The sequence below is a fragment of the Tupaia chinensis genome, unplaced genomic scaffold (assembly GCF_000334495.1).
Source record: "Tupaia chinensis unplaced genomic scaffold, TupChi_1.0 Scaffold150006_1, whole genome shotgun sequence".
NCBI classification, from domain to species: Eukaryota; Metazoa; Chordata; class Mammalia; order Scandentia; family Tupaiidae; genus Tupaia; species Tupaia belangeri.
Genome location: NW_006209847.1, coordinates 1,547,585 through 1,615,627, shown reverse-complemented (window position 1 = coordinate 1,615,627; position 68,043 = coordinate 1,547,585). Strand labels below are relative to the sequence as shown.

General features: G+C 35.6%; 2 pseudogenes; one reads left to right on the top strand and one right to left on the bottom strand.

Annotated features, from left to right (window-relative positions):
• The first annotated feature begins 8,558 nt into the window (after positions 1–8,558).
• On the top strand, positions 8,559–35,329 carry LOC102477191 (V-type proton ATPase subunit E 1-like; annotated as a pseudogene).
• An 11,436-nt stretch (positions 35,330–46,765) lies between these two features.
• On the bottom strand, positions 46,766–48,335 carry LOC102486075 (elongation factor 1-alpha 1 pseudogene; annotated as a pseudogene).
• Positions 48,336–68,043: the final 19,708 nt, after the last annotated feature.

Genomic DNA, 68,043 nt, shown 5'->3' with positions numbered 1-68,043 from the left:
CTTCCTTCCTTCCTTCCTTCCTTCCTTCCTTCCTTTCTTTCTTTCTTTCTTTCTTTCTTTCTTTCTTTCTTTCTTTCTTTCTTTCTTTCTCTTTCTTTTGACACAGAGATTTTTGCTATAGGGTGCAGACACTGGAGAGACAGAGAAAGACAGAGAGACAGAAAGCGAGAAATCACTCTCTCCAGGGGGGATGGCCATGCCACAATCCCTTCTCTTCCATTCTCTTCTTGAGATTTTGGGCACACATGTACACTTGCTCAGCCTGAGTTTTAAGCCAAGTTCAGGATTCAAACTGCGATCACCTACATAGAAGCCCAACAGCATCTCCGTTATGTCATCTGCTGGTCCCAGCACACTGCCTATATTTCTTATCTTCATATTGTTTTCAGACACTCTGACTATAATCCTTATTTATAATGATTGGAGACATTGAGTTTTCTAGATTTTTTAATTAAAATATTTCTTCAACCTGAAAAATTTTCAATGATTAACTCTTGAAATATTTTTCTGCCACAATTGATCTTCTCTTTCTGATACTTCAATTAGTTATGTTAGACCACATGGTAGTATCTCCAAGTTACTAAGGGTTTGCAATATATATAACTTTCTTTACATACTTTATTTTAGATTCCTCCTATTGCCTTTTCTTCAGTTATTTCTGTAGTCTAATTGTGAACCTCGATAGGTAAAATTTTTATTTCATTAATTGAATATCACAATTCTAGATTGTTATTTGTTTGTTTAATAGCACGTACTTCTCAACTGGCATTTCTAATCTACTCATGAATTGTGCCCATCCTTTCATTAAACTTTTAAATACTTTTAGCATAATTGTGTTTAAGTTTTTGTTTGTGAATTCCAACATGCTTTCTGTATGTTGGTCTGTTTCAATTGATTGATGCTTTCCCTAGATACAAGTAATTTCTTCCTTTTCATGTATCAAGAAAGTGTTTATTGTATGCTAAAATTATAGATAGTGTATTGTGGAATCTGGATATTGCTATTTTCCTAAAAATGGTTGAATTTGTTCTAATAAGTAATTAATTTAAATTATTAACAAAGTAGCTAGATATTTTATGTCTTGCTTTATAAGCATCTTTAAGTCATATCAGACCCTGTTTGAAGTACTGTCTCTCTCTGACTTTCTCACTCATGAAAGACAAGAAAGGAAGAAAGGGAAACATTAAAAAAAAAAAACAATTAACCTAGAATTCTCTATACAGCATAGGCATGTTTAATATATAAAAGGAAATCAAGATGTTTCCAACTGAAAACACAAGTTGAGAAACATTTTTATCAATAGTACTTCACAAGACATGTTAATGAAATTTAAATAGAAAATGATACTAGATAACAAGTTAGATTTATACAAAACTGTAAAGGGCACTTTATTTTAGATTCCTCCTATTGCCTTTTCTTCAGTTATTTCTGTAGTCTAATTGTGAACCTCGATAGGTAAAATTTTTATTTCATTAATTGAATATCACAATTCTAGATTGTTATTTGTTTGTTTAATAGCACGTACTTCTCAACTGGCATTTCTAATCTACTCATGAATTGTGCCCATCCTTTCATTAAACTTTTAAATACTTTTAGCATAATTGTGTTTAAGTTTTTGTTTGTGAATTCCAACATGCTTTCTGTATGTTGGTCTGTTTCAATTGATTGATGCTTTCCCTAGATACAAGTAATTTCTTCCTTTTCATGTATCAAGAAAGTGTTTATTGTATGCTAAAATTATAGATAGTGTATTGTGGAATCTGGATATTGCTATTTTCCTAAAAATGGTTGAATTTGTTCTAATAAGTAATTAATTTAAATTATTAACAAAGTAGCTAGATATTTTATGTCTTGCTTTATAAGCATCTTTAAGTCATATCAGACCCTGTTTGAAGTACTGTCTCTCTCTGACTTTCTCACTCATGAAAGACAAGAAAGGAAGAAAGGGAAACATTAAAAAAAAAAACAATTAACCTAGAATTCTCTATACAGCATAGGCATGTTTAATATATAAAAGGAAATCAAGATGTTTCCAACTGAAAACACAAGTTGAGAAACATTTTTATCAATAGTACTTCACAAGACATGTTAATGAAATTTAAATAGAAAATGATACTAGATAACAAGTTAGATTTATACAAAACTGTAAAGGGCAACAGAAATGGAAACAATATAGTTAAATATAAAATGTGTTTTCTTCATTTAAAAAAGTGTAGTGAATGGTCTAATGCAAAATAATAATGCATCTTGGCTTTTGTAGATATGTAGAAATAAAATATGTGACAAAATCAGTCAAAATATGGGGTTAATTGAAGGGTACTATTGTTAGATTCTTATATATAAAGTAAGATAATTTTTCACGCATTGTTATAAATTGAGAATGCATATTACAATTTTTAGATTAGCCATTAAAAGCACAATAAACAGGTTTAACTAAAATTTCAATGGAAGAAATATAAATGTATTATGTGTGTGTATATATATACATACACACATGTATATATATACACATGTACATATATGTGTGTGTATATATATATACACACACAGACACACATATGTACACACAATACAATGCAAAACAAGCAAAAGAGGATAAAGGAAAACAAATCAATCTAACAGGCCAATCCCAGATGGACTAAATGATCACTTAGAAAATGAACATTGGGCCAGCCCCACGGTGTAGCTACCACGACCTGCTCCTAACAACCTGGATCCTGTACAGTGACCGTGGTTTGAATCCCCAGCCTGGTTAGCCTGAAACACACCTTGACTGCTCTTGTACTTCTTTTCCTCAGCTCTGGGATTCCTACTTCCTTATCTTCCCTAGCTTTTCATAATCTCTTTTGGCCCTAGTTTACTTTGGAAACTTACCTGGAGGATATTTTCTGGCTTTTGCGTAGGTGTTTTGCTTTTTTTTTTGTTTTTATTTTGTTTTGTTTTGTAAATATGCTATGTTTTGTAAACAATATTTTTGTAAATATTTTATTTCTCAAGAGTAAATGTCAGTTTTATATAGAATGTCAGAGTATAAAAAATGAGTATTTACATACTTATGACTGAAGAAAAGTTAGAAACCATCGAACATTCTGAGGGTACTGAGACACTAAATGCAAACGTCCCTTGAATTATCTAAACTTCTATGTACTCAATATTCAGACGTTCAGTTATTTTCTTCAGATGTTCAAATATTTTTAATAAAATGATTCAATCCTATTTTCCCCCTGGGAGACAGAGTTTAAACCAATAGATATGCAATACATTGTAACAAAAATAGTGTGATGCACTCAAGTTCAAAGAGAAAACATTTTTATACCTGGATATTTTTACCTTTAAAACTGTTTTGTTTCATCACAATAATATATCAACCACAGCAGGGCATGGTGAAGCATGAATGTTCTTTCTGTCATAGAATTTGAGAAACTCTCAGAGTATTACTAACTGGGTAATGTATGAACAATTAGAAAATTCCATAAAACAGAGAGGTTAGATTTTTAGCTCTACGATACATTTTGAATATATTGTCAAAAAATTTCCTTAAGTTTATACAAAAGAAGGCTCACCTTAGAATATAAATGCAATCAGAGAGCACAGTGTGAATGCGTCTGATCTCAATGCTTCTGGGACTTTGCTCTTTGACTTAATACACAGCAAAGTCACAGTAATTTGGCAGCAGAAAAGATCTATGCTCACTGCAAAAGAGCAACTTAAACTTTTCTAACAACAGTGATTATGCAAGTAAAATCATTTACATAAGGATTCTGTATTGACCTAACTACACTTGAAAGTATTTTTCCATGATTGTCAGGAACTGGCCATTTGCCAGATTAGAATAAGTAATAAAGCAAATAAAAACACAACAAAATCAAAGCATGTTTCTAACTTTATAGTAACTTCTGCTTGTAATGACCGTCTGTGCCCTGGAACTTCTGGTTTACATAAAATTTGGTTCCTTGTGTTCCTTTTTCAGATTGCTACCTGATGCCATATAGGGCTGGTTCTGGATTCCTGTAGGTTTTTATCTCTAGGTGGGACCGTGCTTTTATTTTCTCTGGAGATCCATTTGTTAGATGCCTTTAGTCATTTTCAGTTCCATACACCTTAGGGCTGGTCAGTACTCCCACCAAGAGACACACAATCTGAAGGAAGGAAGAAATCAAAGACTGGAGTGGGAAGATAATTCCAGGGTTAAAAACAGACATAACCAATTAGGGGTGAAGCTATTAAATAAAAACTTAAATGTATGCCAGAGTTGGAGCGACTCAAATCTCCAAGGAGTTTCTGATTATAAGCACCTTCCCATGAGGATAATAAATAAATAATCTGAATGAGATGATGTTTGGGGAGTAGGTAGGGTAGAAAATACTATTTCCCTTTGAATTTTTCTGTTTTGTTTTGCTTTCAAAAGCCTAAGGAAATTCTTCCACATAGATAAACTATCTTAGCAGGATACTAGGAAAATAGAAATCAACCTCCAACAGGTTAATTAGCAAGAATTTTTTTTCTTGAACCAGGCTATGGAGAAATAAAAAGAAAAGAGAAGTGGAGAGGATTGGAGGAGAGAGGAAGGGAGGGCATAAAAAAGGAGGAGAGGGGACAAGAAGAGAAGAGGAGAAAAGGGAAGAGAGGAAGAAAAGAGAAGAACAGAGAAGAGAGAAGAGGAGAAGAGAGGAGAGGAAGAGAGGAGGGGAGGGGAGGGGCGGAAAGACAAGGGGGGAGGGGAAGAGAGGATAAGAGAACAGAGGGAAAGGAAGGGTTAGGGAGGGCAGAAGACAGATTGATAGTCCTCAGATAGTGATCCTCCTATCCTTCTGCCCAATTATAGCTCCATGGAGGTGGCAAGACCCAAGAGAGATCAGGCCAAATGGCATTCTTAAGTCCCATTTTTAGCACACGAGTAGCAGTATAGTCATTTCCAATCCCCACGTACTTTATGAAAACAGCAGATTCATTAAAACTGAAGGAGCATGGAGGAATAGAATGACGGACAGTTCCGCAACAGCCTGCATGAAAACTTAATGGAGCACCACTTACTCTGGGTGCTGAGTCCCCTCCCAGGCACCACCAGGAAAACTCAACCATGGTTATCAGTGATGTTAAATGCTTTTTCATTTTGGAAGATTAGGAGTAGAGGGAGGTATAAAAGGAAATGAAGCTGTTTTAATGAAAACAGAAAAACTGACTATGTTTTATACCTTATTTTGAGAATGGGCAGTCCATTAACAGTACTACATTTCATGAGTGCTTGTGATTGGCATTGTGCTAAGAATTTTGCATGTGGCATCTAATTTAATCTGTCTATGATCTTTCCTATGAATCACAGGCAATTATTTTAAATTGTATCGTCCACATGGTAGTCTTCTGTTAGTAACTATCACACCCACTCATTTTAACTTTCATGAGAAAGAGAAGGCTTAGAAACTTGGTTCTAGAACTATCAGTCAAAGAAGCTGTTTTTTTCTCTTTGTCTGAACTAATTACTATAATGTAGTGCTGTGTAGAAATGGGCACAAATTAAGAGAGATTTCTTTTTGAATGATCATAATATTCCTCAGAAAGGAGACTGCTTGCTGAGACAGGCCAATCTGGAAGACAGAAGCAGAATGTTATGGTGTTCAATGTATGGCTTACATTTCATCTGTTCATCTCTTCGGCCCAAATTGCTCTGTTCATGGTCCTAAGACATTGTTTATTAAATTTATTATTTATTAATAATGCCTAAGTCATTATTTTCTAAACCATCCTCTTTGAAACACTATTTCTATAGAATATTACTAGACATAACCAAAGTGCTGTCCAGGTCTGTGTAAATTAAGAAAACAGGGAATATAACAAGGTTAAATTCTGTGTGTGTAGGGGTGGAGAAAAGAGCAATTGAGGTTCTTTTGCCAGAATCCACAAAACTTGTATAATTTCAGGACTCTCAGCAGTTTTAATTAATATTTCAGTGGACATCTCCTAGGAGGATTATCATTTGGAGCATTTCATCAATTTATTTGAGCATGGGAATTAAAAAATCTGAAATATTTATTTATTTGTTTACATATACTTATCTGCATATCATTTGCATATTTGTACATGCATATTTTATGCGATGGATTACTTGCTAGGTACCCAACTATTGTAATAGGAGTATAGCAGAACCACTGATCTTTAAAAAAGAGTATACCTAACCCATTTAAAATATATGAATCAATCCTCTAGTCCTCCATGGGGCCATTATTGGAGCTGTTTAATTTATTTGCTTCTGGACACAAAGCAGAAGGTCTTGGGTAACTGGTATGTATATTTCAATCTGATCTTATCTTTGAGTTTTAGGAAATGATTTGAACTTTTAATAATAATACATAGGTAATCACTCTAATGATTCTGATATTTATAAATTTTTCGTGATCGTTTTGTATTTCTCACATTAACCAAGTCAATTAATCACTGCAGCTCAGCCTGCCCTTCTGAAAATGAAAATCTGAGTGAGAATAGCCTAAAGACACCCTTATCCATAAAAATAATTCTATTTCACCCTAAAGTTAAGAACTATTTTAAACTGCTACAACTCACTAGCCTATTTAGTAGCCTCAGGATTTTATCAGCAATAAATTAGCCTCTATGGTAAAATTTTCCAAATATCCAGGAAAGCCTGTTTGTAACCCTTTGCAACTAATTAAAAATATGTAAATATGATAATGAGGACAGCTGGCATGATGCCCAAATCTCCAAATTCAATTAACCTCAACTCCTTTTTAAGAAATAATATATGAAGGTACAAAATGCCATTACTTGGGAAACTTAGTTTTGTCTTTTAGCTTAGCAATGCAGACACACTGCTATTTCTTTCTACCCTCCACTTTCTATCTTCATTTCCAGAGTGGCACACATCTCTCATTAGACCTATTACTGTTGCCGCATGATATTTTCCTGAGGTCATGTTTTCTCTTTGTGCACACATTTACAAATCTAGGAAAGCATATTTCTGGAGAAGAATATCTAAAAGGGAGCATAGGGATGAAGATCAATAGAAACCATGGCTTTAGAAAGAGACTAGTGGGAAACCACAGAAAGCGTCAATATGAAAACCCTTATCAGCTGTACACGATGCTGTTTAAGGAATAAGCTTTGCCTTGAGGTCCTTCAACCCCGTTATTCATTAACTGACAAGAAATGCCTGACCTGAGGGAATTATTATTATTTCAAACTCAGTCTTTTTCTTTTCTTCTCAAAGTCTATGACATCTGTTTCACTGAACACTTCTAATAAAATCTGGTTTTTGGTGACTATACATTTTCTAGAAAGTGATAAATTATGTCCAGCAGGAAGAATGGAATTTATTTTAAATGTTGTCTGAAGGTTACAATCTTATTATAAGTCCGTGGATTTGAAAATGTTAACTATACAAAGTCTGATGGCTCCTGCATTATGCAGCACTCCGACACCTAGTTAGTCAGTGCCAGTCTTTCTGCACACATTTCTATTTGGAAAAAGCTGCCAAATGCCATTTATTTACTGAGCACATCTTTACCGTTTTTAAGAGTATTTTATATTTATTTTAGTTCATAATTTGTTTGTTTGTACAAAAGACCAATTGATGACTAAATAAAAATATGAACTGATGAAATGTAATATTTACTTTTACCTGTATCTTTTTTTTTTCTTTTTTGCCGAAAGTGGTGCCCTATTTCTCTCAAATACTATATATCATCTCAGTGTTAAACATGTAGTTGAACTGAATACAGATGGATGATGTTTGGTAGAATTTTCAAACTGGTCCCTCAACTGGAGATGTTTTAGCATCATCCAGTGTATCAGTGTATTGCATGAAAATGTTTAGAGTACTATCTCTAGTGGTAATACTGTGCTGTTAAAATTCCGCTTTTTTTTTTTTTTAAAACATCCCGAGCTTTGTTCTCATTTCCAACCTTGAGCAACAGTCTTTGAGATAAATTGTTAGTAAAAGAAATTACAAATGCACTCTTAATTATAATAACAAATAATGTTAAGTTTTTATCATGGTATTTGGTGAAATAAAGTCTTAGCGTAAACAACTTGCAAATACCACATGCTTTTTTGTTTGTTTCTTTTTCCTTTTTTATATACATTCAATCACTATATATCATTACAGCTTGCAAAATGAATTTTCCCAGTGTGAATATACTACACTTTAGTCCAGTTGAAGGTATGATCATACATGTTATCATCAACAGATAATTTTCCATTTTTTTTGTCCCTCCAATATGTTCCTTTTCCCTCATAATTAGGACATTGCTTTGTCAGGAAAGCAGTGGGTACTCTGCATAACAACTAGTTCCTCTCTGTACAACACCTCATGCATCTGTAATTTCTCCCCTGCTTTTCTCTTCAGTTATTTATTTATTTATTAATTTGTTTAAATTTCCTGGAGGGCAAGTGGGCTCATGCTCTTCAGAAACAGTTTGAGGGGGGAAAGTGAGAAAGCACCCTTCTCCAGGATACATGCCACACCACAATCCCTCCTCCATTCTCCTCTCAGGATTTTGGGCACACATGCAGCTCTTGGGTCTGAGATTCAAATTGTGCTGTTGGTCATGTCGGCTACAGCTGCCTTTGCCACCACCACACCAAGGTCAGCCCTCTTAGATGTTGTTTTTAATATATATATTTTTTAAATTATTTTTTATACAAACACTGTATATCATTACAACATGCAAAATGAATTTTTCCAGCATCTATGCACTGTATATTGGTCCAACTTTATAAAGCATTCCTGAATACCACCTGGGGAAATTTAAGCAGGCAAAGTATGGTATTATAGGATTCTGACTGAATGATAAAAGAGACATTTAACAATACACAAAAGAGAAGAAAACAGGTACTTAAAAATGTATGATGAAAACATATCAACTCACTTTGTAGGTCTCATTTGTGGACTAGAAGAAGCAATGATACATGGTCATGGTTTTCCCAAAATTTCCATTTTCAAATATGAGTATTGTAAAAAAATTTTCAAAAATGTAGGAAAATAAATAATTACTCATTTGCACTTAATTTGCTATTATTATGACTTTTGTGCTAGGTAGACTAGATTGTCATCTGGAGTTTACATATTTTTGAAATAGTCATTAAAACTTTTATCAGTCTAGGTGAATTATAAAAATATGTTAATACAATTAATTAAGTATAAGCGTATTGAAACCAACTATTCTAATACGTTGTAGGAAAATAAATAATTACTCATTTGCACTTAATTTGCTATTATTATGACTTTTGTGCTAGGTAGACTAGATTGTCATCTGGAGTTTACATATTTTTGAAATAGTCATTAAAACTTTTATCAGTCTAGGTGAATTATAAAAATATGTTAATACAATTAATTAAGTATAAGCGTATTGAAACCAACTATTCTAATACGTTTCTCTGAAGTTGTGAAGTAAAGGAGACCGTGTGATTCCATCTTATTTCTTGGGCAGAAGAAATGAAGGAACTAATAGAAGGAACTACACAGTCAAGGGACTTTAAGTAATACAAGGGATTGTTACTGTGAATAAAAGGGAACACCCATAGTATTGCTCATGACTGCAGTATGGATCTATGCAAATTAATATTAATTATATATTAAGTAGATTGTTCATCAGGAATCTATGAGAGCCTTCACATGTAACCAATATTGACAATCTACAGCTAATTTAAAGCTTTTCATCTGAAAAATGCCCTAAAGCTGTAGATTAAAACAAACAAATAGGTCCAATAGATGGTATAGTGGTTACGTTACTGGACTCCTCCCACATGGCAGAATTGCAGTTCAAGTCCCAGACCTGGTGGCCTGGGACCAGCAGTTAGCATAATGACTATGTTGCTGGACTCCCATGTAGTCAACCGTGGTTCGAGTGCTGGACCCGGTGGCTTAAAACTCACGCCAGGCACGTGTGCATGCGTGCCCAAGATCCTGAGAGCAGAATGGAGGAGAAGGGATTGCGGCGTGGCCTTCCCTCCTGGAGGGTGATTTCTCGCTTTCTGTCTCTCTGTCTCTTTCTGTCTTTACGGCAAGCCCACGAGCCCTATTGCAAAAACCTCTCCAAAAAAAGAAAAGAAAAACAAAATTCCCAGACCTGGTGGCTTGAAAATCACACCAGACATGTGAGCATGTGTGCCCAAGATCCAGAGAGGAGAATGAAGGAGAATGGATTGTACAGGGGCCATCCCTTTTGGGGGGTGATTTCTCACTTTCCCTCTCACTGTGTATGTCTCTCTCTCTACGCATGCCCTAAGGCAAGAATCTCTAAAATAAAACAAAGAAACAAAGACAATTACTATGTTTATATGTTTATATGTTTATAGACAAAGACTTTTATAGGCTCCTTACAAAACATATTCCTAAGTTCTATCCTAAATTATATTAAATATAGTTTTGCAAAAAATATATTTAATTTGCAAGAGTAAAGGAAACAGTAGAAGCAAGAACTATTACTTTTGTAATCATATTATCCAAATTAAAAAAAAAAACTCATTCATTATAGTATCATTTAAGCCTTGTAGCATTAGTAGTCTCTGCAACTGGAAAATGAGATATTTTCATTTTTAAATTTGAGCACCCTAGAGTGTCAGGATGTCACTACTCATAACCTGAATAAGTAAAAATAAATTTTGGCGTGAAATTTGTTTAAACATATATCTGAGAAATCAGTAACCGGAATCCTCTTACCCATCCTATCATGGTTAGAACATTTTTTTTTTGGGGGGGGTTTGCTACAGGGCCCGTGCGCTCACCAGACAGAGAGAGACATAGAGACAGAAAGCAAGAAATCACCCCCCAGAGGGGATGGTCACGCCACAATCCCTTCTCCTCCATTCTCCTCTCGGGATCTTGGGCACTCATGCACACACGCCCGGTGTGAGTTTTAAGCCACCGGGTCCGGGATGCAAACCGCAGTCGACTACGTGGGAGTCCAGCGACATAGCCATTACGCTAACTGCTGGTTCCCAGAACATTTTAATTTAAATGATATACATGCTACGAATACTTATTGAGAATTTGAAAAGAATTAAACACAGTCACAGTCACTAGGATGAAGAGATAAATCACAGGGATGCTCATTGTGTAATTAAGAGGATTTTTAATTGTATTAAATCACATTTCAAATGCAGTGTGAATGCTCACCTGGAAAAGGTAAAGTGTGCTATGAGATTATCCCAGAGGAAAAGTCCTGTGGTTCATCCTGTGGATTATTCAGGAGACAGTGCCAGAAGCCCTGCTCCAGCCTGGTTGGTCTCAGCAAGACCGTGCCAAGCAGGTAAGGCATAAATCTAAGGAAATGATTTGGGAGTTAGAGAAGTGCTTTAGGGCATAACTCCTCCCTGCCTCTTTCTCTACCAGAGTCTTCTAGAATTCTTCATTTAAAATTTGATTCTATTTTCTTTGTCCTTTCACAGTACTTAACAATGGACTATTAATGTTTTCCTAGATCATCTACTGAGATCATGTTCAGGTGCAAAATAATGGTACAACAACTAATAGCCACCTTTTCTTTTTTTCTTTTTCTTTTTGTTTTTTTTTTTAGAAGACAAATTATTAAGTATTTTATTGTTAATAGTGAATTTTTTCCCCTGAGTAGGTCAATTTAAAAATTAATATTAATACTTTTCTTTTTCTTTTTTTTTGGAGTCCAACAAACTATATTTATTTTTCATATATTTTTCACATTCAATCACTGTTCATCATTACAGCATACCAAATAAATTTTCCCATCCTGAATACACTGTATATTGGTTCAACCAAAGATATTACCATACATATTATCATCAACAGGTAATTTTCCATTTTTCTGTCTCTTAAATGTTTTGCTTCTTTCTTTTCCCCCTTTATTCCCTCCCTCTCACCCTCTCCCAACAACCTGTATTTTTATTTTATTTTATTTTATTTACATTTTTTAATACATTCATTCACATTATTTAGCTAACAAAGTGATCATTTCAATATGTGAACATTTCTCCCCGGTCCAGTTGATCAGAATATAACAACACTACCTCCCTGTCTCAACAATGCTGTCTCCGTATTCCTCCTCCAAATGTTCTTCCCCAGGCCCCACTTCTCCACACACACCACATCTGGCATTCACATCCATCTCTTGTGTTTGTACATCCTTTAGCCCATCAGTTTCAGTTATAGAGTGTGGATACTTGGTATATATTAAGTGGGGACATAGAATGTCTCTCCTTCATAGCCTGGCTTGCTTCACTCAGCAGTAAATCTTCCATATTCTTCCACTTTCTGTCAAAAGTCAGGTTTTTTTTAAAATTTTTTTATTTTTTTATGGCTGAATAGTATTCCGTAGAATATGAAAGGGAAACTCTCTTACACTGCTGGTGGGGATGTAATTAAGTCCAACCACTGTGGAGAACAATTTGGAGATTCCTCAAAAGCCTACAAATAGAACTACCATATGATCCAGCAATCCCATTCCTTGGCATAGACCCAAAGGACAGAAGAATTCTTCATTGGAAAAGTGCTTGCACATTGATGTTTATTGCAGCACTTTTCATAATTGCTAAGACATGGAACCAACCCAAATGCCACCTTTTCTTTTTCTAGTTGAAAAAAGAAGGCATTTTCTAGAGTGTCTGGCACCTACCAGCTTCTTTCGTTGCCAAGTGCCAGCAGAATCCAGACTGCTCAAGAACTCCTTTGAAGAAATATCATGGTCACTTTTACTTGTGACTGAAGTGCTTCTCCTCTGCACCCTCACTGCCTCTACCTTGGATAGTAACCAGGGTTCTAGATACAGGTGATGGAATCAACTGTGACTCTGTGTAAAGGGCTAGAGGAACTATTCTCTCAATGGATGGCTATCACACTCTATGACATGGATCATTAATATATTGCACTGAAGCCTACTCTGCTCACATTCTGCAAAACCTACCTCCAAACTGGAATTATTTATACAGGTCCATCTTCAGAGTAGATATAATTTCCCTTTTAAAAATCTCATACCAGATCACTACATTTCTGTTACCAGAGACTTTTTTGAGTGAAATGGACAGAGAACACAAAGGTGATAAATTAGCATACAAACGAAATGCAATTCTCTTTTATATCCTATTTTCCAACCATCTCAGCAAACAAACAAATGAACAAAAACTGTAAGATCTCGAAGACAGGCACCACTTGTGTGTTTACGTAGCCTAAGGAGTCATGATTACAGGTGGGTAGTATATTTATAGATACCTCATAAGCCTAATAAACCTCAAAATTTATGAATTTATTGCCTATGGCCTCTAGAGAAATTGATAGACAATATGGTCCATATACAGCTGTCTTGTTTTACAAAACCAGGCACACTGGAAACAGCTGTAACCATCAGTATCTGTCACAAATCCTGATCTACATCCAACAGTGTCTAGAGCTGGAGGGATTATTTATTGTCTTGTATTGTGTATTTCATATGTCAACACTTGATTTGCTTTATCTGTAATATAGAATGGAATTCCATGCTCCTTTGATTTTCCTGGGTCTTTTTATAATGCAGAATGTCTCAAAAGCCAACAATCAGGATTTGTTTCATATTATGGTTTTGTTTACAAAGGTACCAAAAAGATGTCAGTGGTCCCTGGGTGACCCAACGTCCTCCCTGCTTCTAAAGAACAGGTGTGCTTGAACTTCTCTGCTGAGCTTGACCTCAGGAACAAAGACAAGATCATGCAGTGAGCTATCCTGAGAGTCCTAAGGTGAATGGGAGAGGAGATGAGTCTGCTTTCTTGAATCTGTCTCTGAATGGGATGGGGGAAAAGTACAAGTTCATCTTAAAGTCCCAGGATACAAACCTGAAGGCCAAAAGTGAGTGGGGAAAGGGATGAGACATGGGTCTCTGCTGTCAAGTCTTGTAGCCACAGGTAGCCTCTTAAATAATTTTTTCTAGGTCAGAATTTTTGTCTTCTACATTTGAGATTCAATCTTCTGTGTGATATAATCTGCTTTTAACACTCTCAAGGGAGGTTTTGATATCTTGTATTATAGTCTTAATCTCTAACAATTCTGTTTGATTCTTTTTTATGGTGTGTATTATTTCTTTCAAATCATGAAAAGACTTCCTCATCTCCTGGAGCTCATTGTCTCTTTTGTCTTTCCTCCTCTGGAATTCATTGTCTCTTCTCTTGCATCTCATTTAGTTTTGTCACTATAAATGCTCTGAGTTATTTATCTGAAATTTCCACAATTTCCATGGTGTTGTCTGTGGATGATGAGGAATTGATCATTTCCCTTAGGGGAGGGATATTGTCTTTGTTTCTCATATTTCTTGTGCCTCTGCAATGGCTGCTAGTCATCAAGTGAATTACATGTTTCTTTCTAAATTGTTCAAGGTAATTCTGAGTATTAAAAGGTGAGTAGGAGGAAATGATCAACAATCTCTCTGCTGCTCCACCTCCCTGATGCTCTCCCAGCAACCTATCCTATTGTCTCTGGACTTAGATAAATCAAAGTCCTCCCAGTTTCTCAAGAATAGGTACACCTAGGGCTGAGCTGCTGAACTTCAATTGAAGAAGACAGAAGGCATGGTCACGCAGCACATGATAAATGCTAAAGTCTGAGAGTGCAGAGGCAAGTGGTAGAGGATGAACCACAGACTCAATGTTCCTGCTCACTCAGTGCAGTCAGGCCCTTGGGGAGGTTGCCCTGATGGTACAGGGAGTGGGGAAAGGAGCACTTCTCTGAGTCCCATTGAACACACCTGAGAGTTCAAAGGTGTGTGGGAGAGGTGATGAGCCACTGTCTGCAGTACAACCTCCCAGCTAGCAATGGCTCACCATGCAGCAAGGCCTGTTACTGGAGTGTATGTTCCCCTGGCAGGGGGAGCAGGGAAAGAAGGGCTTCTCCAAGTCCCAATTAACCTCTCTTAAACATTTCTTTAGGAGCAGGTCTAGTGTTGGTGAATTCTGGTAGTTTTTATTTATCTGGGAATGATTTTATCAATCCTTCTAATTCAAAGAATTATCTTGGTGTGTATAGTATTCTTGTCTTAAATTATTTTTCTTTCAGAATTTTGAATGTATCTTTCTCTTCTTTCCTTGCCTGAATGGTTTCTGTAGAGATGTCTGAGGTTTGTCTGATGGGGTACCTTAGATAAGTAACTTGACAATAGTCTCCTGCTATTTTTAGAATATTATCTTTTCTTTTTTTTGGATTTTCAGTATTTTGGCAATGATATACTTGGGAGAAGATCAGAGGATCATCTTTTGTCAATTCTATCAATATTTGGGGTCCTTCTTATTTTCTGGATCAGGATGTCTATATATATTTCTACATTTGGAACATTTTCAGACTGTTTTGTGAAAGAGATTTTCTACACATTTATCTATTTCTTTTCTTTCTGAAATATCCACTATATGGATATTTGTCTCCTTAATAGTGTTTAAATTTTCCAGTATGTTGTTCTTAGTTTTAATGGTTATTTTTCATTATTTTTAGTGACTTGTACTAAATCAAACATTTTGTCTTCAAGCTTGGAAATCCTTTTATCTTTATGGTCTCATTCATAGTTAATACTTCTGAGAGAGGTGGAGAATTTAAGAGGAGGAGTAGGGAAGGACAGGACTGGACATCAGGGATTGCTACATTTGGAAATGAAGAATTATTAGAGGAGCAGAAGGAGGAGAAAAGAAGACAGCTGAGGATGAGAAGGAACAGTTAAAGAGTTAAAGCAATCTCTGGAATATAATTTATATAAATAATAAAGAAAAATTGTGAATTAGAGAAAGATAACTGAATTTAAGAAACTCTTGGAAATGACAAGAAAATTTAAATGAATATGAAAATGGAGAAATTCGTTTCCAAAGAGATTTAAAATTCAGTCGAACTGAAATGGATATAAAATTTAACATGCTAAAACATAAGATTGGTGATCTCATGACAAAACTTCAGCTTTTTTTTTGATTCATCAGCTTTCAGAACAATACAGAAGGAATGTGTAAAACTAAAGAAGAGAGAGAACTGAAGTGGGAACAAGTAGTAAACCTCAAAAGTCATACGGAAATTAATATGGTAGAACATATTCAAACAGAACAGTGTAAATGGAAGATTGAAGGAAGAGAAAGAGGATATAGTAGAAAAATTAGAAGATATCAATATATTTTTACAGGCAGAAACAGCTCAATAAAATGTAGAGAAAATAAGAGAGTAATTACTCTTCACTAAGACATTAGATGGAACTCAGAATAAAGATCAGGAATCCAAGCTCCTTAAAATAAGAGCTTCTCAAGATGATTCTAATAAAACAGAATTGGAAAAAAAAAATCAGCAACTCTAGAAGAATTACAAATTAGAAATTCATTATCCGAAATACTGAAAATGAATGTGACAAGAGTTGAAAAAAAGTGTAACAAAAGAACAAAAAGAAGCTGCAACTGAATCTGTATCCTGCAGTATCTGGAGGAGCTACTGATGAGTCAAACTGAATGCAAGGTCTACTTTTAGGAGCATCACAAGAATAAGTACAGATCTTAAAGAAAACGGATATGACCTGAAGATAAAATTTCAACCAGAGTGTTTATATACCCTTTACATTGCTTTTCATTAAATACATGACATGTAAAAATCTTTATTAAAGACTTATTTTATCAAAAAAATACTTCTGAGAGAGACTGTTATTTCCTGTGTTGTATGTTTCATCTCCAGAAGTTCTGTTTCATTCTTATTTAGTGTTTATCTCTTTATATAGCTCCTCCTTCATGTCTTGGAATAATTTTCTCATCTCCTGTCATTTATTTTCTATTTTTTCTTATATCTTATTGAGTTTTGTTACATGCAATATTCTTAACTCCTTTTTTGTCATTTCAACTATTTCTTGTATGTTATCCATTGCTGATGAGGAGATACTGTGTTCCTTTGAGGGGGAGTTATTTTTCTTTTATTATTTCTTGTATCTCTCCAAATCTCAGTGAATTTTAGTCATCGGTTGGAGTACTGTCTTTCTCTTGATTTCTGGTGTAGATTCTGTAATGCTTGAGGTGTATTAACTCTCACAACCCAGTTAGGCCTGGAAAGGGCAGTCCAGGAGAGGCCAAATACCAGACGTACTTTTCAGATCTAAGTCAGATTTGTACCTTCCTATACTTTCTAAACCTGAATGTAGTCTTGGCAATTTTGTTCTGGAGGTACTGGATTCAAATATTTCTTTGAGACCTCAAAAACAGTTCCTATGTAGTCCTGCATTAAATGCTTACAGCGAAATAGTCCTTGTAGCACAGACGTGACTCTATATAAGGTTATCCAGGAGATACTGGAGCCAGGCCTAGTCTATGTGATCCATACAGGCTGTCTTTTTAATTCTTTCTTTCTTTCTTTCTTTCTTTCTTTCTTTTTCTTTTTCTTTCTTTTTTTTTAAGAGAGATTTTTGCTATAGGGTGTGTGTGCTCACTGAGGAGACAGAGAGACATAGAGACAGAAAGTGAGAAACCACTTCCTAGGTATGATGGCCACACCACAATCCTTTCTCCTCTATTTTTTCCTCCTGGGATCTTGGGCATGCACACACACGTGCCCAGCTTGAGATTCAAGAGACTAGGTCTGAGACTCAAACTGTGATCAGTCATGTGGGAGTCTAGCATTATAATCATTGTGCCATCTGCTGGTCCTGAAACTACTTTCTAAGGGCAAGTCAACCTTCAAGACTGATATGACCCTGGCAAAGATGATCCAAAAGGGGTTAATGGTCAGTTGCTCCTGTCTTATCCAATCAGGGCTTATTACCTCCTGTAATTTCTGGTTGTAAATAAGACATTCAGGGACCAGCAGTTAGCATAATGGCTATGTCTCTGGACTCCCACATAGTTGACAACGGTTCGAGTCCCAGACCTGGTGGCTTAAAACTCACGCCAGGCGCATGTACGTGTGTGCCAAATATCCCGAGAGGAGAATAAAGGAGAAGGGATTGCGGCATGGCCATCCCCCCTGAGGGGTGACTTCTTGCTTTCTGTCTCTCTCTCTCTGTCTGTCTGGTGAGTGCACGCACCCTATAGCAAAAACCTCTCAAAAAAAAAAAAAAAAAAAAAAAAAAGACATTCAGACCTAAACATGATCTTGGCAAGATGATCTTGGAAGAGCCAAATCTAAGCAGGGCTTGTGTGCATGTGTGCAGTTTCTTTGCACAAGGCATCCTGCTAAACTCAAGTGTCCATGACAAATTTGTCCAGTAACAGTCAGGGCCAACCCTGTCTATGAGACACAATTAGCTAGCCCTTGTGCAACCTGAAAGGAATGATAATATGAAATTGATAATTTTAACAAATTTTAAGTACATTTAAGTGGCACTAAGTACAATTCACATCATTGTGCAACCGTCACCACTATCTGTCTCCAGGACTTTTTATTATCTCAAATAAAAGATTGGTTTTTTTAAAGAATTATTTTTAGAACTTTACTTATTTATTTATTTTTTAATTTGACCAGAAAATGATAGAGTGAGTGAAAGAGAGAGAAAGTGAAAAGCAAGTCACCAGGCCCAGAACTCGAACTGTAGTCAGCCACATGCGAGACCAGTGCCCTTAACCACCATGCTACCTGCTGGGCCCAAAAACCATTATTTTAACAAAGATTATTTCTGTAAAACACATTTTTTTTCTCTTGTTCATTGCTACCACACTGCTTTTGAGTCCTATATATTTCCATATTCATACTCATATTATAATCTAATCTTTATATTTTAGACTGACAATTTTAAAAGTTCTAGACTATCAAGATTCCATTATGTTTAGGAAAAAGATTAAAAGATAACATGCCTTATCTAGTTTTATTTTCTCCCACTCTCCTTTTGCTTAATATGATCTAATGGCTCCATTTAAGTTTTTTTTTTTAACTTTTTCAAATGAGTTTTAGTTGATTTTACCATACTTGTAGCCCTCAAATAAGATATTCCATTTCTATAGAACTTCCTTTTATGGCCTTCTCTCTTTATGCCTAAATCATCCCTGTATTCAATCTGTTAGGCTGTTGGAGAAGTCACTACTCATTTATTGCATAGAAAACCACAGAAAAATACCTTAACTTTTCTGATGATCCAATAGAAGACCTTTCTATATGTGCAGATCTAAATTATTTCTACCTGTTACCTGTTTTTGTAGTATTCTATATGTGTTTATTATTTATTTATTTATTTTGGGGGGAGAGGTTTTATTGTTTTTTTTTTTTTTTTTTTTTTTTTTTTTTTTTTTTTGTTTTTGTTTTTTGGAGAGGTTTTTGCTATAGGGCGCATGCGCTCGCCAGACAGACAAAGAGAGAGAGAGAGAGATAGAAAGTGAAAAATAACCCCCCAGGGGGGATTGTATGTCTTTATTTTCATCAAGACTTTATAAAGTGTTTGAATAACCACTTTATCAGTGTTCTTTTCTTCCTTCTAGGTTGAAATCTATTGGAAGATAATGTCTAGTATATTTATGATACTTCTTAAGTATTTATTGAATGTGTGAATGTTTCCAATATTCACTGAGTGTCTACTATGTTCTAGACACTGTTTTAGTCACTAAATATATAGCAATGAGCCAAAGAGGTGTCACTGCTTTCTTGGAGAAGCCATTTAGTAGAATGATAATATTGACATTAAACCAAAATAAATTCATAGGATGTAATGGCGTGCTAAGAAAATAAAAGCAGGGTGAACGAAGAATAACTAGTGTGATATTTTTAAATAGACTGAAAACAGTTTTTTTGATAAGCCTTCATTTGATCAGAGATCTAATGAAATGGGATACAGTGGTGAAAATCTGAAGAAAGAGTAACCCAGACAACAAGGTTTCAAGCGGCATGAGACAATTAGTGCATAGTTTGAGCAAGGAGGAAGGCCAGTGCACCTGGGGTGGTATAAGGGAGAAAGCAATGAGAGAGGAACAGAAGAGAGATCATCTAAGGCTTCAAGATCATAGTTAGGACTCTGAGAAAAATAGTGAATTATTGCATAGCTGTGACCACAGAAGTGGCACGACTTGGCTTACTTTTTTAAAAGAACCTGCTGGCTGTTTTGCAAGAGTAGGCTTTAGAAGGAATACACATGGGATTAAAGAGGCAACTAACGGTTCTGGAGAGTGATGATGATGAGTTAGAACAAAATTAACAAAGGATATATAATCAGAAATGGATAAAGTAGAACTAGCAGTGTTTGCTGAAATTTTGATGTGGAATGAAGAATAATAAAAACAAATATTTATAATCACAAGATTTTGAATTTAAGAAACTAGGAGGATATTGTTGCCATTTGCCAAGATGAAAACAGAGAGAAGCAGGTTTGTTAGTGACAGGAGAGAGCTTGGTTTTAGACATGTAAGGTCTGAGTACTTCGAATATAGCCAGGTGGAATAGAGAGTAGAGAGTCAAATACATGAATAAGCAAGTTTCATGTATTATCTGTTATTCATGAAAAAAAAAAATTACTTGATCTTCTAGACTCAGCTTAGACCAGAAACTGATTCTTCTGGATTATTTAAAGGATTAAAGGTAATGTAGTTGCAAGAATTCAAAATATTCCAACATGAAGTAAACATTCTATAAATTTAGGTAGAGAATTGAACCGTGACACAGTAATAAAACACTATGTTCTGTGAGGCAATCCCACATGCTAAGGTTTCTTGTTCAAATATGGAGACTTCCCTGAACTATGATCTGCAGATGGCCTAAGCTAGAGTTGGATCATGGTTCTCATACCCTGTTTAGGGTCTCTCTTTGTCTCTCTTGCATTTTCTTTCAGAAGAAATAAATAACTTAAAAAAAAAGAAGTTTTAAATTTTTTCTCCTATTAAAATAAAGCCTATTTCATAAAGATTCTGTCATATCCAAATGGGACGGGTGAAAATTTCTACAAACTCAGATATTAAAATGTAAACTTTTAGTACTATTCTCATTGACAGTATAAGTAATAAGGTCTCAATATATTAAATTCATTTTTTATGCTAGCTTTGCTTTTGAAAAATAAAGCAACAAATTAAATACATAAAGATCTATTTCATAGTCCCTGTGTGTAGTGAAAATCTCAACAAAGAAAAACGGTTTTATTTTCTTGACCTTTATATAATCTTCAAGTCAATGGAAAATTGTAGTTCTTAATCATTAGTTGGACAAAAGTAGTATGAGAACCCAAGTGTTATTTATGATGTTAATTTTCTCTAAGATACATTATATGTGGGATAATTTACTCTGCAAAGAAAAAGATGTGGTCCACTAGAAATCATGACCACTTTTCAGGCTGTAGAAATGGACGGTGTCCAGTGCTACAAATACAATTTTTCCTGGTATAATCTGGTTCCAGTTTGATTAGATGTCAGATAAAGAAAGCAAGGCAAGCAGAATGTCTTCTCTGATAAAACCACAGTTTTATTATACACCTATCATCAGTGCTCTTCATTCTGTAATCCTTGCCAATGTCAGCTACTCTAAGTCCTGAATACTCATGAGACATTGGATTCCATTTACAGAGAGTATTACCTTTCTGCCCTCTTTATCAGAATAATGTAGAAAATGAAAAAAGGATTTTATTCTGGTATCTATCATATCAATGGTCATGAAAAGTAAGATAGTAAAATGACATAGTCATTTATTAAAGCTAATATGCTCAGTTCTAAAAGTCAGAGAAAAGAGATTAAGAAAAAGATAGCCATGTTGGAGTTAAAGAAATGGTGACTACAATCTTGTAGAAACCCATCACCCATCGGTGAGTGTTTAACAACTTCAATGATGGAGATCGTAATAACAATTTACAAGAGATTTTCAACCAAAAGCAGAAGTTTTTTTTTGATAATTTCCTTTGTGAGAAGCTACAATACATTGTCTAAGAGAGTAGTTCTGAACAAAAGAAATGGAAGATAAAACTCACAAGTAGTAACATGTTGAAAGTGATGGCTTGAAAATCAGTGTGGAAACATGTAAGGGAAATAAGCAGTCTGAAAAGTAGCATATTAGATTGAACAAGAGTCAGGTAAAGATGACAGCACCATGACTAGCTGCTCAGGCTAAAGGCCACAAACGTGTAAGTTTCTAGTTAAGTAACTGTCCTTTCTGTTCTTATTTTGCTATACTTAGGCTAGAAGTCTGATTTTTGATGTGTGCTTTCTCCTGATGTCTGGTTTAATGACCCTGACCACAAAAACGTCTCTCTAACCTCCTTAATTTTGATTCTAGTTATTATTTCCATTGTACTTGCTGTTCTAATTTTTTTTTTTTTTTTGTAGAGGTTTTTCCTTAGGGCACTCATAAGAGCAAGAAGACCGAGATAGTGAGAGGGAAAGTGAGAAATCACCCCCAAGGGGGGATAGCTATGCCACAATTCCTTCTTCATTCTCCTCCCAGGATCTTGGGCACACACACACATGTGCCCATTGTGAGTTTCAAGTCACCAGGTCTAGGACCAGAACCACGGCCAGCCATGTGGGAGTCCAGTGACATAACTGCTATGCCTCTGCTGGTCCTGACCACTTAGTTTTTTGTTTGTTTGTTTGTTTTTGCTATAGAGTGCATGTGCTTGCCAGAAACACAGAGATACAGAAAGACAAAAATCACCTCCCAGTGAGGAATGCCACACTGCAATCCCTTCTCTTCCATTCTCCTCTTAGGTTTTTGGGCATGCATGCACGTGTACCTGGCATGAGTTTTAAGTCGCTGGTCTGGAACTCAAACCATTGTCGACTATGTGGATGAAACCATTTCATAAATGACCATTTAGTTTTTGCTTTGTATACTTCACCCATTTCACTTCCCCTATTTTCCTGGCTTGTGACTTCTTACTCCCTTTTCTACCTGAAGACTTTGCATGTATGTATGATTCTGAGCATCCTCTATTTTGATTAATCCAACAAAAGAATAAAGAACCAGACACCTGATGCCAGAACTGGTATGATAGTTAAGGTGCTAGACTCCCACATGGCCAACTGCAGTCTGAGTCTCAGACGTGCTGGCTTGAAAATGATGCTTGGCATGAATGTGTGTGCTTCCAAAATTCTAGGAGAATAGAAAAGAAGGGATTGCAATGCGGCCATGTTGCCAATGAAGACTTAGTTTGGATAAGAAGTTAAGTGGCAATCAAATTTGTTTTACTGCACTTTTTACAAGCAGAAGCTGCTAATAATATTCCTTTCAGAGTCCAAAACTTGAGTTGTATCTTTGTTATCTTTGGTTAGACTTTTCCCTTTGTGGAGAGAGAATTCTTTGATTCCAGTCCATTCTCATTAGTGGAGCAAGGAAAACTATAGTTGTTTGCAAAGCTGTCAGTTCCTCTATAGAACCTATTGCTTTATTCATGAAATCAATAAATAGTTCCTGAATGAGCTGAGTACCATGGTATATGCTATTAGGGATCTAAAAAAAGGTAAGGCTCAGACCTAACACTGTAAATTGGATCAGTTTTGGGCAAAAAGGGCATGTGTGAATCTTGGTAGCTGTACTGAGCTCATGCATGTGGGTGGCAAGTCTTCTGAGGTTTATATGGAATCCTATGATGGTATCTACGTGTCTTGTACTGTGACACATATGTGTATTTTGGGGAGATATTTATAGAATAGAATTAAGGAAGGATGAAAGAAGCTGCATATACTTTCAATTTATACATTTTAAAAAACACATAGTATTAAATAAATGCTCTAATCAGAAAGAAAGATTAGAAAGATTTTACTGGTCTGTGTATATTATATTTGGAAAAAAGAAAACAATTATTTTCTTAGAATAATTTCCAAGTGAAATGGCTTATCAAATGAGAGTGTAAAAATAGTGTTTATGGAGATCCTTGCAATGTGATGGATTTGACTGAGAGAGGGAATCTTCAACATGATCATGGGGGTCTGGCACAATCTCATCGTGGTCAAGTGTTATAATTGGGAGCCAGATCCCACATGACCAAATGTAGTTCAGATCATGGCCTGACACCTTGAAAAATATGCCAGGTACATGTGTGTGTGAATCCAAGGTTTTGATGGGATAGCAAAATGGAGAAGAAAGAACTGTGGCATGGCTACATCCCATCGGAGGTTCTCTCTCTTGCTCTCAGAAACACATGCCTTGTGTGGCAATAAAATGATTATAAGTGACAGTCCATGGAGAATATGTATTTTGAGAAAATTACACATGGATTTCAATTTTTTGGCATAAAAATAAACTTGTACTTTAATTCTATTTTCCACGAACTTTTACAAGTCCTTTTATATGTGTGTCATGTTTATCTATTATCTTATTCTTTAATGAGTCCAATAAATTAAGATTGCTTCTGTATTAGTTTCCTAGACTAATTCTCAAGTGAAATAGTTTACCAAACAAGAGTGAGAAAGTAATTTGTGGGAAGATCCTTGTAATATGACAGACTCTACTTGTGTACATTATTTCCTATCATCCTATTTTTATGAGTCCAAATAATTTAAGATTTGTTTATACCACTATCTGAAATATCTGTTATGTGTGTTTTTTAAAAAGCAATATTGTAATTTTTACTCTCTTTTTTTTTTTTTTGAGAGATTTTTGCTATAGGGCAAAAAGAGACAGAAAGAGAGAAATCCCCTCCCCATCCTGGCCAAGGGAATGGCCATTCCACGATCCCTTCTCCTCCATTCTCCTTTCAGGATTTTGGGCATGTACACACACGCACCTGACCTGAGTTTCAAGCTGCCACATCTGGCAGTAGATCAGCGGTCAACTATGTGGGAATCTAGTGAAGCAACTATTACACCATCTGCTGGTCCCAGTAACTCAGCATTCTTACTGCCTTGGCAGCTAAATTCCCTTTCTTGATGCTTTCATTAATTATCCATTCTTCTTTTAATTTGCTTTCAAAATCTTCTGTTCATAGAAATATACCCATTCTGGACCAAAAGTTTCATTTCTGAAAGTAAATCCAGCTCTAGCTTCTAAATGTGGCTGTCTCAGTAGGTTTTTTTGTACATTTTTCCTGTGTGTGTGTGTGTGCTTGTCTGATTGTTTATTTATATTTGTAACCAGGCAGGGGTTATTAATCTTAAACTAAACTCATTTCATGAATGAAGGCCCTCTTATCTCCATCAGGTAGTGGCTGTTTATGACAGCATTAGACAGTAGAGCATGTTTACCTGTATAGATATTAATGTTTGACAAAGGCACATAGAGTCACCATGCCCCAGTGTCACTGTCAGGGAAGTGAAATATTCTATCATCATCTCTGTCATAAGTTAAATTAGGATAATACTATTCTATATCTCAAAAGGTTTTTCTTTCTTTTTTTTTTCCTTTAGAATTATTTATTTATTTATTTATTTAATTTTATTTGTTATTACAGAGAAAAATGGAAAGAGGGAAAGTAAACCACCAGGTATGGGACTCAAACCACAAACTGTCATGTGGGAGTCCAGTACTCAAAAGGTTATTCTTAAGATTACATGTGACCCTGCACAGAAAACACCTCATAAGGTCTAATAATATTCTCAAATTGATTCTAATTAGGGAATGCCCACTCAGAAAGGTGAGAATATTTATTCACAGGCTGGTCTAAAGAATCCATGAGAGATGTCTAAAGTTAATACAAAGGAGTAGGAGAACACGTGTGTGTTGAGGAGTGGTTTGTGGGATATGGAAATGGTGGGTAACAGGGAATTTGCACCTTGATAAAATCAGTTCAATGAAATACATTTACCTTTATATATCATACTTCCATGGAATATCAAAGTGGACTGGAATACACAAGTAAAATGCCCATTGAGAATGGGGTAGTGATAAAGGCCAAGTCTGGACTGACCACTTAACCAATATACTGCACAAGCCAAGAATCGAACTCAGGCTGCCTGATGCTCCGTTCCGAGTCGCTCCATCTTTCTTTCATGCACCTCTGGAATTAGATTCCTTGACTTTTTGTTTGTTTTATTTTACATTAAGTCAACACAGTGATTTAATGACATGAACTTCAAATGCCAGGTGACAGCACATTCAAATTCTTCTGTAATTTAGAACTAATCTGGATTAGTTTAGTCCAAGCTTAAATTTTATTTCTAATTAAAACAACAGTAATGTTTTGAGAATATGTAACTCAGGTTCCTGAAATATGTGTTTTTTAAAACAATGACAAATTTCAAAGCAAATTATTTTGCCCATTTCTGTAGAAATCATGTCCTATTTTCTTGTTCACTTACTGAAGTATAAGAGATGACAAGCTTCCTTTGACAAGGTTTTAATTAGTTTCCATATGTGATACTTTATACCATGTGGTCCTGAAATTTTCTTTTTTGTGTGGAAAAAGAAAGCCATTTAAACTGTTTTAATTATTTACCTGCATCAGTTCTGATATTCCCCAAACAGATGGCTTTGACACTTTTTTGCTTGTTTGTGCTTCTGATATTTTTTTAAGCTTTTCTCTCATTCCAGCAATTCAAATAGACTAGTTTACTTCAGAGCAATTGCATTAAAGAAAAAGTAAAAAGTCGACTGTAGGTCAACAGAAGGATTTTCCTGCCGTTAAACTCAATTGCAGGGAATGATGAAAATGAATTTAAATCATCTTTCCTGAAGGGTGAGTGGGTGCTGTCCTCTGGCTTCAGACAGCATAGTGCTTGCAGGATAGTTTTTCAAAATAAATAAATTTCCAACATTTTCTTTTCTTTCACTTTCTCTTTCTCCTCTTCTTTCTTTCTTTCTTTCTCTTTCTTTCCCTTTCTCTCTCTCTCTCTCTCTCTCTCTCTCTCTCTCTCTCTTTCTTTCTCTTCTTTCTTTCTTTCTTTCTTTCTTTCTTTCTTTCTTTCTTTCTTTCTTTCTTTCTTTCTTTCTTTCTTTCTTTCTTACTTTCTTTCTTTTTTTTTCCTTCCTTCCTTCCTTCCTTCCCTTCCTTCCTTCCTTCCTTCCTTCCTTCCTTCCTTCCTTCCTTCCTTTCTTTCCTTCTTTCTTCTTTCATCCTTCTTTCCTCCCTCCCTCCTTCCCTCCCTTCTTTCTCTTTCTTTCTCTCTATTTCTCTCTTTGTTTCTTCTTTCTTCGTTGTGTTCTTTTATGTTGTTGTCATTATCATGGGAGTTATGTGGCAGAGAAGAAAGTTGGTTTGTTGGTTTGAGCTCAGCTTCCACAGCTGCATTAAACCAACAGCCATTTTTGCCCAGGATAAATTATTATTTTTTTTTTTATTGAGGCATTTGTCTGACAGGCATGATCTATTTTTAGTACAGATGAAACTTTTTCATCCTTGCCAATGAGAGTGATAGCTGTGAACCTAGCTGTGAACCCAGAAATTCAAGAGAATATATTGACATTTTCCCCCATACTTCTTCTTTTTCTTTCTTTTTTTCTTCCTTTTTTTAGAAAATTTTTTGTTGTTGTTGTTATAGGGTGTATATGCTTGCCAGAGAGACAGAGAGAGAGAGAAAGACAGAAAGTGAGAAATCACTCACCATGGGGAGATGGCTTGCCTCAATTCCTTCTCCTCCATTCTCCTCTTGGGATTTTGGGCATGCCAATGCACATGCCTGGCGTGAGTTTCAGGCTACCAGGTTCAAGACCTGAGACAGTCAACCATGTTGGAGTCCAGCAATGTAACTATTACGCCCTCAGGTCCTCACCTCTCATTTCTTTTCTTTTTTTTTTTTTTTTTTGAGAGGTTTTTGCTATAGGGCGCGTGCACTGGCCAGACAGACAGAGAGAGACAGAGAGACAGAAAGCGAGAAATCACCCCCCAGGGGGGATGACCACGCCACAATCCCTTCTCCTCCCTTCTCCTCTCGGGATCTTGGGCACGCATGCACACACGCCCGGCGTGAGTTTTAAGCCACCGGGTCCGGGACGTGAACCGCAGTCGACTACGTGGGAATCCAGCGACATAGCCATTACGCTAACTGCTGGTTCCCCTCACCTCTCATTTCTTGACCTTGAGTAGTCTTGTGACTGACAGCTGCAAACCAGGGAACCTCAGAAAAGCTTGGAGTAACAATCCTCTAGAGCTCTGAGAATCCCCTGTGATCTCAAAGAGTCTTCTTATACCTCTGCCAACCTAGAAACTATTAGGAAAGTCATGATGTACCAATACAAAAATGCATTATGACTTTCCTGACAACTCAAGATTTTTGCTCCATCCCTTCACTTTTTTCTAAATTTTTTATTGAAATCCCCTTTTAAAAGAAACTTCTCTTTAAGAACAGCAGATGACAATGGTTATATTGCTGGATTCCCACATAGTCTACTGTGGTACAAGTCTTGGATTCGGTGGCTTAAAACTCATGCTGGGCATGTATGTATGTGTGTGCCCAAAATCTCGAAAAAAGACTGGAGAAGAAGGGGTTGCAGCATAGTCATCCCCCAGGGGGTGATTTCTTGCTTTCTGTACTTCTGTCTCTCCAGTGAGCACACGTGCCCTATAGCAAAAATCTCTCTAGAAAGAACAAAAAAAATTCTTTTTAAGCTCACCCACCATAATTATTTCCCAAAACATTTTCTTTATAAATGGACATTCATTTGCATATTTTAATTCAAACTCTCCTTTTAATATAACATACTTATGTCTTGTGTTTTCAACTAGAATTCAAAATCCTGGGACCAGCAGATGGCATAATGGTTATGTCACTGGACATGTAGCCAGCCAGACCCAGTGACTTCAAACTCACGCTGGGCATCACTCACTCACACTCACTAGAGCAAATATCTCTCTAAAAGAAAAACAAATAAATTCTTCAAAGACCATAAATATCACTAGTTCTTTCTGCATTGTGTAATATATGTGCTTAATATCTACCACCCAGTCAGTGTCCCAGAAACTTTTCAACTCTCTCTTCCCCATCTCTGCTTTTCATTGATTTTAAATTGGTGTCTTCAAATTCTTTTCCACCTCTTAATTTTCCTGGCTCATTATTACTGTTCAGTTTTTGCAGGTATAACTATTTAGCCTCTTCTGAGAGTTCATAATTATTCGTTAGTCTTTTTATTTACATCTAGTTAATATTCTATCTTATTTACTGTAGTATCTATTCCAAATCTTCAGTGGGTTTCTACATATCATTAGCTTTATAACTGTTCCTGGCTTTAGCAAACATTGTTGCCTCCTGCTTTATAGCCAAGTTTAAGGCCCTTCATCTCTTTTCTCCCTAATTTCCTCTGTTTCTGCTCACCTTTCTCCTCTATGTCTTGCTGCCCCTGAAGATGTATCCTCCCATGCCGCACCTGCCTATCCTTCCCATAATGTGCTTTCTTTTCAGAAACATTGATGCATGAATTACCACTACTTCCATCTTCCATCTCTGGCTTAAGAATATGCTCAGATCTGTCTCTGACACACAGTTTACCAACATTTTGGGTGAATAAATGATTGGTAATTTTTCCAATGTTAAATCTAGCAACTCTATTTTATATTTTTATTATTAAACCTCTGGAAATATTAGCCAAACCTGGTGCCTTTGCTTTCTTATAACAGGTGAATTGCTTAGCCTGAAATCCTATTTAGGTGTTTGCCATGCCATTGAAACTCTTCAGAAATAGATGAGTCTCAGCTTCATTTCCAGTTGCCTTTGCCCAGGCCTCATTCTTTATCGTGCCCCTTAATTCTACACATCATTTGCTTAGTTTTGAGATTTTGGTCTCTAGTTCACCCTCTTTCTTCCACATGTAAGAGTCACCTATTCATTTCAGCCCTCAAAATCTAATTTTGTGGTTTCAACGGTCAACTTCTCTCTAGGTTATACCACAGTATGTATTTTGTCCTAACATCTCCAATCTTTACTCTGCTATTTGTGCTCCTCATTTTCAGTTTAATCTTTCTGAAGTAACAAGGGTAGCTATCATAATAAATAGATTCTTAAATATAAATAGGTAAATATAATGAAATTCTAATTGTAAAGCTATAGAGAAGTCATCACATAAGGGCTCAAGAGGATTCTATGTAGGTAGAGATGGATGTGCTTCTGTTTCATATCACTATTCAAAGGCTCAGACAGACAGAAGCTGAGACAGCCAAAGCATCTGGCTCAAAAAGTTGCCTAGGGCTTTGGGGCCCAACTGATAGGATGGAACAGGAGGACATCATGAAATGCTCTTGGGGGGGGAGGGAGTCACTTAACCACTACAGTAGGAAGTGAAGGCAGTAACTTCTGCTTCTATTTCACACATTAGGATTCATGGTCACATGACAGAAATAGTTCTGGAAAGTATCAATCCCAGCTATTCAGCTACTTTTCAACTCTATACAGAAGCAGGAAGTACAATGAAAATTACCTGAGTGACAAAACTTTCCAGACCTACAGTTTGTTGTGCAAATTTTTTTAATAGTTTCAATATTTTTAACAAATGTGAAAGTTTCTTGCCATCTGCATACACAGGTTAGGAATCAGAAATGGGAAATTAGGCAGAATATTTGACACACTTTTAGGCAGATCTATATAGCCCAAGATTTTGGTCTATTTTTCTTGACTTAACTTGGTAGCTCCTGACTCTGATTTTTGTCTTTCCAGAACAGTGAGGATGCCATAAACTTTTGGGTGCTCTTTCTGATTGAAGTTTTTGTCTCAGGACTAGAATTAGCAAATAATCTTTAAAAAAAAAATGTTGTGAGGAATCTAGAACTCACCACAACATACTAACTTTTAAAAAAAAATAATGCTTTAGCAGTGTCCCAAAGATTATGGAAACTCATGTCCTCATTGTCGTTTGCTTCCATGAATCTTTTGATTTCAGTCTTTATTTCTTCAGTAGTTGTGGAGTCATTCAGGAGTAGGCTATTTTGTTTCAATTTATTTGAGTATTTCTGAGGATTTATCTTGCAATTAAATTCAAGTTTAATTCCATCGTGGTCAGAGAAGATGCTGGATATAGTTTCTATGGCTTTGAATCTAGAGGCTTACTTTGTGCCCTATGATGTGGTCAATCTTTGAGAAGGTTTCATGTGGATGTGAGAAAAAAGTGTATCTCGTGGTTTTTGGCTGTAAAATTCTATAGATGTCTGTTAAGTCTATTAGATTTATGGTATCATTTAGATCCTTTATCTCTCTGCCTATTTTTTGTCTAGATGATCTGTCCAGAGGGTATAGTGCAGTGTTGAGGTCTCCAATAATTAGCACATTGCAGTCTATCTCCCCTTTTAGATCTTACAGTCTGTCCTTCACGTATTTGGGTGCTCCTGTGTTAGGCGCATAGATATTAATAAGCGTTATATCTTTTTGATCGAGTTACTACAATATAGTGCCCTTCTTTTTCTCTTCAAACAGCTTTTGTTTTAAACCCTATTTTGTAAGAAATTAGTATCGTGACTCCAGCTCTTTTTTGGTTCCCATTTGCATGGAAAACCTTTTTCCAACCCTTCACTTTCAATATATGTATGTCTTTATCCATGAGGTGGGTTTCTTTTTTAATCCATTCAGTCAGTCTGTGTCTCTTGATTAGAGAATTTAATCCATTAACATTCAATGTTATGATCGATGTTACTGGACCTGTCCTGACGTTTAAGTTGGCCATTATCTTAGTTACCTTTTATTCCTTTGTTTCTGGCTGTTACTTCTTTAGTTTTCCTGGACCAGTACTTTCTTCAGTGTTTCTTGAAGAGTTGGGCTGTTATTGGAAAATTCTTTCAGGTTTTGTTTGTCTTAGAAGATTTAACCTTTTTTTCCCATATGAAGGATAATATTGCAGGATATAATAATCTTGGTTGAAATTGTTTCTCTCTTAACACTTTCAATGCATCTTCCCATTCTTTTCTTGCTCACGTTGTTTCCATTGAGAAGTTCAATATTAGCCTGATGGGGTGACCTTTGTAAGTCACTTGTCATTTCTCTCTTGCCAGTTTTAGTATCTTATCTTTATTAATCATCTTTGCCAGTCTGGCTAAGATGTGCTTTGGGGAAGATCTTCTGCAGTTGATTCTGTTTGGAGTCCTTTGTATTTCTTGGGTCTGGATGTTTGAGTGCCTCTCCAGACTTGGAAAATTTTCTTCCAAGATTTCATGGAATAGATTTTCCATGCCCTTATTAGTTTCTTCACCTTCTGGGATGCCAATTATTTGGATGTTAGGGTGTCTAGTGAAATCTAGCATTTTTCGTATGTTATCCTCGTGTTTTCTTGTTATTTTCTCTATTTTTTTTGTTGTTTTCTCTAGGTCAGAGGTCTTATTTTTTTACATCAGAGATTCAATCTTCAGCCTGGTCTAATCGACTTTTAATACTTTCAAGAGAGTTTTTGATTTCCTGTATTACAGACTTCACCTCTAATAGTTCCATCTGATTCTTTCTTAGTGTTTCCATTTCTCCATTTCTTCTTTCATATCATAATGCTCATGTAATTAAAGATACTTCAAAGTATTATTATTGATTACATTATGATCAATAACATTAATTGTTTAAATTATCCAGAATTCATAAACCATGGGTACAAGTCAGCTTTCCTTAAATACATAAGCTCTCCAAAGACAATATTGAATAGGTGTCAAGCAGGCATTCCTTGGAATAAATTTACTGTATATGAAGCTTAATTGCGTATAAAGTTAAGCTAATGCTAATGGCACTACCTTGGGGATATATACTTATTTTATCAAAAAATTGGGATGCTTAAGTAAGATAATCATGGAAAACTTAAGATTATGCACAGTACACAATAAATTATTTCCACCAATAAATATAATGCAAAGACTATCTTTATTTTTGCATAAAAATTAAATGATCTATGAAATAATATTTATTTATTATTATCTTTTTAAAATTTAGGTGCTCTACTTCACTCATTGGCATCATTGATAAATAGTCCAAGATGATGTGAAGACAATACTAAGAGTTTTCTAAAGCACATAATAGTAGCAATAATAATAAAAATTCAATTGACAAACAAAATAATGCTGAAGTCTACCTTTTTTCTTCTTGTTTTGTAGCTTTACAGAAACTGCAATTGAAAAAAACAGCTTTCATTTTCCTTCAGGAAATTGAAAAATATAAATCAACAGATATAAATCTCCTTGTATTTTTTTGAAGGTGTAACATATTGTATCAAGCAATTGAATGTTTCATAATCTGGCTCAATTGACGTTGGATTGTTGATAGGCCAAAGTAAGCCCCAAATACATAAATTATTTTGATTGATTTGTTTTAACATCAGTCAAGTGGTATTTCAATCCTGCATCTTGGCTCATGGCACAAGGATCTGGGCAGTAGATATTTCTAAGACTAGGATGATTGCTATAGTATATTGAAGAAATGGGCTATACTTAGAACACAGAGTTTGGTCAGCAAGTAAAAATAGTTTTTGTTAATAAGAATAAACAGTAAGTGTTGACTCAGGGGAAATATTTCTATACTTTTCAAAGGTGTTTTCATCAGTAGAAAAAGGTTCTGTGTCAAGTACAGTTTGTCCTCTGTCTTCTCACTTTCTTTTATTCTACTTCTATTTTAAATTTCTTTATTTTACATTCATCCACTGTATATCATTGCAGCATGAAAAATGAGTTTTCCAAACCAGAATATACTGTGTATTGGCTCAATCAAATATATTACCATGAATGATGGCTTCTCACTTTTTATGATTTATTTTAAAATATTTTTTATGTAATTTTTATAAGAAGGCATTGCGGGGGGTGCAAAGATAAGATAAATAGGTGTGGTCCTCTGTCTTGGTATAAGATAGGATATTGTAACTGATAAGAAAAGTACAAATATGAGACCAGCAGTTAGTGTAATGGCTATGTCGCTGGACTCCCACGTAGTCAACTGCGGTTTGTGTCCCAGACCCGGTGGCTTAAAAACCTCGTGCCAGGCATGTGTGTGTGCGTGCCCAAGATCCTGAGAGGAGAATGGAGGAGAAGGGATTGTGGCGTGGCCATCCCCCCTGAGGGGTGATTTCTCGCTTTCTGTCTCTCTGTCTCTCTCTGTCTGTCTGGCAAGCACACATGCCCTATAGCAAAAACCTCTAAAAAAATAAAAAAGAAAAGCACAAATATAAAATATGGTACTCTGGCTATGGAGATAAACTAAGACAGTCAAAATGGGATCATTTGATTAGACTCTTATAGGTAATAGAAGTTAAATTTACACCTTTGGGGATAGGAAAAAGTCATTTTAAAGAAACACAAAGTAAGACATTAGAAACGAATAAAAGAAAGATTATTTGAAAGAAAACACAAAAATAGACCAAAATGTACATGGAGTTAGAAAAGTTAGATTAAGGTCAGATTGTTGAATAATATAATACTAGTGTCTTAAAATTTGAGGGCACTTTGGGACCACCGCAAATTTTTAAACTGACAAATTTTGTAATGTGTATTAAAAAGTTACTATTATCTCAACACGGTATTTGATTATTTAAAACAGGAAAATAATTGAGGCAGGAAGGTCAAATTAAGAGCTCATTAAAATAGACCTTCGAATTGATTTTAGGGACAGAACTTGAATAGGAATAAAACTTGAATACAGTTTTTTTTTTTTTCTAGTTAATGATCATCCTAAATAACTGCCTCTGTATAATTTAAATTTGAAATTAATTTATTAAAAAGTAAAATTAGAGTATGTACCCAGAAGCCCAAGAGGAGAATGGAAGAGAAGGGATTGCAATGTGGTCACCCCCTTAGGAGTGATTTCTCACTGTTCCTTTCTCTCTCTCTCTCTCTGGTGAATACATGCACTCTATGACAAAATCTCTAAGGGAAAACAAACAAACAAAAACAACAGTGAAATTAGAAATTATACTCCTCTTCTTCCTCTCCTGCTGCCCCCCTTCAAACTTAAACTTGAGCCAGTTGCTCAGTGGCCTAGTTTCATATTTGCCATGGCCCTAGTGATGCTGATGTGCAAAAGCAGATTAAGCACATCATGGCTTTCATTGAACAAGAAATCAATGAGAAACCAGAAGAAATAGGTGTGTAGGCAGAAAAAGAGTTCAACATTAAGAAAAGTCATTTTGTACAAAGACTGAAGATTATGGTGTATTACGAGAAGAAAGAAAAGCAGATTGAGTATTAGAAGAAAACTCAGATATGTAATTTGATGAACCAAGCCAGGCTCAGGGTCCTCAGAGCAGAAGATGACTTTATCACAGAACTTCTGAATGAAGCAAAGCAGAGACTAAGGAAGGTTGTGAAAGATACAACCAGGTACCAGGTGCTGCTAGGCAGAGTGGTCTTCTAAGACTTTTACCAGTTGTTGGAGTCCTAAATGATTCTTAGTTGCTGGAAATAAGACTTCCCTCTGGTAAAGGCTGCAGTGCAAAAAGCCATCTCTATGTACAAAAAAAGTTGATGTCCCTATTGATCCAGAGGCATTATTGCCTGAAGATATAGCCAGCAGAGTTGAGATCTACAATGGGGATCCTAAGAAAAAAGTTAATAACACACTGGAAAGCGAGCTGGATCTCATAGCCCAGCAGATGATGCCACATGTCTGGGAAGTATTGTTTGGTGAAAGTGTCAATAGGAAGTTTTTGAACAAAGTCTTAAGGAGATGAAGTACATTTTCTGCTCTACTGTGGAAGTTTCTGATAATCTGAAGAAACAGGTGTTTCTTCTCCTTTGCTGTTCAAATATTTTTCTGTGTTTTCTCATAGATCTCAATATAGTCAGTGCCCTTGGTCTTAGCTGATAATGATGGTAGAAAGTTCCATTTAACATGGTTGGGAATCTACCTCTAGTTCATCCCAAAGGAACATGACCTTGACCTTTTCTACTGTACGATGGTGAGAAAATCAGCTGATGGTTGCTGGACGTCACTGAGCCCTTTTTTATTCCCAGGCTCCAGTGACCTGATCTGCAGGGGCATATGGCATTCTCACTTTCCAAGACTCTGCTCTTAGGCTTTAGCTGTATGTCATTCCTTCCAGCAGTAGTTGCTTCCCTGTTATCCATGAGGGTCTAGAAGTTGTTTTCGTCTGTAAACATGATTTAATGTCTAAATCATGAATATGCTTTATTTATTAAAACTAAAGGTATAAAAAACAAAGAAAAATTGAAAATAGCAAGTAAAACTATAAATATGGTGATACACATACACACACACACACACACACACAAAGGGTATTCAAAGAGTTCATGAAAAATGCCTGTTATGAACAAATTATGCATAGATTTCATAAAAAGTTTTGCACTAAAATAAACTTGTACTTTAATTCCATTTTTGACAACATTTTGAGGGTCCCTTATTTGTGTGTGTGTGTGTATTTTTTAACTAAAAAAATAAATATTTAGGCCGTGACTTCCACGTTCTACTCCTGAATCTCCAAATCAGAGGAGTGAAAGTTGCATGGTGGCAGCTGATTTAAGGTATACACTCCAGACAATTTAGTGACCTTATTCTCTGGGTATTAGAGTCTAAGAAAGAAACTTGTTGGGAAATGCTTTCAGTTCAGCACAGGTGGGAAGTGGGAAAGTGTAGGGAGAATTGAATTCCAAAACATCTGTAATAAAGGCCATCACTAAACCTATGGGCAGCATGGGATTGAGATAAACTTTCAAAGTTGTGCTGGATTTGGGCAGAGAGCCAACCTTTATATCCCCACACATGACATTCAGCAAGTAATCTCTAGAGCGAGACTTGTCAGAGAGCATTCAACATCGGTATTCACAGCAGCTGAGAGAAGGGGTTCTTCGGTCTCAAAAGAGGTGGTATGGCAACTGGCCAACACACCACGATAAAGTATAACAGGAAGTAGAGGTGGGGGATCATATGTAACCTGAGTTTTCTAAGATAGTGTCAGCATTATGAGGTGAGAAGCTGTTTCCATTTAAAATGTGAAATCATCACTGAGTATATACTTTACTGGTTTTTTTTTTCTTTGAAAATTTTTTCCTAATGTTTTGCCATTAGATTTCAGTAAACATCTCATCAAGCATAGTTTTCTACTGGAATATTCCTCTGGAATATTTTCATCGAGGTATTCGCATCCCCATGCTTTAGAGATAAGCATAAATACTGATTCTTTATATAAGTGAATCTGTCCATTTCTGAAAGTTATCTGCTAGATGACTACATGGTTCCATATACTCAAATTCATTCAAATTCTTACTTTAATAGAGATTCACTTTGCTGCCTATATACCTGAAACTAAAGCACTATTACATATGAATACAAACATTTAGTTTAATTCTGCCCATATCCTAGCTCCAGCCTTTTCAGATCATAGCCAGTGAATCACAGAATTTCACAATAAATGTTTTCATTGAATTTACACAGCACTGATACAATATGGGTTCTGAAATTCTTCTTTGGTTGGTACAGTCTGACTAGATGAATGAACTGTGCAGGAATCAGAAGAAAGGATTCATGAATTACTATTGCAGAATAGTTCCACAACTTGCAAGAAATAATTCTGAAATCATGCACGGTAACTGATTTTTTTTTTCTTTTTACCTATCACTGTTGGACCTCTGCTTATTCTTTACTTGAAGAACATGCACAGAAAATGTAGCATTATATGTAGTGATAAGTAAACTAAGGAAAGCAAAGGGTCTATTCTTATCCTCAGATAGGCCAAAGGACTTTCTCAGGACTCAGAATAAGGAATTACTTCACTGTTGTTAATCAAAAGAGAAAAATATCAATACTTGTATGTAAACTATGCTTATAGCTCTATCTTTTCTGTATTGGATGATATTTTAATATCTATTACAATCCAAGCATTTAGTTGTTTAGTAACTGTCTCAGCAGCTCTTTGAAGTAGGAGTTAATGATATCAATTTTCTTTTTTGGGGGGTGAGGGAAAGAAGTTTTTGCTATAGGGCACACTTGTTCGCAAGAAAGACAGAGAGAGACAGAGAGACAGAAAGCGAGAAATCCCACCCCACCCCACACCCCCGGGATAGCCACGTTGCAATCCCTTCTCCTCCATTCTCCTCTCAGGATCTTGAGCAAACACGCACTCTTGAGCATATTCTCCTCTCAGGATCTTGAGCAAACACACACTCTTGAGCATACACGCACATGCGCTCGGTGTGAGTTTAAGCCGTCAGGTCTGGGTCTCGAACTGTGGTTGAGTACATGGTCGTCCAGTGATACAGTCATTATGCCAACTGATGGTCTCAGTGCTATCAATTTACAAATGCACTCATTTATAGAAATGGCATACCTAGGATTGAATCATAGAATGGTCTGTTTCAAAATCCTCATTCAGAAGTTCCCAATCCGAGCTACACAGAAGGAACACATTTAGAACTGCAAAGAAATCACAGATGGTGATGCTGGAGTCACAGATGTGTGCTTTAAAAGCTGCAGAAGTGGTTCTGACTCAAAGTTAAGAACAAGAACTATTGTTTCGGGTCATGTCACTTTATTGATCTGCATTTTTAATTACAGAAGGAGAAGGCAGCCAAGTTTCCCAGACTGCTTGTTACTGAGAATCCTGCTAGATAAAGACTGTCCCTAAAGGTTATGTATTGAGGATTTCTGGTCAAGAAAGTACAGTTTCTGTTTATTTTAACATCATGATAAACCATATGCTGTGCATATAGACTTCTAAAAATAGGTATGCATATGCTAATTTACAGGTAAATAGGACATATTGGTATGATAATAAAAATGATGCAAATAAATAAAATGGTTAGGTAGAAATGATATTTATTTTTCCTATAGGATTTTTTTCTGATATAAATGGTTTTTGCCACTCTTAATATATTTCAACAAATAAAATTTTACTTGCATGTGTACTAATGACCATTAAATTATAATTTCTTAGTGGTATACAAATAGAATCAGAGTGGTAGGTGTTAGTGTGAATGGAGAATTTCAGTTTGGGCATATCTAAAAGAGTTAGGCATTGAATATCTTCTAACTATAGGCACTGCATTAAGTGCATTAATTGTCTTAACTGAACACTTACTATGTACTAGACTTACTACAAATTTTACACAAATTTAGTTCTCAGAGCAATCTAGGCATTGGAGAAGCGGTCTTCCCTCCACCATGCAGGTGATATGGTGGAGGCCCAGAATGGTTAGGCCAATTGTTGAAGACTGTAGAGCACTTAAGCTGGAATCCAATTCATGCCACATTAGTTGTTCCAAAACAGGTGCCTTTTGCTCTAGATGAAATGACTGCAATTTTTTTGTGCCCTAGGCAAACATCACTTTCTTATGATTTCTATAAATAACATTTATTCAGAAGCTGGCAGAATATAAAATCAGTGTGTTATGAAATGGAAAATCTAGATTTATGTTCTTTCTTAATGAAATAGATTCATATGGTGAGAGAATATAAGATCACAGACTTTGGAATCAAGAGAGCCTGGGGATCAAGTACTTTCACTAAGAGTTCTCTTCTGCTAGCTTTATTTAGCTTCTAAAAAAAGAAGAAAAATATAAAACTACATCTTAATATTGTTGAAAAAATTTAATGTGAAAATCTCTATTATGAAGGTACTTAGTGTTGTGCTTACTTCAGAGTAGGTATTTCATAAATGCAGTGATTATTATCATTAATAAAAATACTTGTCGAATAATCAGGCCATATTATTCCTGTTTATTGTATGATATCTTCAAGGAAATAGAATAATTTTTTTTTTGAAAACTGGAAGTTTATATAAATAAGGGGAACTGATATAATGACAGAAGTCTTTAAAATAGACAGTAATGAAAGGTTCTAAGATCATTTTTTAAATACCACACCCCCAAATTTAGGCAATTTCATTGTGTCTTCTGAATAAAATGGTACAGTATGTGAGAAGAATTATACTTAAGAAATTATTGGAGACTTGAGGAATAAATAGGCTGGATAAACTTATATGGAAATGGACTGATCACTTTAGGTTAATGGCCTTTATTAGGCTAAATTGAAAAACCTGAGAAATGGGCATATCTAATACCTTTTGCAAAATATAAGGTACTAAGGCGTTATGATCTACTAATACCACATGGCTAGTCAATTCTTTCATATTTATAAAAATGATGACAACTATGGCCTGTTGCATGGTGCAGCTGTAATATGCTGTTCAAGAGGCACTAGATCTCACATGGAGACTACAGTTTGAATCCCCTGTCTGGTCAGCCTCAAACACATGGGGCATGTGTGGGAATTCTAAGGTTCCAACAGGCTAGGAGGCAGGGGGAAGATTTCAGCATGATCAGAACCAGTGAAGGACGCTCCTCTCTCTCTCTCTCTCTTACTCATGTGTGTGTGCATGCGCTCTTTCATGAATAAAAGAAAAAGGTGATGACTAATATGCCAACCTCTTTTATAGACTTTAAAGTTTTCACAGGAAATATAAAAAATAACAAAATGTGTTTGCATCACTGTTGGAAATATCATCAATGTCACAGTAGACATTCAGCAAACCAAAACAATTGACAAGGCTCAATTCAATATCAACAGTCATTCCTGAGAAAATAATGCAGACTATGATGACTCAGAGGAAACTGTGACAGAATTTGATTTATATGCCAACCTTTGGAAAAACTAGGTTTAGAGGCAAAGAAGGATGTGGGAACAATGCTTTCAATCATCTGGAAATTGGTTGATGTGGACCATTTAGGGCAAATATTACCAATTAAAAATTATTACATGGCAATATCCAGACTTCTTTCCTATTGCGATAACCGTTACAAACAAGAGGAAAGTTCACAGAGACAAAATGTACATTAGATTTCTAAAGTCATGGCAAGTAGAATTATAAAACTGTGGACAAAGATCTGACTTCAAGAAAGCAAATGAATGAAAGAGTAACTGTCATAGTAGAAGTTAGAATAGTTTCATAGCGTCTAAAGGAATAAGAAGCATGTTAATATCAAAGTCAAATTAAGAAGCCACCACAATTCAGCGAACTATCTTTAAAAAGGAAAGTCAATGTAATGGAATGATTAAGAGTATAAACTGTAGAACTAAACTATGGGTTTATGCTACAGTTTAACAGCTATGTGAATCAGGAAGATATTTAACCCATCTTTGTCTCATTATTTTACATCTGTTAAATAGAAATAATATTTCTTAACAAAAAGAATATATAGAATCTTAAATAGATTTATATATATATGTAATGTTTATTATATTAAACTCAGCACAGCAATTGGGAAATTATGAGAAGAGGAAAACAATCTAAGGAAAGTAATTAATAAAACAGAAAGGAAAATTAATATATAGGACAGGATTTTAAAAGTACATAATGTCAAAATAGTGCTATAAGTAATAATAAATATCTCAGTTATAAACATGCTAGATTGAATCATATGAAAGTAATATTTCACTGTTATAAAATCTCTAATATCAACAATTTTATGTGATCAACATAAGCTATGAATAGTTCTTAACATTTTCTATTTTACTAAGAGAAATATATTTTTTTTAAAAATCCAAAATATAGTTACCCATACCCAAACATGTTGAGACTGTAAGTGTTTAATAAACCTTGAAAATATTTTAGGTTCTAAATCAAAAGATGAAGTAATAACTGTTATTTCTGCAACTTTTTTGTTAGTGAAATAACTCAAATAATTTTAATGTGAATTACAGATCAGTTTTTTTGCTAATTACTATTTTAATTTAACTACAGAAACAACCTTATTTTTTATTTCCCTCTTTAAAATTTATTTGAAGCTAAGATGGAAGTGTTTAATATCAATTTGATGTACATAAAAAAGAAATTATTTTTAGAGGTAATAACAATTAGATAAGTGTAATTATACAGAAGAGCAATTTATTTAATAAGATTTTACTAAAGATATTAATTTCTGATTTTATTATATGAGATTTGAAAATATTACAGTCAGTAAAATGACTTAAAATAGTTAAGATCTCTTTTTTTTGGTTTATGTAACTGTGGGTTCTTATGAAATGACTGAGATGTCTTTAATCATATCTCTGTTATTATAAGGGTGATCCTTATGATGACTGGCATTCAATTGGAATGAAAGATATATATTGATATATTGATAGCATACTCTAATGAAAGCTTTATTAAGAAAAATTAATGATGTTCTTAATATGACAGAATGTCAAGGGACCAACTTATGCTAATACATTAGCTATCTGACTCAGAATATTATTCATGAGTAGCATATTTTCAATTGAATAAGCAGTATCTACTTTATTGCACAATTTTATTAAAAAATTTAAGTTTTGGGGAACCAGCAGTTAGCGTAATGGCTATGTCACTGGACTCCCACGTAGTCCACCGCGGTTAGCGTCCCGGACACCGCGGTTCGCGTCCCGGACCCAGTGGCTTAAAACTCACGGCGGGCACGTGTGATGTGTGCCCAAGATCCCAAGAGGAGAATGGAGGAAAAGGGGTTGTGGCATGGCCATCCCCCCTGGGGAGTGATTTCTCGTTTTCTATCTCTCTGTCTCTCTCTGTCTGGCGAGCGCACGCACCCTTTAGCGAAAACCTCTCTAAAAAAAATAATAATAATAAGTTTTGAAACTCTCATCACAGAAAAACTTCTTCTCAGTATACTGAGCATCAATTTGAACCCTAAATATTTATTCTTTTTCTTTTTTTACTCAGAATTACATAGCAGTGAATCAATAGCTGACTTTCTGTGACTTTTGAGAAAAATATATGAGAACTAAGCCCCTCTTTTCTGATGTCTTATGTTTAGGAAAAATGGTGAAGCAAGAAGCTTGTCTTACTCCAATGCAGAGACAGAGAGAGACTGTTGCAAAGCCCAAAACCTCCTCCTATGGTGAAGATACTGATGTTGGAACATTGTCCCTGTCTCCAGTGTCCAGACCTATTTTCAATGCTTTTATTTTCTCCAAATTTTTTGTGTGCCCACATTCTAGGGCAAGCAACTATGGGTAAACTTCAAATCTTCCACTTGCTTGCTGTGGAAATATGGGCAATCTATTTAACTCCTCTGTCCCTCAGTTTCCTTACCTACAATGTGGAGTTAAAGGCACCTAGATGCTTGAATTCAAGTGTGTTAGTATGTCAAAATCAGGGACCAGCAGGTGGCATAGTTCTTAAGGCACTAGATTCCCACATGGCCGTCCTAAACCTCGCAGCTTCAAACTCACCTGGATGTGTGTGCGTGTGTGTGCCCAAAATTCTGAGAGAAGAATGGAGAAGGAATTGCAGCATGACACTTAGTCTCTCTCTGGAGAGTGCACTCATCCTATAGAAAAAAAAAAAATCACTCAAAGAAAAATGTCAGAAGCATTTCAAACAGTGCTAAGCATACAGTAAGCACTGAATAGGTTTTGCTAATTACTGCTACCCACCACCATTTCATCTAATATGTAAACTTCTTTTCCATTTTTAATGCACAGTATTAAGTGCTAAATTCTGGCTGCACTCTTGGGGAGAGAAAGAGGGAGATTAACATAGGTTGTTTTTTATTCTTTTGGTGACTTAAAAGCTATTTTGCAGCACTTGGGCTTTAATATTCAGCTATAAAATGAATCCTCATTTCATAGATTATTTTACTTTCTTCTGTACAAATCTTCCAGTGTTTTTTTTCTAGTCAATTTCTCCTTGTGACTTCTTTCCCCACTTTCATTTCTGGAATTGTACTTCCTTCCCTCCAATATTCTTGTCATCTCTCTCAGATGCTTCCCATGATGTTGCTTGGAACAGTACATTGGTTACATTTGTGTAGTGTCTATATCCCTTCTCTTTTATGAATGTACCCACTATTTTAGTACTCAGTCAGATGGCAGGATTAGAAAGATGCAAGCTCTTTCAATCAACCTTAAGTAGTCTTTTTTTTTTTCTCAAGATAGCCTAATAATTTTGAGAGCTCCAAGTTTCATTATTTGTATTTCCAAGTTCTATTTTGAGAACTCAGTTCACAGAATTCTGTACACATATGCCTATGGTTGGCTTGTCTCTTGATTATGGTGTTTACAAGTTGAGTATTTATAATTCCTTCACTAATAAGGCAACAATAAATACAAACTGGAACTTCAGTGTCCTCAGAGTAAAATTTTAAGAAAACAATAGAGGAATAGGTGAAAATTAAAGAAAGGTATTAGTGGGGTTGAAGTGAGGGAGGGAAGGACTAGAATTGAATATAGATGAACAATGAAACAAAATAAAAATTTAGCAAAGAGATTTAATGAACTTTGAGGAGAAGCAGAAAGTCAAGAAAATGCCTACTGAGACTGGATGTTGGGTCAGCAATAATACAGTACTTCATGAGTCTGACCCTATGGAAAGATTTTAGGTTAACAAAGAGAGACCTTTCTGGACATCTTAGGCATGGTCAACAGGTTGTACATACCCATGATCTGGGACTGGCCAAGTCTCGGAGTAGGTCATGGCATGAAGACTCTGTTGGGGATGTCCATAGCTCTGTCTCTCTGCCTCTCTTGCTCATGGAAAAAAGAAATTAATAAATAAGCTTAAAAAAAAAGAAACTGCATGCTAAATTACTTCAGGCTTCCCAATATAGAATGAAAAAAGTCATATACTGAGAGTGAGAGGATATAGGTTTATGTAGAACTCGATAATAAATTTGTTTGTTACCAAAGGTCTAGGTAATGCCTTTTGAGGAACCTTTTCAATGGCTAAGGTTATTGCCAGTAAAGGAAAAAAGGTACATCCTTCTTTCATTCTCTCTTTTTTTTCTCTTGACCTAATTTTTTCTCCTTTTATTTTCTTTTCTAGAGTTCCAATTTTAGTAATAGTGTTTGGGAATGAGAGTGATCTCAGACTAGAAGGTACTTTATCTTTGGGAAACTATGAGACAGGAAAGGAAATCAAGGAGGAGGAGAAAGGTTGTTGACATTCCTGTTGAAGAAGAGGGTCCTCAGGTGTGCAACTTACCTCACTCTGAAGATAAATAGTCAAGATTTCAGGAAAGAAGACTTGCTGAACAATACAGAGTATGTTCATTATTAAATAGTGGCATAGGAGTATTAATTTTTCCTTATTCCCTTATTTTCTCATACCTCAGGATGTTAGTACTGAGGGAGTCATAGCATAAATCTGTCATTATCAATCCAGAAAAACTAGGAAGTCTTTTATAGCTACAAATATTATGTATCATCCTTATTTCAGTTGGTCAAAAACAGAGCCGAGACCTCAGCATTTTAGAGATGCTCTTTGTGTAACTCTCTGATTTAGCCAAAATTCAGAACCGCTGATCTGGATACAGATAGAGATCCTCTTATGACTCTTAAGTTCCGGATTTGATCAACAAATCCAGAACATAAATTTTTAGAGTTTGGGTTTAAATCTGGGAACTGTGTGTTTGGTGCTAGTTTTCAGACAGGTTTGCTAAGATTTGTTGTGAATTGTTAGATATTTAGTCTTCTGCAATGCCACCTCTTGGGTGCTGTAGGTTTTAAGCTCAGGACTGAGCTTGAGGCACTTCAAAGCCAAGCAGTACTGGAGGAGTCAGCTAAGAAACTGCACAGCAAGTCAATCTCTCAGGAGCACCTCTGAATTGCACAGGACCCATGAAGGAATGAGAATTTCAATTGGCATGATCAGTTTCACAGAGTGATAGTAGTGCATGGTGGGCAATCAAGGGCTAGAAGATCTTATAAAGCTGAAATTGAATAAAAGGAAGGATGAGCTTTGAGGAAAAATCTAGCTCAGGATCATATTTGACCTGGAATATGAATACTTATATTCAGTTATATTTCAATAAGAAGATTGTTCTGTAATTTTATCTTTCAGGAGTCATGCTTAGAGGTAGTCAATTCGTATCTATCAGGTAAGTGTAGGCAAATAATTTCATCTAGATAGGTGAGTCTGAAGAAATATAATTTAACTGGAATATTTTATAACAGTAATAGAAAGTCAGAATAAGGAAAATCACTGCCTTTAATATTGTCCCCTTTAATGCTCACTAGAACTCTTTGATATTCTGAAAACCTGAAAATGAATCAACACGAACCCTAGGATTATTTTCAAGTTATTTATTCTGAGATTAAAGCAATGCCTGTCAAGAGATATGTTGCCCTTTGTACATAGTACTGTAGAATCTTGTTGGGCATATCTGTTTTGTAAACAGAAAACTATGTAACATTATTGTTTATATTTTGCATATTGTCCAAATTACTGCTTAGTCAGCAGTGTGGCAGACCAGTCCCAGAGGTAGGAAGCTTTGCAGAGGAGCCAGTAAAATTCCAGACTTAGTGACCCTATAGAAGGCAAAAATACATCTGAGACTCCAGAGAAACCAGGAGAAGGCACACGTCCAGGTGTTAGGTTAGTGTCGGGGGCACAGAGAAAATAAACTAGACTATTAAAAGAATGTCAGAAGTTTTGATCTGCAAGATGTGACTCTTATAGTAAAGGAGGGCAGCAGTTTCATAATGGGATTAAAAAAATAGGACACTAGTTACTGGGACTGAGATAAAAGTAAGGGTATATTCAAAGTGTAAAAACAAGGGCAAACACCGATGTAGAAGACAAGTCCATGCAGAGAAAGCCATGGCAAAGACTGAATTAAAGATAAACACCCACTCAGTTCACTAGAAGCCTCTTACATCCCCTCAAGTGGGACAAGGAAGTATTAGAATTCTTATACAGCAGTACAAATATAAAATTTGAACAACGTTCCACAAAGCAATACCAAAAAGTTAAAATCCTTAGATGATAATCACATGTAATATTCAACTACTTGGTTCATGTTTAGGAGTTAAATTAGTAGTCTATTCAAAACTTCATGAAGTGTATGCTAAAAATGAAAGCAATAATTATAACTCTGTCCTAAATTTATCTCCAAATAGGTAACACCATAATGACATAAATGCAGTTGGAATTTGTTTGTAATATTATTTTCTCCCCTAGAGTATTTTAGTAGCCTTATTGAGTTATAGTTGACGTACAATAAAGTATATGTATTAATAGGTATAGTGTACACTTTGGTAAGATTTTTGTTGTTGTTTTTTCTTTTTCTCATTCAACTTGGTTTCAATGGGTCTCAAAATTCTGTCACAGATTTTGGTCAAGTTGATTCCATTAAAAAGTACTGATTTTAAAAACCATACACACGCGAAAAACAAAATGGTCCACAAAACATTTTCCTTTCCTTCTGAAGGTTTTACGATGCATTGTTATCATTAATCAGTCTTTTACTATTAAACTTAAATGGCAAATTGAGACAAACAGTTCAGAGACTCTTCTTCCACCACTGATTAAGACTGGGGTGGCAGGAATTAGGGTTATTCATTTAGCCTTCTGAGCTTTCTGTGCAGACTTGGTGACCCTGCTAGCTCCAGCAGCCTTCTTGTCCACGGCTTTGATTACACCAACAGTAACTGTCTGTTTCATATCATGAACAGCAAAATGACCCAGAGGAGGATAGTCAGAGAATCTCTCAACACACATGGGCTTGCCAGGAACCATATCAACAATGGCAGCATCACCAGATTTTAAAAAATTAGGGCCATCTTCCAGCTTTTTACCAGAACAGCAATCAATCTTTTCCTTCAGCTCAGCAAACTTGCAAGCAATATGAGCTATGTGACAATCCAGTACCGGGGCATAGCCAGCACTGATTTGGCCTGGATGGTTCAGGATAATCACCTGAGCAGTGAAGCCAGCTGCTTCCATTTTTGTTGTCACCAGCAACATTGCCACATAGAACATCTTTGACAGACACGTTCTTCACATTGAAACCCATGTTGTCCCCAGGAAGAGCTTCACTCAGAGTTTCATGGTGCATTTCAATGGACTTTACTTCAGTTGTCACATTGACTGGTGCAAAGGTGACCACCATACCAGGTTTGAGCATGCCAGTCTCCACTCAGCCAACAGGAACAGTGCCAATACCACCAATTTTGTACATGTCCTGGAGGTGCAGACGCAAGGGCTTGTCAGTTGGATGAGTTGGTGGCAGGATGCAATCCAAAGCTTCAAGCAATGTAGTTCCACTGGCATTGCCATCTTCACGGGTGACTTTCCATCCCTTGAACCATGGCATATTAACACTTGGCTCCAACATGTTGTCACCATTCCAACCAGAAATTGGCACAAACACTACTGTCTTGGGATTGTAGCCAATTTTCTTAATGTACATGTTGACTTCTTTAACAATTTCCTCATATCTCTTCTGACTGTAGGGCAGCTCAGTAAAATCCATTTTGTTAACACCAACAATTACTTGTTTCGCATTCAGTGTGTAAGCCAGAAGGGCATGCTCACAAGTCTGCCTGTTCCTGGCAATTCCAGCCTCAAATTCACCAACACCAGCAGCAACAATCAGACAGCACAGTCAGCCTGAGATGTGCCTGCAGTCAAGGTTTTGATAAAGTCTCTGTGTCCTGGGGCGTCAAGGATAGTCACATAATACTTGCTGGTCTCAAATTTCCACAGGGAGATATCAATGGTGATACTACGCTCACATTCACCTTTCAGTCTTTCCAAGACCCAGTATTTGAAGGAGCCCTTTCCCAACTCAGCAGCCTCCTTCTCAAATTTTTCGATGGTTCTTTTGTCGATCCCACCACATTTGTAGATCAGATGGCCAGTAGTGGTGGACTTGCCGGAATCTACGTGTCCAATGACAATGATGTTGATGTGAGTCTTCTCCTTTCCCATTTTGGCTTTGATTTAGTGGTGGTTTTCATGACACCTGTGTTCTGGCAGCAAACCCATTGTGAAAAAGACTAGTTTTGACATTTATAAATATTCATGAAATAGTCACCAAAATCAAGATAATAAGCATATTCATCTCTCCCAAATGTTTTCTTCTTCTCCTTCATAATCTTTCCCTCCTGCTCTCACTTTGTGGCAGTCAAGCAAACACTGATCTAATTTCTGTAACTATTATGTTTCTTCAAAAAGTATGTGGAAAAATGCATATTATGAAAAAAATTTAAGCAAAGATTTAAAATTTTTGTGCCAAAATACCTTATTTATTTAAATGAGGTCTCCTCTCCACTCTCCTCTGGGGATTTTGAGTATGCACCCACATGAATCCAATGTACTTCTTTTTTTTTTTTTTTTTTTAAGAGGTTTTTGCTTTAGGGTGTTCGCCAGACAGACAGAGAGAAACAGAGAGACAGGAAGCGAGAAATCACCGCTGGGGGGATGGCCACACTGCAATCCCTTCACCATTCTCTTCTCGGGATCTTGGGCACGCACGCACACACGCCCGGCATGAGTTTTAAGCCACCAGGTCTGGGACGTGATCCATGGTCGACTACATGGGAGTCCAGCGACATAGCCATTATGCTAACTGCTGGTCCGAAACCAATGTACTTCTCAAGCTGCCAATCTGGATTCAGACTGCAGAGTCAGCTATGTAAGATCCAGCCTCTCCACCACCACTCTACCTGCTATCCCTGCACCAAAATATTTTAATTCCATTTCTCCATGGACTTTTATTTTACTAGAAAGAGTTTTGCTCTAGGGTGTGTGTGCGCTTGCTGGAGAGATAGAGAGAGACAGAGAGATAGAAAACAAGAAATCACCACTCCATTCCCCCTAGAGGAATGGCCAAACCACAATCCGTTCCCCTCCATTCTTCTCTCAGGATTTTAGGCACTCATATACATGCGTTCAATGTGAATTTTAAGGTGCTAGGACTCTCTGGGTCTGGGACTCCTACACAGTCAACTACATGGGAGTCCAACAATATAACCATTATGCCATGTACTAGTCCCCTCCAAGGACTTTTTTTTTTTTTTTCATTTTTTGGAGAACTTTTTGCTACAGGGCACGTGTGCTTGCCAGAAAGACAGAGAGAGACAGAGAGACAGAAAGTGAGAAATTACCCCCTGGGGGGATGGCCATGCCACAATCCCTTCTCCTCCATTTCCCTCTCGGGATCTTGGGCATGCACACACATGCGCCCGGTGTGAATTTAAATCACCAGGTCCGGGACTCAAAGAGTGGAAAACTACATGGTAGTCCAGCGACCTAGCCATTACGCTAACTGCTGGTCCCTCCTCCAAGGACTTTTTGAAAGCCACCTCATATAGATTAGCTTGCATTTTATTATTTCATCTAAATGGAATAATATATTATGTATTCTTTTTCTTCCTGGATTTTTTTTTTATTCAGCAAAATCATTTTGAACTGTGAGTTCAATAGCCTTCAATTATTTTTTTTCTTTGCTGAGTAGTATGTCATTGTAGGGACATATCATAATTTGTTTACATATTAATTTCTTGATGGACATACATGCTATTTCCAGTTCTTAATGAAATAAAGCTACTAAGAACATTTTTTCAGACCTTTGTCATTTCTAAAATCGTTGTGTTTTCAGAGTATCATTATTCAGCAGAGGAAGTCAGAGAAAAATAAAATGCTAGTCACCAGAAGTTGTAGAGTGTGGGCAGCCTCAATGGGCGTAGCATCACATTCCAGGACAGCTTGTTTTGATCCCTCAAGGTCAGGGCCCACTCCGAATATGTGCCCAAAGATGATTCTGTTATACATTGAAGTGAATTGAAACTAAATTTTCAGTTATGTTGTACTTTGAATACATTACTGTATTTCTATATTTCCCAAGTATCTTTCTAAGAAATTAGTGAAAATGCCCAATCTTCCTAATTGTAAATTTTGGAATACTATTATCTTCAAATTATTCCTGATCAGTTTAAAGTTTTCATGTAAAATAAATTCATACACATATGGTTTGATTTCTAAGCTGTTCTAAAAGACAGGCTTGAAACTGATTAGGTTTGAGAGCATATAAACTCATTTTAAAATGTTCTGCAAAGCAATGATAATGGAAAAAATATAAGAATATTAAAATCATGTCTTTCAGTGACCCAGTAAATACTTTCCAACAGTAAAGTCACAAATATAAGAAGTGGCTGAAAGGGCAGGTGTCATTTAATCAGAGTTATACATTTGACACTTCTGAGGCCAAACAATTTACTTACAATAGCATAGGAATAGTTGCTAGTGACTGAATAGATTTCAACCAGTTACCAGTCAGTTCTCTGACGTGGTTTTACTTTATTATTTTACCATCTCTTAGTATTTTGGTTGCTTCCAAAATTTTTAAAATGGCTTTCAAATTTGGGGAGATATACAATATTTTTATGATAAATTTTTCATGGAAATAGACATGAGGGTGTTTTAGGCAGAAGGTGTCATTTTACGAAGACATCACTGTCATCACCAAGCTACAAACTTCTGTCCATGGAAAAATTTTAAATCATACTTTTCATTCTTACTCTAAATAAAATGTCTTTATTTACTTTAGCTTAGAGCTTCTCTTGGCAGGAGAAATAGCAACAGTTTGCTTTAGATTAAGTGTTCTTTGGAAATGTCACTGCTCTCTTTTCTTTTACCTGAACACCACAATCCTATCTGAGGAACTTTTCTCTATCTGAAGTTTCTCCTCCATTTTTTAATGATAAAGAGGAAATAGAAAAATTCACTTAGGTCACATAGTGGAACTGAGCATGTGATTTGAAGTCAGAATACTATGTCACTTAGTAACTATACAAACTCATGCACATGAATTTAGCTCCCAAAGCTTTAGTTTCATTAGAAATTATGCATTATATTCTCTACTGTGCCCAACTGGAAAGCTTGCTGTGAGAAGAAATTAGATACTTTATGGGAAAGCACTTTATAGACTTGCTATGGTTTGAATATCCTCTCTAAAACTCATGTTGAAATTTAATTGCAATTGTAATAATGTTGAGAGGTGGAAGGTTTAAGAGTTGATTAGGTCATGAGGGGGTCGCCCTCGTGAACAGATTAATTCCATTATTGCGGGAGTGAATTAGTTATTGTAGAAGTTGGCTCTGGTAAAGAGGTCCTTTCTTCTGTCCTATGCATTCAATTGCACTTTTTGCAGTGGGCTGAAACAGCATGGAGGCCCTCACCAGATGTTGGCACGTATGCTCTTGGATATCCCAGCCTCTAGAACTGCAAGCCAACTACATTTCTATTCTTTATAAATTACCCAGTTTGTTATAGCAGCAAAAAAACAATTAAGACAATACTATAAAATTATACAGACAAAATAAATTACAATCTTGTCACTTCTCTTGAGGTTGGATAAGGGAAATATGAAAGGTCTTATCAAAATGATAGGTTGGGGCCCAGCCTCTGTGGCACAGCTAGTAGCATACTGGACTGTAGAGCTGGGAGCCACATGCCAATCATAGTTCCAGTCCCTGACTCATTCAGCCTGAAAACACATCAGACTCACACACATGCCCAGATTCTGAATGGATTAGGCAGAATGGAGGAAGGGGATTGTGGTATAATGGAACCCTGTGGAGATTGCTTTCTCTTTCTCTTGTACAAACTCCTGCGCTCTCTCAAAAAGTAAAAACAACAACAGAAAATACTAGGTTGGGTTCATTTGGATTCTTATCAGTGGCAAAGTAGGATAAAATGCTATAAAGGCTAGAAATGCAGATTCACTTCCAACAAGACCACTGCAGGGGTTCTAGCAAAGTAGGTTTAGTTCTTGGCATAATGGTGTGCTAAAAACACGATGAAAGGTGTCCTCATGATAGTGAAAACACTACCAAGTTGTGAAAAGTACACAGAAGTTGCCCATAGACCCAAAGCTTTTACAGCCAAGATATGGATTCACTCTATTCCATTCACATATGAAATTTGAGTTGTATAAATGAGCCATGGTTAACCGAAGCAATCACATCTTAATTTACACAATTCAACTCAGCATATATGTATATAATTTGTATTATGTATGCATATGATACCTTGGTCAGGTATTGCTGATCCCTGAGTATATAATTTCAGATCAGATCAATATAGGTCCTTACTTCAGTAGCTTAGGTTGGGGTAAAGAAACTTCCCTGTTGAACTCAAGCCTGTGAATGAGCAAAGCTATATGGTACTCTATACATCTGACCAAGATTTAAAAGTAGGGGATCTTATTGCAATAAAGGGAACATTTCTCTGTGTGGTTATTTTGTCCCCATGCATTGAATTCCTGTACACACACACACACACACTCACACACACAGTAGTTTTTGCTATAGGAGTATGAGATCTCCAGTAAGAGACAGAGACAGAGAGAGACAGGAGAGAGAGAGAGAAAATGAGAAATCATTCTCCAAGGAAATGGCCATATCACAATCCCTTCTTCTCTACGGATTTTGCAACCAGAGTGATTTTTAAGTTTCTAGGTCCAGGATTCAAACATCGACTGGTCATGTGGGATCCAGTGTAACCTCCATGAAACCTGCTGCCCTCCAATATCCCCAATATGTATTTTTACTGTTGCTGTGGTCTGTTTGTGTCCCCATATTGAAAGTTAATTACCAATGTAACAGTATTAATATGGGAGCCTTTGGAAGATGATTAGGTCATGAGGCCAGAGCCCTCAGGAATAGTATTAGCGCTCCTATAAAGGTGTCCCAGAGAGCTGCCTTGTTCCTTTAATGTTGTGATGACATAGCAAGAGGCACCATCTGTGAAATACAATATGGATTCTCACCAAATAGACTCTGTCAACACCTTAATCTTGAATGTTCCAGCCTCTAGAACTGTGAAAAATAAATTTGTTTTGATTTTTTATTTTGCCTAGGGGTACGTACTCTCACCAGAGAGAGACAGAGAGAAAGGGAGAGTGAGAAAGCATCTCCAATGGGGCATGTTTGTGCTGTATTCTCTTTTCATCCATTTCTCCATCCTATTGGGATTGGGGGCACACACAGTCACATGCCTGGAGTGTTTCTCAAGCTCTTGGGGCTGGAATTAAAATGACATAGTTAGCCATGTGAAATCTGGCTTCCTCAACAACCAGGTCAAGGGGCCAGCCTGACAATTGTTTATCAATATCAACTCTTGGTTTCTTCAATATCACTTGCTTTATATTTTCAACAGTGAGTGGCGACAAAAATTCATAGATAATACCTTGACTAGTTCTTAATCTTTTGTGATTAAAAAATACATTGAAAATTTATAAGTTATTCCTCCACAAAGTGAATGTGGTTTACAGCGAGAAGTTTTAAAAATCTCTTGTGCTTCAAATTTTGTAATATATTTAACATATAAATACAGTCCTGGAATGTGATGAACTTTCAAATATAACATTCCAAACAACTCTGAATTGTCAATACGTTATGCCGAATCTTCACTACTTTATGGATTATAATTCTAATTTTAGTTTATAATTGACTTTTTAAAATACACATGAAGTGGGAACCAGCAGTTAACGGCTATGTTGCTGGACTCCCAGGTAGTTGACCGCGGTTCACGTCCCGGACCTGGTGGCTTAAAACTCACGCCGGGCATGTGTGCGTGCGTGCCCAAGATCCCAAGAGGAGAATGGAGGAGAAGGGATTGCGACATGACCATCACCCCTGGGGGGTGATTTCTCGCTTTCTGTCTCTATGTCTCTTCTGTCTATCTGGCGAGCGCACATGCCCTATAGCGCAAATCTCTCCAAAAAAAAATACACATGAAGTCAAATCTAGTCTTGAATGAAGATCTTTGATCTTCTCTGCACAATCTGGCTAAATTAAAAAGAGTAATTTTAATTTTAAATATTTAGAAACTAGGTGAAACTATATCTGCTTTTAGAAATTATCTATTGAAATAATAGTGCAAATAAATCTTGAGAAAATTATTTCATTGCTTTCTATTTATAAAGTCATATTTATTCATACATATGTTAATTGCTAAAAGTGAAAGATAATATTTGGAAGAAAGATGATGACTTTCACTTTTATTGTTTCTGTGATTGCTTTGTGTTAAAAGAAGAGAAGTACAAATGTTGTATTTTATGAAGCAGCAATGAAAGCATGGATAGAAGTTATTCACAAAAACTTCAACTGCTCTGCCACCGAGGCTAATCTAACTGCTTCTGAATTCCTGAACCAATAAAGGAGACTAAAATGCTGAGCCACAGATCTGACAACATCTCTTGAGGAATTTAACTAGGCGCTTGGAAGCCAGTTGATTATATCGAAGCTTTTCACTGTGGAGGTGACAAAGTTCTGGTCTTATTGGGCATACCATCATCTCTGATTGTAGTTTTCCTTTCCCTATCTGGAATACTTAGGCCAGATTAACTATTCACAAGAAATTTTGACTTTTTATTTACAGGTTCCTGCATAAAACCTTCTTGACCAATGGACATTCTGAGATGATAGCCTATGAGATTGCCTTCCTGTCTTCCAGGAAACACTATAGGCATTGGATCAAAATGTATATACAGCACACGTGCCCAATACATCCTAAACCAAGTAATAAAAATAAGATGAGTTCATTTTACCATTGTTCTCAGTGACCTTGCACAAACTCATTTGTGCTTATGCAACTTTGGTCATCAGAGCGGGTACCCCCTTCAGGAGCTATTATAAAAGTCCCACTGAACATAAAACTATTACTAAAACTGTTGTCCAAAAAAAAAAAAAAAAAGAGTCAGCAACACAGTGGACATAATATAAGACATAAGTAGTCAAGTGATACAACTGATGATCTGCGCTTGGGGAATGCCATGCTAAAGCTTTGCCCACCCCCACTCAGCAGAGCTATTGTATTTACATGCTGTTCACTCCTGGTCTCACTGCCATATCAGATACATACTCTGCAGTCTTTGGCTTGCTGTCTCAAAACTTTTTCCTTAGCTGCCGAAGGCTCTTAGTATACTACTGTAACCTGAGTTTCTGGGATAGTTAAAATCCCCCTGGGTAATTTTTCAACAAAGAAGAAATAGTGATTTTATGTAGTTCAACCAGTATCCTCTGAAGAACAGGATCAATTCTCAGGTACATTGAGTTGTTTTTTATAGTTTCCCCAGTGAGACTGAGCCCTAATTTTCCACAGGGGCAACTTGTTAATTAATAATACTTTATTGACTTTACTTTTTGCTTTGTCAGTCTCATGCTTTCTCCTCTTTACTATTAAGAGCTGTTAAAATAAAAGGTATAGGATAACTAAGGACAATTATCTAGGTAACTTTTACAGTCTCATTATAATATTAGTGGCCACATGTGAATGTGGAGTTGAATGGTGTCCCATAGAAGTAACACATTTTATTCTTTCTTCCTTCCTTCCTTTCTTCCTTTCTTTCTTTCTTTCTTTCTTTCTTTCTTCTTTTTATTAATTCTTTCTCATTTTGGTCCAAGGGCTCATTGTCTGTCTGCTCTATACAGAACTCACATTTCTCCACTGAGGACATGTCTGCCTGAATTTCAGTTCAGATTATATTTCTAGGTCACAAATCTCTCTGTTTTATATACTTGCCTTTAGATTTGGTTACTTTAATATAACTTAAATTGCATCTCTTTTGTCTCCAGACCATGGTGATGTTTGAATTGTAATAGATGCTGCAGCAAATGAATTGACACCAGAGTACAGGAAACCGTGTATATCTGCCTATGGGTATCTTTCAATCTCAATTTGAAATATTAAATAATATTTGGACCATCAAAGAAGGCTGAATCCAGGGATATAAAGTAGGGAACTATCTGATTTAGAGTTGGAAATTTTATTCCTAATAGAATAACTAATACCCAACTTTTAAATTCCCTATTCTTTAGCTAAGTTTGTGGTCAGTGGATTTTACAGTTATTTATTTGAGAGCTGTCCTTTAGAATGAGATTTTAAAAATTTATGATGTGTTTCACAATTCTACTTGTGATATTATGTGGCTCTAGGGACAATAACATTGAGAATATTTCAGAATATTATTTCCAAAATACTATCCCAGGAAGACTTCTCAAATAATACAATAATTCAAATTTACTTGTCAGTCCCTAAGTTAGATAACATTTTACCAACTCCAAGAAACAGATGATACATATTTAAAGTTTTGTTGGTCTATAGCTTTCATTTTTCTTATGTAATAGCAAAATATTTAAATAATGACACTAAGGGTTGCCTTGGTAGTACGGCTGAAACTCATTGGCCAAACAATGTTGGATCCATATCATGGACCATGGGTTTGGTTCCTTGTTTAAACTGCACATGCTGGACACATGGGCCCTTGATGTCACCTGGATGAGAAAGCTGATGAAGTCAGGGCATCATAGCATGATTCCCTGTAGGGAGTGCCCGCCTTTATCTCTCATTCTCATGAAAAAACATAAATAGGCCTAAAAATAATAATGAGAGGTTGGCAACTGGTGTGGTGGTCAAGGCATTGGACTCCCACATGGCCAACCATGGTTTGAGTACAGGACTTGGAAGCTTGCTTTTTTCCCTCTCCCCACCCCACTGTGTCTCTCTCTGCTCAAATTGAATGACAATCATCATCATCATAAATGAAATTATATAAATGATTCTTTAAACAACAACAACAATAATAATGGCATTGAAGGTAAATGTATAAAGTGCTGTCCAGGACATTATACAGTTAACTGAAGGACAGAAAACTACTTTAAAAGACAATTATATTCAACAAATATTTATTGAATCCTTACGAGGTGCTAGACACGATAGCAAATTTTAATGCTAAGGGTAAATGAATGCAGTTTGAGTCTCAACTTTGATATTTCCTGACAGTGTGATCTTGCCACTTATTAGCTTCTCCGCCAATTTCTACATTATTTAAAGAAAAATATGAATACTTGTCTAACAAACTTACTGTTAAGATGAAATGAAATAGTATATGTAAAATGTCAAGCAGTGCCTAGGGCAAAGTGCTCAATAAATGTTAAGTTATTTTTGGACTCTAGACATTCAGGAATGAACGAGTGAGACATCTAACAAGGAGACAATTTAACATGAACATACAAGACAGTGAGACAGGCGCTGTCATTAGTGAAATAGAGGATATGCCATAAAACAAAACAGAACAGGCATCTGGGAGAAAAATGAAAGTTAGCAGGGTAAAACGAAATAATGGCATACTCCCAATAGAAGAAGAAGCCAGAAGAATGAAAGAACACAGCAACTTTAAGAACTAAAATTACTTAAGTGTAGCTGAATAGGTAGTATGATTGAAGTTTCAGGAAGAGATGAACACAGAAAGGTAAGTCAGCTTAAATCAACAACTCTCAAACATTTTTGGTAATGGGATTTCTATTGCCTTTTAAAATTGCCAAGAACCTCAAAGGCCTTTTGATGTAGCTTATATCAATTAGTATTTACCACACTAGTAATTAAAATAGAAAAAATTACAGCATTAATTTATTAATTCAGTTAAAGATAACATGAAAATTATGTGTTAAATGATGTATTTTAATAATAAACAAATTTCCCGAAACAATAAATAATTAGGAAAAGGAACATATTTTACAAATATATTCAAAGTGTGTCTGAGTAAAAGACAACTAGACTTTTATATCTGCATCTGAATTCAAGCATTTTTAAGATGTTATTTTAATTGACATAGCAAATATAGTATTATACTGATATAAATTAGCAAAAGGAAGGATATTTTAATAACCTTTGCAGATGATTGTGAACAGTCTCTTTTTTTACTATATTAAACATCAACAAGGAGTAATTTATTAAAGGTTAGTTGCAGTATGAAACCTGTTCCCATATCAATGAACTTTTCATATGCTGTTACATTAGATTTCATTGGTTTGTTTTGCATCTTCAATGAAACTCTTGTCCATTTACAAGTTTGCATCATCATTTGGCCTTTGTCATTGTGTTTCTATTTATATTTGGGAAAATTATTAAGTATTTGGAGGTAAGAAGTTCATGATGGCAAATACTAGTTTCTAATTTTTATTTGAAAGCTGAAATTATACTATTGACAAGTATCATCATTTTTTGAAATAGGCTCCTTTCTTTCATTTCTGAGAAAATGTCTGTCAGCTACATAGTTCTGAATAATGACTTTACCTTTCAGATGCTTGAAATAAGGATGGTTTGGCCTGAATAGTGGCTAGTTCAGAGTCAGCTCCTTGGTCTACTGTTAGCCAGATTCCACATGGACAACTGTTTGGTTTGACTCTCAGTCCCTAGGGCTCGAAAAACATGTCAGGTGCATGCATATGCGTGAGTGTATGCCCCAAATCCTTACAGGGTGAAGAAATGGAGAGGAGGACAAAGTATTATGGCATGAGTATGCCCTGTTGCGGGGATGCTTTCTATCTCTCACTGTGTAAGTCTCTCTTTCTGGTGAGCATATACTCTCTCTTGCAAAAAATAAAAAAGAAAAGAAAGGCTAGTTTTCTTGCAAGTCAGACAATTTCCCAGAGCTTCAGAAGTTCTTTTTATATACTTCCCATTTCATCACACATAATAGTAAAAAGCCATGTCTGCAAGGATGAATATATGATGAATTAATGATTCTTAGTTTTTAAATATTATTTTTAAGTGAAAGTTTTTTTTCTTTTCTTTTTTTTTTTATTTGAACAGAGTATATGTCAATGAATAATTAAATGATTGTGGTGCCACTGTCTTGTTTTGTGCTTATGTGGGAGCCCACCATTATTTTTGCATTATTAGTGCAAGAGGGAAAATAATATTTTAGTATTGAAATGAAAATAGCTTTGATTATAAAGACCTCTGAAAGAGTCTCAGGAACAAAGTGATCTTGAAACATACTCATTCTAAAAATAGTTTGATTATTAAAACAAAACATTTATATTTTATGATACATATTTTATTTTATTTTTAAATTTTTTCCCCAGATAAAGGTCTCTTCAAACTTTTAAAGAGCTGTTACATAGGATAATAGGTGTGTCCTGTGTTTGGTTTCTGGGGGTAGAACTAAAACCAATAAGTATAAATGGTCAGGTGAATTAAGTGGCAGCATAAACATTAGTTCTCCAAGCATCACTGACTTTCTTCAATGAGGAGGCTATTTGGTAAGTGTCACATTTCTAGGAACTGAGTCAAAATGGGAAATCATCAATGCTACACAGCAAGTTTAAGTGTGGGAGAGGTTGTTAGACACAATGACATGCAAGTTTCTCAGCTATTGGGTGACATTCTGTGATTTTTTTTATTAGATTGCCTCCAATACAAAACAATATGAAAAAGGCAAAAGCCAGAGCTTTGGTTAAATTAATTTTTTAGGTTCATCGTTCTTCTTGTTTTTTGTTTGTTTGTTGTTTGTTTTTATTTTTAATGCAATTCCACAGAGTCCCATAGACCCATTGCTTTCAGAAGGAAATACAGTTAGTATTTCACTTGGTGAAAGTATCCAAACTCAATTGGTTGAAGCCTAAATAATGATAAAAGTTGCACAGGGAATTGGGTTAAGACAGAAATAAGTTATTTGTTATTTTTCTTAGTTTCACTTAATTGTATGTATTTAAAAAAATTTTTAAATAAGTCCTGTGTTTCATTTGTCTAGTTCCCATGGTCATTTTTCTGTATTGTGTATTTCCTTTTCCAAGTGGGCAATGGAAGTTGTATACAATTAAAAAAAAAAATTAGGGCAAGTATATGTAAATTTTAAAATCTTGTGATGATTAGGAAATATTTCTTAATTGTTTTAATGAAACTTTACCTCAGGTTACATTTATGTGTTACATAAACCACCATTTAGTTCAGTTAATTGGGAAAGAAAATAAAGTACAGAGATGTTTAATGATCATATGCTTCCTATATATCTCAGTAGCTTAGGTTGATAATTTGGGGATTTTATGTAGATATAGTAAAATATACTTTGATCTAAAATAATCAATGTATTTGATATTTTGTTAACTAATTAACTTAATGTCTAAAAAGGCAAAGAGAAACCTCCACCCTCCTTTCTTTTTCCTTATTGTTTTTCATTTGTCTCTCAGTAAAAGAAAAAAAAAATTGTAAGGAATGTTAAGAAGCTAAGACAAAATGGCAGAGACTCATTGTTCTTTATGGTTGAGTTATAGTCCACACTTAATAGACATGAGAATGTAAAGTTCTCCATTAGAAATGATGTACATGGCAGGACCAACAGTTAGCGTAATGGCTATGTCACTGGACTCCCACGTACTCGACCACAGTTCAACTCCCAGACCTGGTGGCTTAAAACTCATGCCGGGTGCATGTACATGCGTGCCCAAGATCCCAAGAGGAGAACGGAGGAGAAGGGATTGTGACGTGGCCATTCCCTCTGGGGGGGGTGATTTCTCACTTTCTGTCTCTCTGTCTCTCTCTGTCTGTCTGGCGAGTGCACACAGACACCCTCTAGCAAAAACCTCTCCAAAAAAAAAAAAAAAAAAAGAAAGGAAATGATGTACATGGTAATATCTTTGATTTAATCATCACATACTGCATGCATGGTCATATTGTGTGCTATGGAGATGTACAACAATTAAATGTGAATAAGAAATCATAAAGCAAAGAAGCTAAGAGATAAAAATATGTCCACCCATTCTATGAAATACATGGAGTAAAAATTCATTAGAGATTTTAAAAACAAATGTAGAAAGAAATCCTGAGAGCTTCTTTGTTCTTCATTTTCATTGTCTCCTTGCTAATAATATTTAAGAACATTCCAATCATATCATTCCCCTTTTGAAGTAGCTATTGTCTGTTTTCTTGCTCTTTCAATCTCTTTTTTGCCTGTTAGCTTCTTTCATCTTTAGCTGTTAAAAGATAGCTCTATCCATTGTTTAAAGAATGAGCAATCTGAGGTGAAGTTCAAAAACACTGAAGAGTGTTACATTTACTGGATCATAGTTAAAATCAGTGCATTATGAATTTCCTATTACTGTTCTTCACTATTTTAGAGACACATTCTCCTGTTCTTTGTCACACAGATAATGCACTGAACGTAGGCGCAAGCAACATTCAGCTCCTCCTTCATACTTATTTTGGTTTTCTCATTCGGGCTTTTAGTAATTCTCTCTAAATCAATATTTGTCCTTTTTATTAAAATATAAGCTCTTATGAGCTAGAAATCATTTACTGTAAATTCTAAATCAACAGAATATAAACTCAGAAGTGTGGTAATTCTAATAATGCCTGAAACTTCAGTACAAAGAAAAATTATTTATCTATGATGCAAACTTTGCAACAAAAGTTAATTCAAAATTGTTTAAAATATCTGTTTAAGTAAGCCTAGTTGAACAGCTTATAAGAATAAGATTTAAGGAAGTTACAGCACATTCTCAATATTATAATTTTGTTGGAGTTGATTTTATATGCCTCCAAATTAAGTAAATTTGACACATCTTTGTTTACTTACTGTGTTCTCATGTGTCAGAGCAAAAATTGTACCTTTCAAAGTTAAAGAGGCAAAGAAGACTGAGCAGGCTTTTGCAATAGGAAAGACAGAATTCTAATGAAACAAAAAGGCTAGAGTGTTTTTAAAAGCTGGGGTAGGGAGATTTTAGACTATGTTTGCTAATTTATTTCATTCTAAGGAAAAGTAAACTTTTTTGTGTTTTAATGACAGGAGACAGTTCTGTAATTTGGAGAAAGGCATCCATAGAAGTTAAGCTCCTGCCTTTTTGCAAGAACTGAAAGATATGGGTTCTGTCTTCAAAGAAATGCCTTCCAGATCCTTGACAGAACAGGGTTATAAAATTGACTAGAGTCAGATAAAATTAAATGCAGAAAAATAGTTAGAAACTTTTAAAAGCAAATGCTCTAAGAAAAGAGCGATCCAAGAGCCTGGAAACAAGAAGCTTGTGTAATTTGACTAAATCTAAAGAAAGAACTAAAATGTTCTGGTCACATGTACCTTTTCTTTCTTTCTTTCTTTCTCACTGAAGAGTGTTACATTTACTGGATCATAGTTAAAATCAGTGCATTATGAATTTCCTATTACTGTTCTTCACTATTTTAGAGACACATTCTCCTGTTCTTTGTCACACAGATAATGCACTGAACGTAGGCGCAAGCAACATTCAGCTCCTCCTTCATACTTATTTTGGTTTTCTCATTCGGGCTTTTAGTAATTCTCTCTAAATCAATATTTGTCCTTTTTATTAAAATATAAGCTCTTATGAGCTAGAAATCATTTACTGTAAATTCTAAATCAACAGAATATAAACTCAGAAGTGTGGTAATTCTAATAATGCCTGAAACTTCAGTACAAAGAAAAATTATTTATCTATGATGCAAACTTTGCAACAAAAGTTAATTCAAAATTGTTTAAAATATCTGTTTAAGTAAGCCTAGTTGAACAGCTTATAAGAATAAGATTTAAGGAAGTTACAGCACATTCTCAATATTATAATTTTGTTGGAGTTGATTTTATATGCCTCCAAATTAAGTAAATTTGACACATCTTTGTTTACTTACTGTGTTCTCATGTGTCAGAGCAAAAATTGTACCTTTCAAAGTTAAAGAGGCAAAGAAGACTGAGCAGGCTTTTGCAATAGGAAAGACAGAATTCTAATGAAACAAAAAGGCTAGAGTGTTTTTAAAAGCTGGGGTAGGGAGATTTTAGACTATGTTTGCTAATTTATTTCATTCTAAGGAAAAGTAAACTTTTTTGTGTTTTAATGACAGGAGACAGTTCTGTAATTTGGAGAAAGGCATCCATAGAAGTTAAGCTCCTGCCTTTTTGCAAGAACTGAAAGATATGGGTTCTGTCTTCAAAGAAATGCCTTCCAGATCCTTGACAGAACAGGGTTATAAAATTGACTAGAGTCAGATAAAATTAAATGCAGAAAAATAGTTAGAAACTTTTAAAAGCAAATGCTCTAAGAAAAGAGCGATCCAAGAGCCTGGAAACAAGAAGCTTGTGTAATTTGACTAAATCTAAAGAAAGAACTAAAATGTTCTGGTCACATGTACCTTTTCTTTCTTTCTTTCTTTCTTTTTTTTTTTTCTAATGGCACTTGTTGTCTCTTTCTCTTTTGTTGAATTAGGTCTTCCTAATTTCCATGAGAAAAGAGAAAGCAACTCACAATTTTGAAGTGTGTCATTACTGTTTTATAGATCATTATAATAAAAATGTTTCTTGATTAGTTAGTGAGAGGTTATTCCTACTTCTACCCACCAAGTAGAAATCATTGTTAAGTACCACAAAGAAACAAAATATATAAAATATTCTCTCAACTTGAATTGCCATAATCATGTACTTTTCCTAGTAATTGGTTATTATGATATTTCTAATATTTACAATATAAGGAATGATAATAGCTAGACACATTTTTGAAGTTTGTCTAAAAACTTGCCAAAGATCACATATACAACATGCACAATAACTTGTTTTAGCAAATATTCTTTAATGTTTCAGTCATTTCAACATTATCTACCCTATGGAATCTATCAAGACTTTTGTCTGAAGACAAATACCATGTGAGGTCTCTTCCATCTGGAATCTAAAAGAAACGAAAACTTATAGAAGCAGGAAGTACAATGGCAGTTACCAGGGATTGGGGGTTGGAGTTAGAAAATTGGCCAAAGGACACAAAATTTCAGTTAGATAGGAAGAGTAAATTCAAGAACTCTACTGTATAATACAACACCATGACTACAGTTAATGACAATGTATTGTACACGTGAAAATTGCTACGAGAGTAGGTTTTAAGTGTTCCCAGCACACACACACAAATTATAAATATGTGAGGCAAAGCATATCTTGGTTTAATTTAGTCACTCCACAATGTATACATAGTCAAAACACCATGGTGTATACCATAAATATATAAAACTTTGAGCAGAGGGCACATGTGCCTCTGGCAAGTGACAGAGGTTAGAGAGGGAAACTAAGAAAGCAACCCACAAGAGAATGAGCCATGCCACAGTCCCATCTCCTCCGTCTATTTCTCTCTTTGAGATTTTGGGCATACGTGCACACATACCTGGCCAGTGCATCACTCTAACTGTGGTTTGGGATGATCCTCACATTTGGCCATATGAGGTCTAGTCCCCCAACCATTGTACCATGGGTCAGTCCGTATATATACAATTTCTATTTTCACATTAAAAATAAATTTTTTAAAAAGCAAAGAAAATTGGAAACATATATTGCTATAGTTAAAGGCACTGTTAGATAATGTCAAGCTCTGCTCTATAGTTTTATACAAAAGGAAAAGTACACAAATGAAAAATGAGACCATCTAGAGTCATAGGAATTGTCTGTAAGACTTCAGCCCTGTCATTAAGCTCTTGCATAGTCCTTCAAATAGAAGAAAATACATATGGCTTAAATCTGTCTGGAGAGTTGCCAAGAATTTGATTAAACATATTCCCTAGGTAATTATGAACATAAACAAAAATAAAGATGAAAGAAACATGGGTCCATATTGTATCATAATATTCAACACATGGTTGGGACAATTCAAATAATGATCCCCTTCTCATTGTTAAAATGTCATATGGACTATACTGGAGCAAATATTCCATTTTATCAGATCCTTTGAAAAGTGATTTGCCCATGTGTCCCTATTGTTATTTATAGACTCTGACTCAAAAGTGTATATGAAGAAAAGTAATCTTATACATGAAGAAAGAATTGTTTTCAGTACCAATTTAGAGAAAGAAGTCACTTGGAGTGACCTCTTTTTATATAGGTCTTGACTGCTCTTAATTTGAATTGAGTGGATAATTAGCAAGCTGCATTACCTAGAGACAACAAGTTATTTTCAGTTCTCCAGTGGGAATTCGCCAGTAGGGATTCAGCCTACTGCACAGAACATCTCGTTCAAATTATTGTAACTGAGAAACATCTCATGTGACCATGAAATTGTGCTGTTGCAAGACTTTTCTGAGGGTATGAATTAAATAGAGCATATTATGATAAAGCAAATAATAAAGTGGAGTCATTTAGACATAAACCTAAGCAACCCCTTTGCCTGAGCATGTTTTTGTTGCTTCTTACTGGTAACTTCCCTTTCTATTTCTTTTTAAGTACAGTGATAGGTGTCAGTAGTAAAACGAGGCTGAACAGAATATTGTTTTAACTGAGCCAATGGGAACTGAATTATCAAGTAAACTTAGAATGCAACTAGGAAATGAATGCCAAAATGCCTTGAGTGACATCTTTGATTTTGTTTTTACAGGAGAGTAGTATGGATGGGATAAGGCTATTACCTATCCATCATTACTGTGCCTATAATTAGATCATAATGAGAAGAAAAGGTTTCAAGACTTTAGATACTGGGAAGAGATGGTCAGGAACATCTTGCCAGGACTGACAACCACATTTTATACCTTGGACATTTACAAGTGGTCTGTTTGTTTTATTTATTTGTTTGTTTATTTATTTATAGAGGGATTTTTCCTATAGGTTACATACACTCACTGGAGTGACAAAGAGAGATAGAGAGACAGAAAGCAAGAAATCCCCCCCTTCCCATGGGGTGATGCCAATGCTGCAATTACTTCGCTACCATTCTCCTCTTCTCCTCTTGAGATTTTGGGCATGCACACACAAACACCTGGCGTTAGTTTCAAGTCATTGGATCTGGGACTCAAATCGCAGTTGGCCATGTGGGAGTCCAACAAGAAAACCATTTTGACATCTGCTGCTCAAAAGTTTATGTGATTTTTAATTTGGTGAAATTTAAAGTATTTCATCATATTTTGGCAGACTGTGCAATGAACTATTCCACTGTCTACTTGATGGGACAAGAGATAATATAATGACCAATGATAGAACTCTCTTTGAATAAACATTTTGCTGAAAATGACTGCTTCAGGACATCTAAAACCTTGAGAAGCTTAAAGAGCTTTATGAACACGTTTTTAAATCTTCCTATGAAAATTGCTTTTGAAAAACTTAAGTCCTATAAATTTATCATGTAATGCTTACTTTATAGAATTTATTATATACATTTCCCTTACAATTTTGTTTTTATCATTTTGTCTTCATTCTGATATAAATAGTTCAATTTAGGTCCAGCAGGTGGCTTCTTGGTTAATGTACTGGATCCCACATGACTGACTCCATTGTATGAGTCCTGAGACAACAGCTTGAAAATCACACTAGTGTGTGTGTTTGTGTGTGTCTGTGTGTGTGGGTGTGAAAGAGAGGTGGGGAGAGAGAGAGCGAGCCCAAAGTCCCAAAAGGAGAATGGAGGAAAAGGGATTTCAGTGTGGCAAATCTCCCCCATAGGTAATTTCTCACTTTCTCTCTCCAGTGAGTGAAGGTACCTTATAACAAAATTCTTTAAAAAAAGAGAAAAGAAAAAAAAAAAGACTTCTATGTCAATGTCAAAATGTAAAGTAATTGGAATAAAGCTGATGAAGCATGTTGCTCATGATTACTTTCACATTTTAAGGTAAAAAATTACATTTTTGATACAATTATTATTTATGTCATTGAGAATTATCTATGTAAAATAATCAGATAGAATGAATAAAAAAAACTAAATGTTCTTCATGCAGTTTCATTTAGAACATTTTTGTAATTTCGTCTTACAGATTACCATTTCTTCCACAACTAGAAAGTTTTTCGTTTTAGTGTTATTTTCATTCAGGCAGTATTTCTCTGTATGTCTTATAAAACTGAAATATTGGTGTTAAAATTTAAACAGTTTATATTTATTTGTCATGTATTTCATAAGAAATATGGCTATGAGAAACCTCATGAATCAAAGCAACACTATGTTTATTTAACATCTACTATTTGCTTGGTATGGGGATCTGAAAATATATCTTTGCTCATATGTGTACAGGGGTAATAATTGATAATTTATAAAATGTATTCTTACATAAATACAGAAAGTTGCATATACTTGTACTATAAAATCTTCCAAAATGTGCTAGAGAAATCAAGACTATGTAGTTTCTTAGCAAGTAGATGTTTACTAATTGAAAATAAAATATTTTCTATTGATTTTTTTTAAATGATGAATTATGCCAGAGAGCTTAGTGAAGCCCAGAAAAATACGTGCTTTAACTAGATTTTTTAAAAAAATGCCTCGGTGAGCCAAGAAAGACAGATTTCTGCTCTCTCATTTTTATACATGCTTGGCTCATCCTAAATTACAACAATGTTTCATTACTACCAAAATTCTCAAGATAAAATTTGTAGCACAACTGCTTGCTAAGCAAAAGGAAAAACATAAATTGTATCTGTGCTGAGCAAATGGATTTAGAGACTGACTTTTATTTGGCTTGCAGCTTCCTTTGCAGAACAAAGTTTCTGCTGATTCTGTTGAGGATCTGGCTAGTGTCAAGCAGATAATCTGATTGACAATCAACTGATCTACAGGAAGACTATGCCAAAATAGATATTTTCTGTATGGCAAACAGTACTGATTCCTTTAAGTTCACCAGTTTGGAAAATCTAAGTACTCTAATCAATTCTTTTTCCTAAAAACTTTGTCTTCTTTACAGGGAACCCAGCAATCCAGCTATAATTACCTTGTTCCATTTTTTTAAAATAAATCTTTTGACTTAACATGATCACATAGAATAAAAATATGCCCATTTCACCCTCTCCAATAGGACTCATTTGAATCACTCACATGTTCCTTATATTACTCTCAAAAACCTGCATTTTTCATCCCTTAATGTGGAAGTTGTCAGTTTGTAAGAGCTCAAGTAGCTCACATTTCTTTCATGAATTTTCATTACTGATTATGCTCTCACATACT